The sequence below is a fragment of the Oncorhynchus kisutch genome, linkage group LG20, assembly GCF_002021735.2.
Source record: "Oncorhynchus kisutch isolate 150728-3 linkage group LG20, Okis_V2, whole genome shotgun sequence".
Taxonomy (NCBI): Eukaryota; Metazoa; Chordata; class Actinopteri; order Salmoniformes; family Salmonidae; genus Oncorhynchus; species Oncorhynchus kisutch.
Window position 1 is genome coordinate 24,907,496 of NC_034193.2, and position 72,089 is coordinate 24,979,584.

Below are 72,089 nucleotides of genomic sequence, written 5' to 3' on the forward strand. Positions count from 1 at the left end.
TTGCCTACCTCCTCATGCCTTTTGCACACATTGTATATAGACCCCCCCTTTGTTTTCTACTGTGTTATTGACTTGTTAATTGTTTACTCCATGTGTAACTCTTTGTTGTATGCTCACACTGCTATGCTTTATCTTGGCCAGGTCGCAGTTGCAAATGAGAACTTGTTCTCAACTAGCCTACCTGGTTAAATAAAGGTGAAATAAAATAAATAAATAAAATAATGATGGTGTTGGAGTCGTGCCTGGTCGTGCAGTCATGAGTGAACAAGGAGCACAGGAGGGGACTGAGCACGCACCCCTGAGGGGCCCATGTTGAGGATCAGCGTGGCGGATGTGTTGTTACCTACCCTTACAAGACACATCCTTACTTGGATGGGGACCGCTGTGTGTGGGCTACTCGGAAAGAGGGATTTGTTCAACAGCTCAAAGGGTGCTGCATATAAATTACCTAGAGCTACTGACTGTTTTGCTGGCACTGAGATGTTTTCTTCCAATGTTGGAGGGCCATTATCTGTTGGTAAGCTCCAACAACAGGATGGCGGTGATATACATCAACAGGCGGGGGAACACGCTCTCTCTCTCTCCTAAACCTGTCCTGTTATCTGCTCGTATGGAGCAGTGAGCATTTCCTGTCGATCAGGGTGAAGTATCTTTCAGATCTCTCAATGTGGGTGCGTATGTACTTTCCAGGGGGGCTTATCTCTATGGAATGGAGACTGCACCCCTCTGTGGTTGCCCAGATATGAGACCAGTTCGGCAGGGCCGACGTAGATCTTTACGTATCGCAAGAAGACGCAAATTGTCATCTGTTCTTAATGAGGGATCTGGCCGCTCTGTTGGGAACGGATGCTTTGGCGTATCAGTGGACTTGGACCCTACTTTATGCATTTCCTCCAGTGGATCTGATTCAGGCCACCGTCGGGAGTGTCAGTTGTTGATTCTAATGGCTCCCAGTTGGGTGGAGACCCGTGGAGGGTTCCATGTCGTCGGGATCTATTGCCCCAGGTGTATGTGACAGTTTGTTACCCATGACCGCAGAAATGGGATCTGTGGGTTTGGCCACTGAAAGGCTGAATTTTGACAATTAGGGGTTTACCCTCGAATGTGATTACGACTACACAGTTGGCGCGTGCACCCTCTACAAGAGGGTTGTATACATATAAGTGGCATGCGTTTGAGGGTTGGTGTCAGATTAAAGGTGTTTTTCCATTTCAGAGCTCTTTGGTGGACATTTTGATGTCCCTGCCTTTTTTTCACATTGAAGGTTTATGTGACAGCCATCTCGGCGTGTCATGTAGAGATTGACAGCTCTACTCCGGAAATAACACATATGGAATCATGTCGTAACCAAAAAAGTGTTAAACAAATCAACATAGATTTTAATATTTTATATTCTTTAAAGTAGCCACCCTTTGCCTTGATGAAAGCTTTGCATTCTCTTCTTCTTATTGATGTCCTTTAGTAGTGTTTTTTTTGCAGCAATTCAACCATGAAGGCCTGATTCACGCAGTCTCCTCTGAACAGTTGATGGATGTTGAGATGTGTCTGTGACATGAACTCTGTGAAGCATTTATTTGGGCTGCAATCTGAGGTGCAGTTAACTCTAATGAACTTATCCTCTACAGCAGAGTTAACTTTGGGTCTTCCTTTCCTGTAGCGGTCCTCATGAGAGCCAGTTACATCATATCGCTTGGTAGTTTTTGTAGTAGTAATTGTGTAGTAGTTTTTTTTTAGTTTTGCACTTGAAGAAACGTTCAAAGTTGTTGAAATTTTCCGCATTGACTGACCTTCATTGACTGGACTGTCATTTCCCTTTGCTTATTATAATATGGACTTGGTCTTTTACCAAATAGAGCTATCTTCTGTATATCAGCCTTACCTTGTCACAACACAACTGATTGCCTCAAACGCATTAAGAAGGAAAGAAATTCCACAAATGAACTTTTAACAAGGCACACCTGTTAATTGAAATGCATTCCAGGTGACTACATCAGGAAGCTGGTTGAGAGAATGCCAAGAGTTTGCAAAGCTGTCATCAAGGCATAGGGTGGCTACTTTGAAGAATCTCAAATCTCAAATATATTCCATGTGTGTTATTTCATAGTTTTGATGTCTTCACTATTACTCTACAATGTAGAAAATATTTAAAAAATAAAGAAAAACCCTGGAATAGGTGCGTCCAAACCTTTGACTGGTACTGGACATGTAGGTAAGGGTAAAGTGACTATGCATACATAATAAACATCGAGTAGAAGCAGCGTAAAAAAAGGGGGGAGGGGAAAGGGTCAATGCAAATAGTCCGGGTAGCCATTTGATTAGCTGGTCAGCTGTTCAGCAGTCTTATTGTTTGGGGGTAGAAGCTGTTAAGAAGCATTTTGGACCTAGAAGAAGAAGAAGCCTTTTCGGATAAGTTTTGGGGGAAAATATGGCTTCTGTAACCCCTTTTTGGAGCTGGTGGAACCTGTGTGCGCTTGGGCTGCTGTATACCTCCTAGTTTGTTACTCTATGAGCCGGCTTGGCACGTGACTGTATGTCCCCATAGTATGCTATAGTGAGTCACTGACTGAAAGGGAACGAACAGTTATGAATATAAATACTGTTCCCAGAAAGAGGGAGGAAGGTATAACATATTTTGGCACCGCGCCATCAGGGGATTTGAGCTCGCTGAAGAGCGATACTGAATTGAGGTAATGGATGCGAGCCCGGTATTATAGCCAGGGAGGCGGGGCTTCCGAGAGCGGGCTCGGCATCCATTGGCCCATTGGGCATGAGTTCAGTTTTCTTCGGGTGAGTATGATTGGTAGTTGACTAACCATAGTATGTTATACCTCGTTCCCTCCTTCAGGGAACAGTTGTTATAGTCAGAATTGTACATTTGTGAGTGTCCATCAAAATGTAATTTTAATACTGCGTTATTTAGAATTGTTGCTATTTTAGTCTATAACAACAATTTTGAAGAATGACACTAACACGAAACAATGTTTATTTATTCAATAAAAATTAAAGGAAGAGTCACCTGTTTATAATTATATATTTTACAGCACTATGATCTCCCCTGGCTCACATGCTCCCTGTGACGACAATGAAGTGTCTGTCTAATGTATTAACCAACAAAACATTCTCAGAAGACCTGACATTCTCACACACACACACACACACACACACACACACACACACACACACACACACACACACACACACACACACACACACACACACACACACACACACACACACACACACACACACACACACACACACACACAGATCACTCCAATCTGCCAGCTCACTGTCTCGCCTGCCAGCAGCTCCCCTTCAAAGCCAATTAGTTTAATTAGAACTAATTGTGTTATTTGGGCTCATTAAGGCGGAGCAAACTTCCTGAGCTCTGCCATGTCACCGTAGCCCTTTCCTGACCTAATTGTCCTCTACTGGCCTCATGGGTGGAATATTATCCATATTTATTCAACATTTCATAATTAATAAACATTATTTATTTTTTTTACGCTGAAAATACGGTGTTTCTGTGTCAAACGGTTTTGGTATATTGATGTAAACTCAAAATGGAATACATTTCAACTGCTTTATATACAGTATCTGACATAGCACAGGTGCCTTCTTTTTTTAAAATCCAATAACTGTGTGTGAGGTTTATACTTTTGTTTCGAGTTAGATTTCACACTCTATGTGACCCCGATTTAGCCCACTGCAGTAAAAGGTTAATCCTTTTAAATGTAACTACATGTAATCGAAAATGTAATCTATGTAATCACCAAAAGTAATTATTTATCATGAGATAAAACATGAACTAGTAATGCTGCATGCTCCAAGAAAGGTTCATATCTCACCTTTCTGGTAAAAAAAAGTTATATATTGCTGAGGTGTTGTCACTTTTGAGGACACAAGTTCAAGTACACAGTACAAATGTTTAAAAAATGAAATATTTTATATGATGTATTTCCTATTCAACAAAACTATGAATAAGGCTAGAAATTACATATTTTCTTCTAAATTTAAAATAACCAAGTTCTGAAAGGACTACCTATAAGATTTCACCTTCCTTATAACTCTAACTGCTTTTTCCATGACATGGACTGACCAAGTGAATACAAGTGAAAGCTATGATCCTTTATTGATGTCACTTGATAAATCCACTTCAATCAGTGTAGATGAAGGGGAGGAGTCAGGTTAAAGAAGGATTTTTAAGCCTTGACACAATTGACACATGGATTGTGTACGGTATGTGTGCCATTCAGAGGGTGGATGGGCAAGACAAAATATTTAAGTGCCTTTGAATAGGGTGTGGTAGTAGGTGCCAGGCGCACCGGTTTGTGTTAAGAACTGCAACGCTGATGGGTTTTTCATGCTCAACAGATTTCCGTGTGTATCAAGAATGGTCCACCACCTGAAGCACATCCAGCCAACTTGACGTCACTGTGGGAAGCATTGGAGTAAACATGGGCCAGCGTCCCTGTCGAACTCTTTCGACACCTTGTAGAGACACCAAATTGAGGCTGTTCTGAGGGCAAAAGGGGCAGTGCAACTCAATATTAGGAAGGTGTTCCTAATGTTTGGTATACTCAGTGTACATATGTGTATATTCAGTGTGCATATTTTCTGAAGGCCTCTCTTGACCATCGCTGTGAATGTCTCAAAAAGCTCTAGCTTGGCTTCCTGAACTTGTTCGGAACTCGCCTTTCATCTCATTAATGTTGTCCATCTTCTAGATTACTGGCTATAAATTGATCTCTGAATGTGCTACAGCCACGAAACTACTCTCTCCTGCTGCGTTAAAATGTAAGGATTCCTAGGCAGAAAATTATATTAGTGGCTATAACTTAGGGTTCTGCCAGGAGTTGATGGACAGTCAGAAGAGTGAATAAAATGTTAGGAGGAACATCCCAGCTTCAAGTGGTGTCAGATTTCACATCCTGCTTCACACAAGAAAATTAGGCATATTAGAATCAGGGCTATCGCTCGATGCAAGCCATTTCAATCTACGATGTCCACAGAACAATTTATAAGCTAAAATGTTGGTACCAGAACCATGCAGGTACCCTAAACAGGGGACTTTACATCGAAATAGTTTGAAACTAAAGAGTCCTAGAGGAGTGTCACTGTCACCACGCCATTCTGTGGCCAATGACTTACACAGCCAGCCATAGGGTTGTCATACAACCACACAGCTCCAAGACCAAATCTAAAATGACACCCTATTCCCCCATACAGTAAGTGACTGAAGTGAGCCAGTCCTGACCTGTATGGAGAACCCGGCACCATCATTTTCTTCTTTGCGCGCATCTCTTATCGAATACTGGCTCTAATACAAACCTTTGTACAGACATATTAGTAACAGCCCTTTTTTCATTCCATTTCAAGCACTGCAATATGACCAGTGTTATGTGCTGTATCAAAACATCCAGCTCTCGCCATAAGGAGTGCACTATAGCACAGTATGTACAGTATGTCATTTGAGGTGCAGCCTAAGTGAGCCTCTGTAAACCAGAGGCCTTCATCATCACAAGGTCATTATTTCAGTTTATCTAATCAAATATTGCTGTACTTCCTGACTGCCAACCAACAAAGGCAGCTGGGCAGGAGAGTGTGATGGTTTTCTATCTATGGGAGTAAAAATACAAAATAAAACAGCTGTTGATTGATTTGACGGAACTTTATTGACATGTGTACAGGTCACAGTCCAGGTGGCCATGCAGGAAGGGAGACTGTGTGTGCCAATGCCAGGTGGATGGGGAGGGAAATGACCTTGGAGTACTGGTCCAGAGCCAGGCTTGGTTAGTCAGTCTCAAATAAACTGATCCAAGACCAGCCCTTAAAGGCTACTATACCCGTTATGCCTCTAAAACCTTTATTACGCAGCTATTCTTTTAAAGCTACATGCTGTACGATTTCAAGTCACTCCAGTGGACATTTTGACTAATAAAATACACCCCTTGATTAGGAGAATATATATACCATACATATTACTCCATTGTCTTTGCTTTTGTAGTTATATAGGACTTTGTAAACAAATTACTGTATGTATAGCTTTAAATCATGTATGAAAAAGTACTGTTGCTCTCATGAAATGTCGTCCCTTGATCACTATAGAAATATCATATAATTCAAGTGCTATATGCGTGTGTAACTGTACTGGAATGCATCGTGATGATCCAATGCTTGGTGGACTCACTCCTTGATGGCCAAGAAATCCAAGAGTGTGGCTTACTTGCAATATACACCTTATAACTGTTAGTAAAGATTGAGAGTATACTGAGGGGTAATCAGATGTACAGTGTGACTAGAACGGGTAGAGTGCAAAGTCCTGTGGTTGTGTTGTGCTTTTAAGTCTTGATGCTGATATATTAGGTAGGGAATGAATAACCATTACTGAAAACAGTGAACTCTTTGATAGCCATATACCACATGGTTAAGGCCATGATAGCTGAATTACATACAACAGTTTCCCCATAGTTCTATTTAAATGCAGTACCAGTCAAAAGTATGGACACACCCACTGATTCAAGGGTTTCTCTTTACTTTTGCTATTTTCTACATTGTAGAATAATAGTGAAGGCATCAAAACTATGATATAACACATATGGAATCATGTAGTAACCAAAAAAAAGTGTTAAACAAATCCAAATATATTTTAGATTCTTCAAAGTAGGCACCCTTTGCCTCGATGACAGCTTTGCACACTATTGGCAATCTCTCAACCAGCTTCATGAGGTAGTCACCTGGAATGCATTTCAATTAACAGGTCTGCCTTCTTAAAAGTTCATTTGTGGAATTTCTTTCCTTTTTACTACATTTGAGCCAATCAGTTATGTTGTGACAAGGTAGGGATGGTATACAGAATATAGCCCTATTTGGTAAAAGACCAAGTCCATATTATGGCAAGAACAGCTCAAATAAACAAAGAGAAATGACAGTCCATCATTACTTTAAGACATGAAGGTCAGTCAATCCAGAACAGTTTCTTTAAGTGCAGTCGCAAAAAACATCAAGCACTATGATGAAACTGGCTCTCATGAGGACCTCCTGCTGCAGAGGATACGTTTATTAGATTTACCAGCATCAGAAATTGCAGCCCAAATAAATGCATCACAGAGTTCAAGTAACAGACATCTCAACATCATCACTTCAGGGAAGACTGTGTGACTCAGGCCTTCATGCTTGAATTGCTGCAAAGAAACCACTACTTAAATACACTAATATCAAGAAGAGACACCAGCAATGGACATTAGACTGGTGGAAAACTGTCCTTTGGTCTGATGAGTCCAAATTTGAGATTTTTGGTTCCAACCACAGAGTCTTTGTGAGACGCAGAGTAGGTGAACGGATGATCTTCACATGTGTGGTTCCCACCGTGAAGTATGGAGGAGGAGGTGTGATGGTGTGGGGTGCTTTGCTGGTGACACTGTCAGCGATTTTTTTATTTATTTAAGGCACACTTAACCAGCATGGCTACCACAGTATTCTGCAGCGATATGCCATCCCATCTGGTTTGTGCTTAGTGAGACTATCATTGTTATTCAACAGGACAATGACCAAAAACACACCTCCAGGCTGTAAAAATGTTGTTTACATTTTTTTATTTGAATTAATTATTTAACTAGGCAAGTCAGTTAAAAACAAATCCTTATTTACAATGACTGCCTACACCATCATTGTAAAAGTTATTTGACTAAGGGCTATTTGACCAAGAAGGAGAGTGATGCATCAGATGCCATGGCTTCCATAATCACCCGACCTCAACCCAATTGAGATGGATTGGACCGCAGAGAGAAGGAAAAGCAGACAACAAGTGCTCAGCATATGTGGGAACTCCTTCAAGAATGTTGGAAAAGCATTCCTCGTGAAGCTGGTTGAGAGAATGCCAAGAGTGTGCAAAGCTGTCGTCAAGGCAGAGGGGAGCTACTTTGAAGAATCAAAAACCTAAAATATATTTTGATTTGTTTAACACTTTTTTGGTTACTACATGATTCCATTTAGTTTTGATGTTTTCACTGTTATTCTACAATGTAGAAAATAGTAAAAATAAAGAAAAACCCTTGAATGAGTAGGTGTGTCCACACTTTTGACTGGTACTAAGTGGTTATTGCCAAGAAAGCTTCTGACTGCTACGGAGTGAATCCTAGAGTGAATAAATCAGCAAAGGAAGTAATGACATCCACAGGACGTTGTATCCAGTGTTTCATAGACATTTCACTCTCAATTCAGCAGGATACACAAAAACATCCTTTGTCCGGCCTAGGCATTTGAGAGTGTTAGAATGGTATGTTTCAACACAACATGGCATTACCAAAAGGGCTGAGGACATTGCGCATGTGAAAATAATTATGTCGGGTGGTTGCATCCCAACACATTCCATGAGAATAATGTATTACTAACTTACTATAAAATGCTATGAAAATGGCTGACATCCAGAGGCCTGCAGAGGAGCCCATATAGAGTGAGGAATCTGACTTTTAAGTTAAGCTTTGTGTCTGAGTGTCTTATCATGCTACACTGTCTCAGTGCTGTGACCGCTGTGACCTCTGCTGCAGTCACAGAGCTCTAAGCCTTCAGTGATCACAGAGAGGGAGAGAGTGCTAGACAGAGAGCATGTGTGACAGACAGAGAGGTGGGGGAAATAAATGGGGGAAGAGGGACAGAGGTCCCAAATAATCACGCATCGTTGGGAAGGACATCACAGCAGGATTAACATGTGTGTCTGTCTCCCCTCGCTCTCCTGGCTAAACCCATCTTAATAGTAAAGATCATTGACGATAATGGATTTGATATTATTCAGCGCTTTTCCTGATGCTCGGAGCACTTTAAACCTCATCCAACACCTATAGGTATGTGTAACACCCACCTGGATGATGCCACAGAAGCCATTTTGCACCAAAAAAACTGTTAGCCATTTAGCTAAACAAATTGTCAAATGGGAATGAGCAATGTAAAGAAAGAGGGGGTTAGCAAAGATTAAATGCTAGGACCTGAACCTCCCAATGGTCAGGGAGTGAGTGAAGCATGCATCAATAAATTTGACTCAACAGTACACTTTCAATTACATTGTCCAACCTACAATCCTCAAATCAAGCATAGGGCCCTTGAGGCTTCCTTCTACCCCCACCACCTACCCACTTTGGTTTGCCCCAATGTGCTAAATATTCTGCGCCACAGGGAATGCGGCTATACCATATCTGGCTGGGAGGACAACCTCAAAGGAAAAGAGCTTTGTCGCAACAAGCTGCTACAATAAAATGCTACAGAACTTGGACTCACAAAAACGTCCAAATTTCACTTTCACATGAAATCCAAAAGGTCACACGACCACACGGCGAATAACTGCCAGTCTTCTCCACCTTGGCTCAAGCAGAAGCTGTGCTTGTGTAGATTGTGAGGTATCCATACATCTTTCAGACAACCACTGCCTGCTACAGTCACGCCGCCCAAGCTCCAGGGCCATTGTTAGCATCAGTGTCTTTGTGCAGTGTGTGTGTGTGTGTGTGTGTGTGTGCTCGTGCGTGCGTTTGTGTCTGTGTGCGTGAACAGGTAAAAGAGTGTGAGGGTACACCACAGGTAAAGCAGCTAGCTCAACAGAAGCCCTCCCCCCTCCTTTCTCTCAAAATTATTCCACCACTCCAAGCAAAGCAGTGAAACTAATTCGATCCTGGCCAGTGTCCACCATATTCTCCCTCCCTCTCTATGTTTTCTGGTGTTGGTGGGAGGGTCCATTTCCACATCCAGGGAGTTGGCAGTCAGTGAGGTGTTAGGGAAGCGCTCCTGATAGAGGGTGGTCTTCAGGGCAGAACGAGGGTCGGGACACAGAGAATTCCCTTCTTTGACGGAAGTCATATCTCCAGAAGGTACTTGGAAGGGACTAGACCTCTCTTCTTCCCACTGCTCAGCTTTAGGAAACCATCCAACTCATCGTTCTTCCCTACACAGATCTAGTTTGAGAAAAGAAAGGTGTGTGTTTAGTACAGGTGCGTGTGTGTGTGTGTGTGTGTGTGTGTGTGTGTGTGTGTGTGTGTGTGTGTGTGTGTGTGTGTGTGTGTGTGTGTGTGTGTGTGTGTGTGTGTGTGTGTGTGTGTGCGCGTGTTGTGTGCTTGTGCGTCAGCGTACCTGAGACTCTTTCACAGTCATCTGACCTCTGTCACGGTCACCATGGAAACCACCCGTGACCTTCCACACACGCTCACCCGGGCGCACTCTCTGTACAAAGTTGGCGGGGAAGAAACCCAGCTTGTCTTTGCTTTTCCCCTGGGAACACACGGCAGAACATAGTTAAGATAATTAATTACACTATGCTAGTATATTCTCAGGGATGTAGTGATAAAAAGGTGTGTAAACGCCGAATCCCAATAGACAAATGGCAATTCATGTAGATACAGCACTTTTTTATTGTTTGAACAAATGGTGTGTCTGCATGCACGCTTGTGTGCCAACGTGTTTGCGTGTAACTGCGTGAGCTGGGCAATTGCCTTTCCATCTGGACTCACCTTACCTCCATTAGACCAAACCAAAAGGCAAAGCACATAAAACTTTCATTACATCCTGCTCCACTTACTGACTTACTAACTCTGCTAAACCAAAGTTGCCCAAAGATACTGATTTAAGGTCAGTTTTGCTTTTCCCCATCTAATTGTTACAGGTAGAATTGGGGGAAGTTAAGATGATCCTAGATCTGTGCTTATCGGCAACTTGTACCTAGATAAAGCCACTACTCTCTCTATTGTCTAAGAACACTTCATGGAGATGTACTGTATATTAGTGATGCACCGGTTGACCTCGCATGTTTAGGGTCAGGAAATATTGTGTGGATGAATGGAGTATGGGTGGGGGGCGGGTTGAATATAGATTAAACAATGCATTAAAAATCCATAAATGTATAATTCCCGTGCAATTCATATCTATGGGCTACATTGAGGTTTTTCTTACATAATTTTTATCTGGCGTTAGTGCGTAGCCTTAGGGCCTAACTGTACAACCTGGACTCAGGGGTACGTTTCGTGTGTATTAATTTGTGGATGTCTATCATTCATTTCGTATATGATATGTTACGAATTGCAATTCGTACAATAAGTTACGAATTCCAATTTGTTGTGGCTAATGTTAGCTAGGTGGCTAACACTAATGTTAGCTAAGTGGCTAATGTTAGCTAGGCAAGGGGTTAGGGTTAGGGGTTAAGGTTAGGGTTAAAGTTAGAAGTTAGGTTAAAGGGTTAAGGTTAGGTTTAGGGTAAGGATAAGAGTTAGCTAATATGCTAAGTAGTTGCAAAGTAGCTAAAAAGTAGTATGTATTTACAAGTTGCTAATTAGCTATAATGCTAAAGTTGTCCAAGATAGACGTTTGTGTTATGTAACCGACAAACCGCCCTACTTTCATTTTAGCCTTAAGTAACCTTCTGTCTTACCAAATGTAACATATCATACTAATTTGAGTGTCCCGGATACACATTTACTATGTTACGTCTAGTCTATGAGACCAGGCTGAACTGTAAGCACACAAAATACATGCCAATTGCCAAACGCTTTTGGGAACTTGAGCAGAAAAAGTTCATGACGATCCATAGAGGCAAAAAGGACAATGCCGGAGTTTAATTCAATCAGAGAAAAGCTGCAAAATGGGAAGTTACAAATAAATAGAAGGGAGGGCCAGAACAGTACTCAAATGTATGGGAAAGATTTTGTAAAGTGGTAAAAGAGGATGTTAGCAGTGTCGGCTATGGTATGTGTGATGATTGTGAGGCGCTATACAAATTCGACAGTCACAAGACGGGGACTTCAAAATGGCACGTCAAAGGAACTGTACAGTTTAGATGGGTTAAATGGAATAGCTAACTGAAATCTGGACACTGACTGTTGGTCTATAACCTCTCACATAGCCTAATATAATTTGAACTCCTGCAGAATAAAGCATTTCCTGCAGTAAAATTATACACCAAATGTACATTTTTACTCAGGAACAGGAGTGGAGAAATATGGATTTCTTTCTTTCAGCATCTTGAGAGAATGAATGCATGGTTAAGGAGTGTCTGTAAAGGTGGAGGTGCTATCTCGGTCACCATCATAAAAAATGATCGTATTCCAACCACATAGAATATATGTATCCAAGCCGAACTGAAATCTTATGAAAAACATGTTGGGTTATTTTTTTTAAAAACATTGACATTTCTTACAACCGGTCAAACTGATGTCATTTGAAAATGTTGCACGAAAAATCTTCCCTGTTTTTTGTTGTTATTGTTTTCTACCCGGTACATTAAATGTCTTTCCTGCGCGAACGAAGCAGAGATGAAAGAGGAAAATGAAAACAAACTTTACCCAATGTCAACTAGATCGAAACATTCATTCTATCGATTTATGAACAAGCGTTTATTTAGTCTTCTACAAAAGGTGCTATCTAGAACCAGCGCATTTTCTATATTTGTGGGTTAGGGTCGGGTGCAAGCCTCAGATTGTCACGTTATTACATACTGTATAATCAGGCGCTTGCAGATAGGTTATTAGCAAGTGCGGGCAGGTGCAGGTGAAGAAATAGCTGACCCGTGCATCACTACTGTATAAAGTATAGTAGATCCTGTTTGAATACTTGAATGCTTTCATGTCTTTTCTGATATTGACTTGACTGGAAGGGTGAAAGCTATGTAATGGAGCCCTTAGATATACAGTTGAAGTCGGAAGTTTACATACACTTAGGTTGTAGTAATTAAAACTCGTTTTTCAACCACTCCACAAATTTCTTGTTAATTAACAAACTATAGTTTTGGCAAGTCGGTTAGGACATGTACTTCCAACAAAGTTGTCATTCTTCCAACAATTGTTTTCACTTATAATTCACTGTATCACAAGTGGGTCAGAAGGTGACTGTGCCTTTAAACAGCTTGGAAAATTCCAGAAAATGATGTCATAGCTTTAGAAGCTTCTGATAGGCTAATTGACATCATTTGAGTCAATTGGAGGTGTACCTGTGGATGTATTTCAAGGCCTACCTTCAAACTCAGTGCCTCTTTGCTTGACATCATGGGAAAAGCTAAAGAAATCAGCCAAGACCTCAGAAAATAAATTGTAGACCTCCACATGTCTGGTTCATCCTTGGGAGCAATTTCCAAATGCTTGAAGATACCACGTTCATCTGTACAAACAATAGTGCGCAAGTATAAACACCATGGGACCACATAGCCATCATACCGCTCAGGAAGGAGACGCGTTCTGTCTCCTAGAGATGAACGTACTTTGGTGCGAAAAGTGCAAATCAAACCCAGAACAACAGCAAAGGACCTCGTGAAGATGCTGGAGGAAACAGGTACAAAAGTATCTATATCCACAGTAAAACGAGTCCTATATCGACATAACCTGCCAGGCCGCTCAGCAAGGAAGAAGCCACTGCTCCAAAACCGCTATAAAAAAGCCAGACTACGGTTTGCAACTGCACATGGGGACAAAGATCATAATTTTGGAGAAATGTTTTCTGGTCTGATAAAAACAAAATAGAACTGTTTGGCCATAATGACGATCGTTATGTTTGGAGGAAAAAGGGGGAGGCTTGCAAGCTGAAGAACACCATCCCAACCGTGAGGCATGGGGGTGGCAGCATCATGTTGTGGGGGTTCTTTGCTGCAGGAGGGACTGGTGCACTCCACTAAATAGATGGCATCATGAGAAAAAAAATTATGTGGATATATTGAAGCAACATCTCAAGACATCAGTCAGGATGTTAAAGCTTGGTCACAAATGGGTCTTCCAAATGGACAATGACCCCAAGCATACTTCCAAAGTTGTGGCAAAATGGCTTAAGGACAACAAAGTCAAGGTATTGGAGTGGCCATCACAAAGCCCTGACCTCAATCCTATAGAAAATTTGTGGGCAGAACTGAAAAAGAGTGTGCGAGCAAGGAGGCCTACAAACCTGACTCAGTTACACCAGCTCTATCAGGAGGAATGGGCCAAAATTCACCCAACTTATTGTGGGAAGCTTGTGGAAGGCTATCCGAAACGTTTGACCCAAGTTAAACAATTTAAAGGCAATGCTACCAAATACTAATTGAGTGTATGTAAACTTCTGAACCACTGGGAATGTGAAAAAATAAATAAAAGATGAAATAAATCATTCTCTCTACTAGTATCCTCTCTACGATACATTTCACATTCTTAAAATAAAGTGGTGATCCTAACTGACCAAAGACAGGGAATTTTTATTAAGGAAGGAAGGAAGGAAGGAAGGAAGGAAGGAAGGAAGGAAGGAAGGAAGGAAGGAAGGAAGGAAGGAAGGAAGGAAGGAAGGAAGGAAGGAAGGATAGAAAAAGTATTCTAACAAAACAAAAAAATATATTTTTCACCCACCTTCCACCAGTCCTCATTAGAGTCATCAGTTACTTGCACTCGATCGCCAGGTCTGAGAGGGAAACAACAGGTCCTGATTAAACACACAAATGCACACAGACATTCCCGGCTGCCTGTCCTTCTCAGTCTGTGGCTCCAACAGCGTTGCCAGTTACGTCTCAGACCCCCAGTGAGAAGGCAGATGGTCTGAGAGATGTGTTGGCACTGCACACCTGTCCCTCCTCTTTCTCTCACCTGCCCACTGCGACAATACCCCGTCCCCATACACACATACATTTCTCCCTCCATCCATTCTTCATCACTGCCTCTTTCTTTACCTCTAACTTTTAACCTTTCATGTGGTAATGCGAAGTCTGACTTTCTGTCTGAAGATGACCGAACACGTGTGCAGGCACACATGCATGCGCACACGCACACATGCGCGCACACACACACACACACACACACACACACACACACACACACACACACACACACACACACACACACACACACACACACACACACACACACAAAAGTACTATGTATTTAACTCACTGTAATTCCAGATCATTCTTCTCCTGAGGGATGAACTTGTACAGAGCCACATAGGTGTGTACAGAGTGGACGTCGATGCGCTTTGGAGTCTGGACACACATGCACACACCAAATGAGTCTAATACACACCGTTTGTATTTCATTTGATCACTTTGGTACTGTTTTCACAAGTATGTGTGTGGTGAATTTTCAAAACTCCTACTACAAATTTCCAAACTGGTGGACATCTTTCACCATTGATCCGAAATATACGTTTACTGTGAAATATAATAAGTACATTGGTTCACCAAAACACAAAATAATGATATCTTCTCAATTTAGTTATTTTAACAACCAGTTAATTCAATAGCAAAAAATGTAATCTGCATGTTTAAAAATTGCCCATTGAACGTAGTATGCTTCAGTACTGTAAATTACAATACATTACACTGTTTTCACATTAGGCAATACACTTGCACTACACATTCAAATTTACTGAACATAACATTTCTGTCATTTCTGTCCCATGTGTGACCAAAGGTGTGATCATTGTTGACATCTTTCACAACGTGATCAAATGAAAGAAATTAAAGAGACAATGTTTAGCAGGCACTAGTTTGAGTCCAGCCTGTCTTGAGCATTTGGCCATAGGTTCTCATCGAAATCGCAGTAAATATCCTCATTGTTCATGCGCCTGGGGAAATCCAAGCTTGACATACTTCAGGTCTGGTTTGATGTCATTGCATGCCTCATCCATGGCCTGAAGGAGGGGGGGTACACTCATTGGGATGGCAATCAATCGTAAATAGCATATATTACACTATTATGGTATTGTATTGGCCTATGCAATTTTAGTAAAACAGGGGTGAACAAAAGGTCACATGGAGGTTGATGGCAGAGTTTGAAATAGGGATAGATAGAGGGAGGGTTTAAATTTAGAGGTGAAGTGGGATTCAAGGTTGAAAGGAAAGAGGAAACACTTGAGAAAGAGATATGCTGACTACGCACCTTCAGACTGACCCTGTCCTCTGAATCAGCCTCACTTTCAGGAGGATTGAGAGCTAGAGGGAGAGAGAGCAAGAGAGAGGGGGGGGATAGAGAGAGAACGAGAGAGAATGAGAGAGGGGGGGGATATATATATATATATATGAGAGAGAGAGGGGAGAGAGAGAGAGAACGAGAGAGAGAGAAAGAGAGAAAGAAGATAGATCGAGAGCAGGGAAAAGAGAGAGAGGAGAGAGAGAAAGAGAGTGGGAGCAGAAAGAGAGAGGGAGGGACAGTGAAAGAGAGAGAGGGAGCATACAGATTGAAAGAGAGTAGAGATACAGAAAGAGAGAGAAAGAGGGAGGGGGTCTTGTCACTTTGCAGTATAGCACAAAGACAAGGTCAGTTAGTTAAAGCATACACAGTACTTTATATCATCGGATTTATTGAAGATGGAAAAACACTGGTGAATTCACTACACACACACAGGCATATTCTCACGCACAGACAGACAGACAGACAGACAGACAGACAGACAGACAGACAGACAGACAGACAGACAGACAGACAGACAGACAGACAGACAGACAGACAGACAGACAGACAGACAGACAGTTTAGTTTTGTCAATGGAAGGCCTTCTCTGTGTAATGGTTGGGTATAATGATAGTCTATAATGAAAGAGATTATTTCAGGAGAGGAGGACAATGGTTGACAGTCCAGGCTTGACTTTTTGCAAGTTCAACCAACTAGTCACGTTGATGCAACATTACATATATAACATTACATTAATTACATTTAAATGACATGACATTGATAAAGGAGTTTGAAATAATGAGGAAATAGGTTGACTCAACCATTTAAAGCCCAGAGTGTTGGGGGTTTGGAGTGATGGTGCTTTAGAGTGAAAGGATAGGGAGGGGCAATGTTTCCTCTAAGCAACGCGAGTGCACAGGCGCTGCTTCCCAGGGACTGCCGCGCACGGAAGAAATATCAAGTCACGCAGAGAAGCACGAAGTGCTAGAGTTTCCCCCGTGAGTTAACATTAGCAATGTTTGCCTTTACTATGGGAATTGTAATAGAATCAACGCAATATTAACTACTTTCAATTTTAACATACCAAAACAAAACAAATGATGCATGCATTAGTATGCAAAACTAACTATGCAAAATATTTTGCTGTAGGCAGAACACATCGGAATAGGATTCTATTGCCCGTACTCTAAACAGACTGGTGCGCCATAACCAATCAGAGCTACAGTAGGCCTATATGCAAATGAATCCTTGCCATATATGGATTTGTGCCATTCACTCTGAACTGGACTGTTTTACACCATGGGTGGTTGTGATTATTATGCGTTTCTTTAGAGATTAATGCAGAGCAGTATTTAGCCACGTGTGCACATTTGTTCATATTCTTTGCTAGTTTGTGCGTTATTAGCCCAGTAATAGCTAGCTTGTAGTTAGCAATGTGGGAGTGATTGCTTCCTACAAGAGTACAAAACGTGTATTTCTAGACATCTTTGAAAAGCGAGTCATACTAAGTAGCCAATAGGCAGAGGGTAGCATAATTTGTCTGATTCTCTGTAATAATGGTATAGGAATAATAATACATTTTATTTTGTAAAGTGGTTTCTTGCATCAAACAACAAAACAAGTGTTCAGTCACCTCCTCGTCTGAAGGACAAGTGGATAAACAGGTTAATGTCAAGCCCTGCATGTTTCATGGGATGTAAGCCTGCATCAAACACCACACATTGGCTGTTACTGTAGGCTGAATGATAGAAACCCCATTTCCATGTTAAAATGTTATGTGATTCATTTTCTCCATAGTTTTTCATGGTAGGCCACTCTGGTAGGCCAACATTATGATCAAATAGCCACAGTAGTCTACTTAGCCACTGTTAAAACTGTAAATGAAAGCAGGTACAGCCTCAGTGTTCACAGAAAACGAGCGCCGGAAGTTGCACGGATATTTCACAAGGTTCAAGTTTGCACTCAGCAGACCTGAAATTTGCTCAGTGCTGAAAAATATTTGAGGAAACATTGGGGAGGGGTTGGGAATAATAGCAAAGATGGTGGATAAATAAAGATAGTTCACTCTGGCCGTTTACCATTGAAAAAAATTGAAATTTCTAATCTACTTAACGGGGTGGCTCTCCCATAGATACCAATGATGGGTCTGGTCTGCTTAGTTCATTGAATGTATATGAACCAGAAAAAAAAACAGAGAGTGGGAAGTCTCACTTCCTCTTCCATCTCTGATAATAGGTTAGAAGTGAGAGGTTTAGAGTTGAAAGGTTGGGGTGAGATGTCAGGTAATAGGTTAGGGGTGAGTAAATTGTGGGGAATTTGATCCAACTCACTCTCAGTCTCTGGGACAAACTCCTCCTCAACGATTGGTTGCGTTTCCAGTCCCTCCCCTACTCTCTCCACCTAAAGAAGACAAGAACAAGGTGCCAAGTCAGAGAGGGAAGAAGACAGCATGCAAAAGGAAAGAAGCTGGGAAAATACTGATCCGTTTGAACTGTTATTGTTAGCATTTGTATATTAAAACACATTGCTTTTTTAAGTATAGTGAGAAAAATGTCAAATAGACGATTTGTATCTATGAACTCAAGTGCATGTAAGCAGTGTACCTTATGAATGGGGGACCCAGTGATGCTTCCGAAACTAGAGCGGCTCATCTGTGCCAGCGACGTTCCATAACGCAGAGCCTCATACACAGGGTCAACTCCCCCTTTATCAGACTCTAGAAACACACACACACACACACACACACACACACACACACACACACATACACACACACACACAGAGAGAGAGAGAACAAAACAATGTGTCAGACTAAAGACCAGATCTTGGAATGAACTAAAGGTCTAATATGTAGCATCAACGCTGATCCCTCAAGCAACATGCACGCGCACACACACACACACATACACACTCACTCACCTTGCGATGGTGGAGCTTCCTTGACCACCCCTAACATATCGTTAGTCAAGAGAGGGGAGCTGAAGTTCCGTTTAAAGGCCCCCGTCTAGCAGGCGAGAAGGAGAGAAGGAGAGTGGGATGAGAAGAGACAGAGAGGCGTTGAATAACTGTCCCTATTTATTCATTTTGTTTAACCTTTATTTAACGAGGCAATTCAGTTAAGAACAATTTCTTTCCCTATCAGCTGAATGTCATTTAAGCAGCGAAAGGTCGGACAAACACAAATGTCAGAAACTTTCTCACCGTAAACGGATAGTCTTGTGGTTTACAAAGGACGCTGAAAATGTATGTGTGCGTGCGTGTGTGAATGTTCGTGGGTGCGTGCGTGTGTGAATGTTCGTGGGTGCGTGCGTGTGTGAATGTTCGTGCGTGCATGCGTGTGTGCAGAGCGGATGCTGACTGTGTATGATATTCCCTCTGCAGTCTGTGGCCCGGGGGTCACTGTAAATTGAACAAGGAGACAGGTGGAACTCGATTCTTAGCCTTCTGCATTTCCAGTGAATTGTACCTGCACTCTCTTATCATGTCTATCTGTACAGCATCGTTCACATCTCACACCCAATGTCAGCTAGACAAGCACAACAAAGCCTCGCCATTGTCGTTTGACAGAAAACCAACATTCGCCACAGTAATTCCCAAACTGTTGGGATTAAAATAGTCCACGGACGTGTAAGGCAATGAATCACGGATTCTGATTTAGAAATAGGAACGGAATAGAACTCAAAGGTCGATCTGAGTCATTGAACGCTTTGTGTTTGACAGAGGGAGCAGTGTTGTGTCGTTTTTTTTCCTTTACGATCCCGCCCCAGGTGCAGCATAGCTCTACTTTCATCTTTGCGGGCATCATGGCATAAAATATATCCATATATCAACAGCTGTCATCAGTGGCTGGATGAGAGCTTATACAGAAAGGGGAAGATAAGGTGTCAGGACCACGCTAATGTGATAAGTCACTTTACCCAAGACCCGAAGACTTGTGTTAGCTTCCGAGGTAATGCCTTGGCTTCAGTTCAGTGGGCTAACACAGTCTTGTGATGAGAACCGATAACCGAAAGCATAACATAGGACCGGGCAGTGTCATCGACAAAATATTGTCAACCATACTCATAAAAGGTGAACCATGAACCGTCACGAGTAACCTCACCCAAGCCTGGGAGACTCGCGTTGGCTCCAAGAGCTAATGCCTTGGTTTAGTTTGGCTCGCCGACGCTGTCTTGTGGCGATAACTGGTCGATCATTCTCGCTTCTTCCAAATATAACTTTTTGGAAACATAAATCCTAAGTTATTATATGAGCAGAGTATCCTCTCTGCATTTGATTAGATTAGTCTCATTATAACGGATATGTTATAACGGATGCGCCACAGTGAGATTTTGATAAATGAGACGAGAGGTTCCTATTGGCTGTCAAGATGGCCCCAAGGTGCTCAGCAGGGCATGTGGGGAATTGGAGGGGTGACTTTCTACTTTCTCTGGAGTGATCTAAAGTCAATTTAACGCTTATTGCTTCTCTTATTGCTTATCTTGGGGCCCTCCTCGTCCCCGTCCAAATTACAGCTTCACCCCTGATAGGGTAAAACGATGATGAGAAAGAGAGGGAGAGAGAGAAAGAAAGAGAGAGAGAAAACAAGCGAACGAGCGAGAGAGAGAATGAGAAAGAACTAGAGAGAATAGATAACTAAACTAGTTGTGTTGACAAAACTCTTGCTCGTTAATCTTGGCCGACAACCTTTATTTTTGAATTATTTGGGGGTGAAGCTGAGAGGGGTGGAATTACGAACCAAACTTACCTAATCATCCCTTCTCCCCACCCCAATCGTGCCTTTATTATAATTATTGGTCTGGGCTGGGGATTGGGCTAGATTACTAATGCACCTTTGATGATATTCCCACTGGCTAGATTCAATGTGGCTCCCAGATGTCCAACTGATTCAGATTTTTGGACACTTTTGGACAAACACACAATTGCCCCTCTTTTGACCTCAAACGAGACTGGTGCCCAATCCTGTATTGACACCATCACTCCTAACTCCTAGCCCCCACCTCCTATCTCCTAGGCATTGTGTCGATCAGAGAGGATAGGTGTAAGCAATATGGTGGACATTTTCATCTAGCCTATCTGAAGGCTAGGTGAATTACCAGTCTCACCATATATTCCCAATTCTCACATTGCTTTTCATAATGCTTGGTCCTTGGATTTTTAAAAATACATTGTAATTGACTCTACAACAGAAGAACGCCAACAACGTCACTAAATTAAATGAATTAAAAGTTTAAAAATGAATTAAAATTCAAATCCCACTCCACAGGGGCCATATTTAATTTGCATACAAAGTGACACCAACATTCATTACATACTGATCAGGGGTGGTTGGGGGGCAACACGAGTCTAAACTTATGTACAAGCTACTGTAGCATGTTGCTGCCGTCTCTCCTCCATTGTGACTATGCAGCGGACACAACAAGTTTTGCTGCGTCCCGCGGGAACTGCGAGCACCTCAAACACACCGCATTTCACACTGAATTAGTACCAGCGCCTGGTGCAGGGAGATGTTGATTTTTCTGACTGACTTGAGAAAATCGGATTCATGCGAGAAGAGGGTGAGTGGGGGGGGGGGGGGGGGGGGTGCCTGGGGGATGGATGGATGGGGGGGGGGGGGGGGGGGGGGGGGGGGGGGGGGGGGGCAGAACAGCGCTATCTGCCTCAGCCCTCGCCTCAGCTTTTGTTCCACATATAGAAATTCAGAGTCATTGCGGATCATTTTATTATGGCTCTCACTCATCCTCTTCTTCTCTCTTTTCTTCAGCTGTTTCTCTTTGTCAGGTTGTCAATTATCTTTCTATTTCTGTCCCCTCTTGATTTTTTTAGCTCCTCTAGTGGAAAAACGTTCATCCTCTTCTAACACGATTCTAACACCCCCCCCCCCCCCCCCCCCCCAAAGAAAATAATAATATTTAGACCGTAATTGTTGAGGATCAGAAAGCAGTATATATCCAACTCTAGAACAGTCCACTACTTAGGTTGTAATGGTTGAGTACAAGACAGCTGTGGGGAAATCTGAATCTAGGGTAGTTGACTCACCTTTCCTGTGCAGGGCTGTTGGGACAGCTCAGAGGAGCACCAGAGGTGGGCGCCCAGCTTACAGGCTTTACAGCGCAGACCCTGCTTGGAGTTCCCTGCACAGATGGGAAGCCAGGTTACTACAGTACTGTACTTTCCTTTACTATACTATACTGTACATACCACACACGACAGTAGCCTCAGCTCACACACTACAATCCATTCATCAATCAATCAATCAACTAAGACTAGGTTATAAAATGTCAAAGTGAGACCCTTTTGATGAGAGATGTTATAGGCATGTGTATGGACAGTGTGATTATTAGCCACATCTACTTCGAACTCATCCTCAATCAAAATCCTAACTTGCCATTTGGCCACAAGAGCTCAAATTTTCATGGAAACATTGCACTGATCACATGGGATTGCTAGATTGTGTTGGATGTGCATACTGTCTCTCAGTAGTCAGTAGTCTGAGAATAGAGAATAGCTTTTATGTGACATGATCTACCAGAAGATGATTTGCATTTCATGTCGCTGCATTAAGGGAGTACTGGAACTGAATCGACCTACCCTGGATCACGTGTTTGCATTGCTGGCAGCAGGTGGGCCGACGGAAGACGTGCTCCTGGAAACAGTGGGTCTTCACTAGCCGGCCCTGGAGCTGGGCTTTGGAGGTCAGGGAGAGGGAGGGACTGAGGGAGGGCGAGCGGGACGAAAGCGAGGGGTTGGGGCTGAGCGAAGGGGAGAGGGAGGGTGAGCGCTCGCAGGTCAGGGGCGTCTCCCCGAAGGGTGGTGGCGAGGAGGTCAGCGGAGGCTCGTGGATGATCCCAGAGGGCAGGCGGACTTCCCCGTTGCTGGGGCGCTGGAAGAAGTTGTCCACGCTCTTGCTGCGCATCACTGACTTGAAGGACAAGGAGCGCTTTAGTCGCTGCAGCTGTGGAAAGAGAGGAGTGGAGACATTAGGTCAGCATGGATAGACAAGGGCTGGGGAATGACAAAATCACCGACAGTGATTGTTCAGAATAGCAGGGTGCACTCATTAAGGGCTGAATCGTAACTTGAGATCCATGTATGCACCTAGCAACTCCAGAATTCAAACACAATTTGACAAAGCACTATAACTTCGCTGTCTCCATGTAATGATAAAGAAGGTGGTTCGGTGAACCCCTCTCGGGTAATGAGTAACCTTGCCACAGACCTGAAGAATTGTGTTAACTTCCCAAGCTAATGCATTTGAGTTTATAGCGCAGCAGGCTAACGTAGTCTTGTGGCAGGAGACCTGGGTTTGACCGCAGCCACTCACATCTACACAAGATCCCTGGTCATGACCTGTGTTCAACCCACTGGATCAAAGACATTCATTCCATCCATCCATTCATTTATTTATTCCTTCATTCAGTGACGATGAAAACAAAACGACCACAGAATTTGCTAACGGACTCGTTGCTAACGAAAAAACATTATCATTTTAGCAGCAGCTAGCAACAGCTCTTCTGACTTGAATATGGTGACAGGAGTGAGACAGAGGGAAGCGAGACAGAGACCCTGCAGTACCCTCTGACTGCCCTTGTCCTACAACACCACACTTGCCTTGTTTGGATCAGAATTATAGCAGATCCAGGGAACTCAAGTCAATACCCCTTAAAATTCAGATTTGATTAGTTTATTGACCGGCCTGCTCCTCCGTACTGTGATGTATTGATGCACAACAAGGAACAAACACTGGGTTGATATTTCACTCCTCCGGCCGCCTCACTTCCAGTGGACTTGCCCAGGCATCTTGGCCCTAATATTACGATTCTGCGAATGACATAAGATTATGGGGAGTGGAAGGCAATGAGGTCCTATGGTATAATAATAAGCCACAGATTCCTACACCAATAGAATGGCCTACGGAATGAGAGAGCACACGTGCAGGCACACACACACACGTTTGTTTTACTACCATTGTGCGAACCAAACTATTGACTCCCATTCAAACTCCTATATTCCCTAACCCCTAATCCTAAATGTAACCCTGAGCCCTTAATTTAACCCTAACCTTAATCCTAACTTTAACCACAAACCCCTGACCCTAACTTCTAACCCATGGTACTCCAACCCTGTTCCTGGAGAGCTACCTTCCTGTAGGTTTCCCCTCCAAACTCAATTGTAACTAGCCTGATTCAGTTTATCAACCAGCTAATTATTAGAAGTGGGTGTGCTCGATTAGAGTTGGAGCGAAAACCTACAGGACGGTAGAGCTCCAGGAGCTTGGTTGGAGAACCCTATCCTAACCATAACCCTGACCTTAAACCTAACCCCCAACTCTAACCCCAACTCTAATTCTAACCATAAACCTAATTGTAACCCTAACCCTAAACCTAACCCCTAAGCCTAAAATAACCTTTTCCTTGTGGGTGCCGACGAAATGTCTCCAATTTTCCTTGTTTTTACATGTTTTATATACACTGCTCAAAAAAATAAAGGGAACACTTAAACAACACAATGTAATTCAAAGTCAATCACACTTCTGTGAAATCAAACTGTCCACTTAGGAAGCAACACTGATTGACAATAAATTTCACATGCTGTTGTGCTAATGGAATAGACAACAGGTGGAAATTATAGGCAATTAGCAAGACACCCCCAATAAAGGAGTGGTTCTGCAGGTGGTAACCACAGACCACTTCTCAGTTCCTATGCTTCCTGGCTGATGATTTGGTCACTTTTGAATGCTGGCGGTGCTTTCACTCTAGTGGTAGCATGAGACGGAGTCTACAACCCACACAAGTGGCTCAGGTAGTGCAGCTCATCCAGGATGGCGTTGTAGGGAGGTCATACAGGCATGTGGAGGCCACACACACTACTGAGCCTCATTTTGACTTGTTTTAAGGACATTACATCAAAGTTGGATCAGCCTGTAGTATGGTTTTCCACTATAATTTTGAGTGTGACTCCAAATCCAGACCTCCATGGGTTGATAAGTTTGATTTCCATTGATCATTTTTGTGTGATTTTGTTGTCAGCACATTCATGTATGTAAAGAAAAAAGTATTTAATAAGAATATTTAATTCATTCAGATCTAGGATGTGTTATTTTAGTGTTCCCTTAATTTTTTTGAGCAGTGTATATAGTAAAACCAAAAACACATGAAACTGCCGGGCATACCGCTATTCGCTGCCTATCTGACTTGTATGGCCGTTTTTTATGATTTCTTTTCCCGTGGCGCAGTATAGTTGTGTGTTATGTCTACGCCTTACAGCTCGTGTCTGTGGTGTATAGCTGCTTGTTATATGCTCTTCGGTTTCTTTTGTCTGCAGGTTACAGCTTGTTTTGTTTCTGTTTGCACCTGCACTGCAGTAGCCTAAAGATAAATGTAAAAAAATGACACAACTGTGTGTGTGTATATCATTATCAAGGCCTTGTATAAGTTGGTGTGTGCGCATGCGTGCATGCATGTATTCGTGTCTCCCTGTGTGTGCATCACTGAGTGTTTGTAGCCTTCACATCGTTTCCCTCTGCACCTGCGGATGCTTCTTGGAGCCTGCGCTCTCTCTGAGAAACGGTCATCAATAACGTTGAGTGGGTTCCTCTTTTCCTCCCTTAAGCCATGGCTCCACCTGGCACCAATTATCTTGAGTGATGAAAAGAGCGCTCTGTCTGTTGACCCATTAGCGAGCACCTCTTGCACGTGCTTTTCTACCCCGAGCTGCATCCAGGCTCATTTTTAATGGGCTTTTATAGGGTTGACTGGTGGTTCATTCAAAATACGCATTTCACCTCGTTTTTGTATTTCATGTATTTCATAATAGAAACACTTGAGTAAATGTGGGATTAAAAAGTATATTGGAAGCAGGTGCTTCCACACAGTTGAGGTTCCTGAGTTAATTAAGAAAATATTTAAGGCCATTATTTTGGCTACGATGGCTATGTCCACATAGGATGACAATGCCCGCATCCACAGGGCACGATTAGTCACCGAAATGGTTGGATCAGCTTGAAAACGATGTATTTCAAAGCTGGAGAGTAAACGCTGTAAGTTTCATCAAATTCTGTAGCGCATCAAATTAATTTCCTGACTTGCGACATAGAACAGAATTCTATCATCTACTTTACACAAAGAACCAGCAATTTCAGCCTATTTACAGTGCATTCGCAAAGTATTCAGACCCCTTGACTTTATCCACATTTTGTTACGTTACAGCCTTATTCTAAAATGTATTAAATAACATTTTCCTCAATCTAAACACAATACCCGATAATGCCAATGCAAAAATAGGTTTTTAGATTTTTTTGCAAATCTATCAAAATAAAAAATAAATCCCTTATTTACATAAGTATACCTACTCTTTGCTATGAGACTCGAAATGGAGATCAGGTGCATCCTGTTTCCATTGATCATTTGGGGTGGCAGGGTAGCCTAGTGGTTAGAGCTGATAAGGTACAAATCTGTCGTTCTGCCCCTGAACAGGCAGTTAACCCACTGTTCCTAGGCCATCATTGAAAATAAGAATTTGTTCTTAACTGACTTGCCTAGGTAAAAAAAAAAATCTGGAGTTGTGGACTCCAATCAAGTTGTAGAAACATGTGGTAAATTCAATTGATTGGACATGATTTGGAAAGGCACATACAGTGCCTTGCGAACGTATTCGGCCCCCTTTAACTTTGCGACCTTTTGCCACATTTCAGGCTTCAAACATAAAGATATAAAACTGTATTTTTTTGTGAAAAATCAACAACAAGTGGGACACAATCATGAAGTGGAACGACATTTATTGGATATTTCAAACTTTTTTAACAAATCAAAAACTGAAAAATTGGGCGTGCTAAATTATTCAGCACCCTTAAGTTAATACTTTGTAGCGCCACCTTTTGCTGCGATTACAGCTGTAAGTCGCTTGGGGTATGTCTCTATCAGTTTTGCACATCGAGAGACTGAAATTTTTTCCCATTCCTCCTTGCAAAACAGCTCGAGCTCAGTGAGGTTGGATGGAGAGCATTTGTGAACAGCAGTTTTCAGTTCTTTCCACAGATTCTCGATTGGATTCAGGTCTGGACTTAGACTTGGCCATTCTAACACCTGGATATGTTTATTTTTGAACCATTCCATTGTAGATTTTGCTTTATGTTTTGGATCATTGTCTTGTTGGAAGACAAATCTCCGTACCAGTCTCAGGTCTTTTGCAGACTCCATCAGGTTTTCTTCCAGAATGGTCCTGTATTTGGCTCCATCCATCTTCCCATCAATTTGAACCATCTTCCCTGTCCCTGCTGAAGAAAAGCAGGCCCAAACGATGATGCTGCCACCACCATGTTTGACAGTGGGGATGGGGTGTTCAGGGTGATGAGCTGTGTTGCTTTTACGCCAAACATAACGTTTTGCATTGTTGCCAAAAAGTTAAATTTTGGTTTCATCTGACCAGAGCACCTTCTTCCACATGTTTGGTGTGTCTTCCAGGTGGCTTTTGGCAAACTTTAAACAACACTTTTTATGGATATCTTTAAGAAATGGCTTTCTTCTTGCCACTCTTCCATAAAGGCCAGATTTGTGCAATATACGACTGATTGTTGTCCTATGGACAGAGTCTCCCACCTCAGCTGTAGATCTCTGCAGTTCATCCAGAGTGATCATGGGCCTCTTGGCTGCATCTCTGATCAGTCTTCTCCTTGTATGAGCTGAAAGTTTAGAGGGACGGCCAGGTCTTGGTAGATTTGCAGTGGTCTGATACTCCTTCCATTTCAATATTATCGCTTGCACAGTGCTCCTTGGGATGTTTAAAGCTTGGGAAATCTTTTTGTATCCAAATCCGGCTTTAAACTTCTTCACAACAGTATCTCGGACCTGCCTGGTGTGTTCCTTGTTCTTCATGATGCTCTCTGCGCTTTTAACGAACCTCTGAGACTATCACAGTGCAGGTGCATTTATACGGAGACTTGATTACACACAGGTGGATTGTATTTGTCATCATTAGTCATTTAGGTCAACATTGGATCATTCAGAGATCCTCACTGAACTTCTGGAGAGAGTTTTCTGCACTGAAAGTAAAGGGGCTGAATAATTTAGCACGCCCAATTTTTCAGTTTTTGATTTGTTAAAAAAGTTTGAAATATCCAATAAATGTCGTTCCACTTCATGATTGTGTCCCACTTGTTGTTGATTCTTCACAAAAAAATCTTTGTTTGAAGCCTGAAATGTGGCAAAAGGTCGCAAAGTTCAAGGGGGCCAAATACTTTCGCAAGGCACTGTACCTGTCTATATAAGTTCCCACAGTTGACAGTGCATGGCAGAACAAAAACCAAGCCATGAGGTCGAAAGGAATTGTTCTTGCAGCTCCGAGACAGGATTGTGTCAAGGCACAGATCTGGGGAAGGGTACAAAAACATTTCTGCAGCATTGAAGGTCCCCAAGAACACAGTGGCCTCTATCATTCTAAAATTTAAGAAGTTTGGAACCACCAAGACTCTTCCTAAAGCTAGCCGCCAGGCCAAACTGAGCAATCGGGGCAGAAGGACCTTGGTCATGGAGGTAACCAAGAACCTGATGGTCACTCTGACAGAGCTCCAGAATTCCTCTGTGGAGATGGGGAGAACCTTCCAGTAGGACAACCATCTCTGCAGCACTCCACCAATCCGGCCTCTATGGTAGAGTGGCCAGACGGAAGCCATTCCTCAGCCCGCTTGTGGAGTGCTCAGAGACCATGAGAAACAAGATTCTCTCGACTGATGAAACCAAGATTGAACTCTCGTCTGAATGTCAAGCGTCTGGAGGAAACCTGGCACCATCCCCACGGTGAAGCATGTTGGGGATGTTTTTCAGCGGCAGGGACTGGAAGACTAGTCAGGATTGAGGGAAAGATGAGCAAAGTACAGAACGATCCTTGATGAAAACCTGCTCCAGAGCCCTCAGGACCTCAGACTGAGTTGAAGTTTCACCTTCCAACAGGACAACAACCCTAAGCACACAGCCAAGACAACACAGGAGTGGCTTCGAGACAAGTCTCTGAATGTCCTTGAGTGGCCCAGCCAGAGCCCGGACTTGAACCAGATCTCTGGAGAGACCTGAAAATAGCTGTGCAGCGACGCTCCCCACCTGACAGAGCATCAGAGGATCTGCAGAGAAGAGAGAGAAACACCCCAAATACAGGTGTGCCAAGCTTGTAGTGTCATACCCAAGAAGACTCGAGGCTGTAATCACTGCCAAAGGTGCTTGAACAAAGTACTGAAATGAGGGTCCCAGAGCCCTGTTGTGTCTGCACTGGGGTTGGAGCTAGTCTGATGATGCAAGAATAGTGTGTGTGTGTGTGTGTGTGTGTGTGTGTGTGTGTGTGTGTGTGACGAGCAAGTTAGACTTAGAACCCCATTGATACTGTGAAACATGAAAGCTTTTTATTAATACTTATGTCAATTTTATATTTCAGTTCCAATTTTATTTTCCTTATAAAAACCTGTTTTTGCTTTGTCATTATGGGGTATTGTGTGTAGATTGGTGAGTGGGAAAAAACAATTTAATCCAATTTAGAATAAGGCTGTAACATAACAAAATGTGGAAAATGTGAAGGAGTCTGAATACTTTCCGACGTTTAATGGCATGAGTCTTGTCCTGGAGGCAGAACTGAGCAGTTTCCCCTTAGGCCAGCTGCAAAGTTAAAATGGTCTATTATGGAAAAATGTATGGAAACAAAGATTAATTTAAGCTTAGAGTTAGGCATTAGGGTTATCAGTGTCGTTGGGGTTAGGTTGAGGTTTAAAATCTGGTTTTATTACTTTGTGGCTGACCACTCTGCAGAGCTGCCTCCAGAACAAGATTTGTGCGCTAATATGACTAGAATGATGTTAACAGTAGCTATTACGGTGAAAAAGTGAAAAAAATACCATGATATTGTTTGAGGAGAGTGCACAACAACAAAACCCTTTTATCACTGCAACTGGTTGGATACATTCACATCGGAAGGTAAATAATGTACTTACATTCAGTAATCTTGCTCTGATTCATCACACCTTCTCCTGCTCCTCCCCTCCGGCATACGACGTCGCCAGAATACTAACCACCGGTCCTGATTCACACCTGGACACTCTCTTATGTTTTCTCACCAGTTGGTATTATTCTTGTGTACCGGCGTATAGCCATATGGAATTGTCTCGTTTCTGGTTTTGTTGTTCTATTAAAACGTTGCACCTTCACCTGCTTCCTGACTCACAGCTCTGTTATAACCGAATACCAACTCAAACTATGGAAGCAGCAGGAAAGTCGGAAATCTCAGATGGTCGATGAACAAGGGTGTCTTCTACGTCAATACCATGACCAGCTGGCTCAACTGGGGACTTCCATGAAAGAGGTTCTCCGCAGTCTGCAGCGTCTCAAACACCCCCGAGAGACATTGCAGCCAAGCATTTGAGGATACTCTAGAGCCAGTCTACCCAGCGAGCCAGCGCAACGGCCCATTCAGCAACACGCTCAGGTCAGTTATGCCCGTCTACCCCTCCCTGAAAAATATGACGGTACACGATCCAATTGCCATGGCTTCCTCCTTCAATTTTCTCTATTTTTCACACCAGTTGGGACCCCCACTACCGAGGGGTCTAAGGTTGCCACGGTTCTTTCTCTGCTGACCTGGTGGGCATTGGAATGGGCTTTGGTCGTCTTGGAGATAGGAGAGGAGGAGATTACTATGAGGGGTTCATGGCTCTGTTTAAATGCATTTTCGATCATCCCGCGGAGGGCAGAGAGGGAGGTAAGCTTCTGCTTCAACATTCGTCATCCTCACCAACCATCGGCACCTAGAATACAAACGGACAGCAAGGAGACTGAATCCGCGCCAAGCCAGGTGGGCTCTTTTATTCACCAGGTTAAACTTCACTCTGACCTATCGCCCAGGTTCTTAGAACATCAAGGCCGTTGCTCTGTCCCGTATCTACGATTCGGGAGAGGTTCCTGACCAGAGGGCACCCATAATCTCATCCTCCCAAGTCGTGGGTCCAGTGGTTGGGGACATAGATGTGGACATCTGCCAGGCTCTAGAGAGGGAGCCCACACCCTGGAATTGTCCTCCCGAGCGCATCTACATTCCCACAGGGATAAGGGATCGGCTGCTGACCAGGGCACACACAGCTGTCGTCGCTGGAAGTCCAGGTATTACTCGCACCTTCCACTCCATCGCGGAGAAGTACTGGTGGCCCACCTTGGTGCAGGTGGGCCACCAACTCCGGGTTCCGTATATGCTCAAAACCAAGTCCCCCCGGAATGCTCCAGCAGGGAAGCTCCTGCCGCTTCCCGTGCCTAAGCAACCTTGGTCACATCTATCCATTGACTTTGTAACCGATCTTCCCTCCTCTGACGGTTTCACCACCATTCTGGTGGTAGTGGATAGATTTTCCAAGTCATGTTGATTAATTGCTCTTCTGAGGTACTCTTCCAGCAGGTCTTCTGGCATTATGGCCTTCCGGAGGACATCGTCTCTGACTGTGGCCCCCAATTTACATCATGAGTTTGGAGGGACTTTTTGGAGAAGCTCAGGGACACGGTCAGCCTCACTTCCGGGTATCGGCCTCAGTCCAATGGGCAGGTGAAGAGGATGAACCAGGAGCTGGGGAGGTTCCTGAGGAGTCTCTGTCAGGAACAGCAGCGTGACTGGGCACGCTTCCTTCCCTGGGCAGAGTACGCTCAGAACTCCCTACGTCACTCCTCCACTGGGTTGACCCCATTCCAGTGTGTTTTGGGTTTCCAGCTGGCCCTGGCCCCGTGGACCCCAGTCCAGACCACGGCTCCTGCGGTAGATGAGTGGTTCCGGCATGCGAAGGGGGTGTGGAGTGACACGCATGTGACACTCCGGCGCACTGTCCATCGTCAGAAGGAACAGGCAGGCCGCAACCACAGTGAGACCCCTGTGTTCCATCCTGGGGACTCTGGCTCTTTACCCGGAAACTCCCACTCCGCCTGCCCTGCAACAAACTGAGCCCCCGATTTGTGGGGCCGTTCAATGTTCTCCGGAGGGTCAATGAGGTGACGTACGGGTTACAACTGCCCAGTCACTATTGCATATCACCCTCTTTTCATGTCTCCGTTCTCAGGACGGTGGTTCCTGGTCCCCTAGCTGATACTGTCCCCCACGACAAACCTCCACACCCTGGACATTGAGGGGGGTCAGCTTCAGTATCTGGTGGACTTGTTCCGGTGGACATTCTGGACCCCAACATCATCTGTGACTTCCACCTTCTCCGCCCGGACCGACCTGCTCCGTGTCCTCGGGGTCGTCCCTCTGGTCGGCTTCGTCCTGCGGCTGGAGCCGTGCGTCAGAGAGGGGGTACATCTTCTCCTGCTCCTCCCCTCCGGCGTACACCATTGCCAAAATACTAATCACCGGTCCTGGGATTCATCATTACGCACACCTGGCACTCATTATTACGCACACCTGTTAATCATTATGATTCACACCTGGAATTCATTACCTTCATTTCCTCCGCTTTATATGTCACTATCCTATGTTTTCTCAACAATTGGTATTATTCTTGTGTACCGGCGTATAGCCACATGGAATTGTCTCGTTTCTGGTTGTTGTTGTTTTATTAAACGTTGAACCTGATTCCTGACTCACAGCTCCAATATAACACTGAGGGTCCCAGACATAAAATGTTGCATAGTTTTGTTCGGTAAAATACATTGATGTTAAAATGTAGGAACTGGGGTCTACAGTTTGACCCCACTACTGTCTCTGACTCCACACCTACCCTGCCTAGACCATCAAGATGTGAGAAAATTAGTGTATTAGCTAATGATCCATCATGTATGACATTCCTGGGAGTATGTAAACTTAAATGTTGTATTACCATTGCATTTTCGTATGTTCTCTATAGTTTTGGACTTGAAAATGTATCAATTGACCAAGGCGGCAAACTCCTGGCAGATTTGATACAAAATATTGTGCAGTAAGGTAATTCTTTACTGGATCAGTCTGAAATGTTCACACACTGCTGCCATCTGGTGGCCAAAATCTAAATTACACATAGACTACTACCTGAAAGTTTGGCCTCTTGCATTTCAAAGATGAAAAATAAATACCCATGGGTTTTGGTTTGTATTATCTTTTACCAGATCTAATGTGTTATTCTCCTACATTAATTTCACATTTCCACAAACTTCAAAGGGTTTCCTAGGGGTTAGAGCGTTGGACTAGTAACCGAAAGGTTGCAAGTTCGAATCCCCGAGCTGACAAGGTACAAATCTGTTGTTCTGCCCCTGAACAGGCAGTTAACCCACTGTTCCTAGGCCGTCATTGAAAATAAGAATTTGTTCTTAACTGACTTGCCTAGTAAAATAAAGGTACAATTAAAAATAAAATAAAAAATTCAAATGGTATCAAGAATATGCATATCCTTGCTTCAGGTCCTGAGCTACAGGCAGTTAGATTTGGGTACGTCATTTTAGGCAAACATTTTTAAAACATTTTACGATCTTTAAGAGTGTAGCAAGATCAAGGGTGCGGGGTTTCCACGTCACCAAGTTCAATAACAAAACAGGCACCAGTAGCACAAATGGAATGCAACGGGGAAGTTTTAGGGATTTTCGTACAGGGGGAAAGAAGGGGGAATTCACCAATCACCTCACAGTCTACAAGCCTCTCTCTCTTTGTAGGTTCCATTTTCCAGGGGTAATCCACACTCGGGCCCTCAGCCAATCCGGTCCGGTACACAAGGGGGGTAATCCAACAATCCGGGTCACAACGGGCAATCACACAGATTTTGCTCTCGTTTCTCTCACTCTTCATACCTTTCTTGTCTCTCACCTCCTCTGCCCCTTTGTGCAGGCTGCTTCCTCCTTTATCCCCAAGCACTGGCTTAAAGACCCATAGCCTTTCCTCGTTGGGGCAGGAAGTCCATATAAGGTTTAGGGGTGGAGCCAGCTACCTGCAAGATCTCTCTCCTCAATTACCACTCCCCTCACCTCTCCCTGCCGGCTGCCACAAGAGGCTATGTAAAAATTAATGGAAACAAAGATTAATTTAAGGTTAGGGTTAGGCATTAGGGTTATCAGTGTTGTTAAGGTTAGGGTTAGGGTTAGGTTTCAAATCTGTTTTTATTCCTTTTTTGGCTGTGCCAGCTAGTGACCACTCTGTAGAGCTGCCTCCAAAACAAGATTCATGACAAAAAATGCCAACCAGCATTTATATATTTGTACCTGTTTTTTAAGTATTGTATGACATCACATGTTTTATGTATGTTTGCATATGTACAATCATGTTAATTAAACCTTCCCTTCATCCTCTCGTTATAGTAGCAAATCTGCATATTTCCGCAGGCCTATGTGAATAACTCCCATTATGCACCACTGACAGCACACCTAAGTACCTCAGTCGACACACTTGTGAGTGCATCCCACTGGGCTAATCACTATACAGTAGGTTTGCATTATTCAGCAATCTCAATTTAATTCCAGGCCTCTTAGGTTCGGGCTACATGGATCTCATATCAATATGCAAAGGCCAGGTTAAGTGCCTTGGCTTGTCTCATTGTCCCGAACTGCCGCAGTGGGTGCCAGCTGTGAACAGAAGGGTCCTGTGACAGGTTTGGGTCTCATGGGTGTTTTTCACACCTTACACCATTAGTCCTACCAAAGTGACTGCATGAAGTATCTGACTCATAACTGTTGTATTCGCCACTCACACTTCAGGGGCTGAAAGGTGTGCGTGTGGTGGTAGGGGTGTGTGTGTGTGTGTGTGTGTGTGTGTGTGTGTGTGTGTGTGTGTGTGTGTGTGTGTGTGTGTGTGTGTGTGTGTGTGTGTGTGTGTGTGTGTGTGTGTGTGTGTGTGTGTGTGTGTGTGTGTGTGTGTGTGTGTGTACACAGGGGAGTGACTGTGTGTGTATAGTGTGAGACTGTGCGTGTATATGTGTGAACTTTTTTGTGTGTGATTAGGCCTGTGTAAGTGTGAGACTGTTTGTGTGTGTCTATGTATGTGTGTGTATTTGACTGTGTGTGTGGGTGTTTGTGAGTAGCCTATTTACATGAGAGGAGGGTAAATGGCGACTTCCCAAATGTGCTCCTCTGCTCCTTGTCTCTTACCACGTCTCCCTGAATTTGAAAGGAACAAATGCATACCCTTGGGGGATGCCAGCCCTCTTCAATTGCTGCAGTCTCTCCCTCATGTGCTGTTGCATCAATTCATAGTTCCAAAAAACACAGACCACTCTCTCTCTGAACAACTGGCTGCTCAATTAGCGGAAAAGAGAGAAAGAGGGAGCAATAGAGGAAGGACCGTGTGAGAGTGAGACAGGGAGGGAAAAAAAGAGAGAGAGAGATAGCGAGAGAGAGAGAGAGAGAGAGACCCTTTCTTTTGAAATCCCAAACAATGCACAGAGCCTTTTTTCCTCCCTCTGACAGACGGATAGACAGATAGACAGATGGTAAAGACAGAGGCAGAGAAGACATTGTGGCCTTGTTCTTCTTCGGCTGTTTGAAGATGAGCAGTCTACAGAGGGTTGTTTGGCGGCGAGCTAAAAATAGAGTGTTGTGAGATGCATAGATAAATTTATGATTAGGGTTACGGAGGCGTTCACACGGCATGCCTCGGAAAAACGGTAAGGTATCGAGCACAAAAAACACTGCTGTTAGTCCTACAGTACATATTAGATTTCTTGTCGACTTCCTGTTTCTCACACTACTTAGTTCAACTGTTGTACCCCAAAATATGTTTTTTCGCTCCTTTTTGCTCCCAAAATGTTTTTTTTGCTCCTTTGTTTGTAAAGAAAACAATTGTAAACAAACATTGTATGGCCTCAAAACATGGTTAAACTATAATTTTGATAGCATGGATGGTCAGTCAAGGGCTGCGTTCAGTACGAAAAAACGTACTGGAACGTTCAATTCAACAGAAACGGTGCTGTACTGAACAACCAGCTGAAAAACAGGGAGGGGTTGGGTTGTGGAACGCTGTCAGCATGGCCGCTGCCCTTAAAATGCTTCACTCATTGCTTCAAGCCACACCCCGCCACACCACCAAACGGATCAAACATACCTCAAAAGTCTGTTCCAGAGCGCACAAGAACATTTTGGGGAAACGTAGTTGAGTACAAACCGTTCTGCAACGTAGCAAACATTCAATCGAACTGAATGCACCCCTTGTATCCATAGCTCTTTCCATTAATTTGAGAGTGGGTACATTTCTCTAGCCTCATCTCTCAGCTTTTTACCGAAACAGCTTGGTTTCTTGCAACTGAGTTGCTTCTTGATTGATTCCTGAAACAGCCCCAGCAACTAATAAGCAACTTATCTGCAACTTGGTTGCATGCAGTTGCAAAAATGTCAACTTTGTGCAATTAGTTGCAAGCTGGCCCTTGGATGTACACAGAGAGATAATATTAATCATATGCATGTCAATCTCTCCTGGCTCAAAGTGGAGGAGAGATCGACTTAATCACTACTTGTATTTATGAGCGATATTGACACGTTGAGTGGACCGAGCTGTCTATTTGAGCTGCTGGAGCACAGCTCGGACACCCATGCATACCCCACAAGACCTGCCACAAGAGGTCTCTTCACAGTCCCCAAGTCCAGAACAGACTATGGGAGGCGCACAGTACTACATAGAGCCATGACTACATGGAACTCTATTCCACATCAAGTAACTGATGCAAGCAGTAAAATTTGCTTTAAAAAACATAAAAATACACCTTATGGAACAGCAGGGACTGTGAAGCAACACAAACATAGGCACAGACACATGCATACACAGACGATAACATACGCACTATACACACACGTACACATGGATTTTGTACTGTAGATATGTGGTAGTGGTGGAGTAGGGGCCTGAGGTCACAAAGCATGTTGTGAAATCAGTGAATGTATTGTAATGTTTTTAAAACTGTATAAACTGCCTTAAGTTGCTGGACCCCAGGAAGAGTAGCTGCTGGGGATCCTTAATAAATACAAATACAAAGCAACTGCCAATCAAAACAAATGCTGTTATCACATGATCCATTCCAAGGTTCAGAACTCTGACCAAGTTGTCATGTCAACACAGCTGTCAGTGCTACGGGAACCACAATGATTGATAGAATTGTTAATAGAATGGCTAGTAAAGGTTTATGTACATGGTTTGGCAGTCAATAAATGTAACGTTCAAAGTGAACCTAAACCTCTCACTGACCAGTTTCAACTTAAGTTATTCACCATGAATTAGCTTAATTAGTTGCTATCTTGGATAGCTCAATGCTAGCTAGCTGTGTTGGTGTTTGCAATGCCATTTTGGCTAGCTAGCTAAATTGTACTGGCTGCATTGTGTTTATATCCATGCTGTTACAATAACCAAACGGTTGGAAAATTTGTGAAGCCATTATGTAATGCAGCAGATGACATGGGGCATAGAATTCTCAAACAATATGACAGAAGCTGCTTCAATTTAATTGTCTGTTGCATGCAATTCTAATCGCGTTTGAGTTGCTTTATGTAACAGAAAGTTGCTCGAGATGATGTCACTTGGGGCGGCAGTGTAGCCTAGTGGTTAGAGCGTTGGTCTAGTAACAAGTTCAAATCCCCGAGCTGACAAGGTACAAATCTGTTGTTCTGCCCCTGAACAGGCAGTTAACCCACTGTTCCTAGGCCATCATTGAAAATAAGAATTTGTTCTTAACTGACTTGCCTATAAAAACTTGCAACTAAAATGTTGCTTTGTGTAACTCCAGCCTTATTGTGCAAGCTGCAGATTGCCCCTTTAAGTACACTCAACTTATTACACTGAGTTGACTAAACATTTCATCCTAAAAGTACAGAGAACTAAGCCATAGTCCTGTCAGCAAATTTAAAACATTTAAATATATTTAAGTTAGGACGCTTGTCAGTATTTACGGTGCACCAAGAAACAAGAAACATGGCAAAGAAAGTGCCAACAGTGGTGTTGGCACTTAGGGGAGATAATTGTCAAATTATGTATTATGCAAATGTATGTTTTATACAAGAGCTAAGGGGGAGGATATCATTGAGATAGAAGTGAAAGAAATCAATGGCCACCCACTGTCAGTTTAATCGGGTTCTCTCAGGCCTCACTTTTAGCTTTGTGCGTAAACTATCTGGCTTTTCTGGGGGTGGTGGGTATTTTTAGCCTTATTTTGCCTATTTTAGCCTAACTAGCCAACACTCCACGTGCTTGCGTGCTTTGGTCTGAGTGTATGTATGTGTGAAGAGGAGCTAGCTATATGTAGCATCTCCAAATCCTGCTTAAGCAGCTTTAGCAATTAGCATGAGGTGGTAGATGTCTGTACATGTCGTCATTGGGCTAACATGGCTATTCATTGGGGCTGGGATTTGCCAGGGACCTCACGATACGATATTAGGTGCCGATACGATATGTACTGTGATTCTCGTGACTCTCACTATTCTATATGTATTGCTATTTGATACTGTGATTTTATTGCGATTCGATGTTCCAAACATATTGCTCACCATATGTCTGCTGCAGCGGGACAAGAGAGAACCACGAGAAAACTAGATTTGATCAGTCAGGGAAATAAAAGTGCTGAAAACAACATTCGCTCCCTGTTTAAAAAGAAGTTTAGGGAAAAATCTACGAAGGAAAAATACTGGCATTTTGGTGCAGGCACAACCAACTAGTGCAAAAATTATATTGTCAAACTCATACAATGCGAGATATCATCAAAAAGATAGGTTTAGATATGTAGCTGTGTCGATTCCTTCCCCCCATCACTACTATTCATGTCCCCTTTCATTGCTAATTTGTACCTTGCATGGGAGTTGGCGTTTAAGGGCAGCACAGCATCTGTTTATGGACGTATTTCCGGTCATTATCAGGAAGTAAGGTGTTTTTGTTTTTTAAAGATATTTTGACAATATTTTACTGACTGTTAGCTGTCGCTAATGCACTGTCATTGAGAAGGTTGGCTAGCCTCACAGGCTATACTGTACATATCTATTTCAAACTGTACATTGCATTGACCTTATATTGTACCGTGAAGTGAAATGAGATTATTGTTATAAATCAAATCAAATGTTATTTGTCACATGCGCTGAATACAGCAGTGAAATGCTTACTTACAAGCCCTTAACCAACAATGCAGTTTTAAGAAAAATACCTTAAAAAAATTACAAATAAAAGCAACAAATAACTAAACAGCAGTAAAATAACAATAGCGAGGCTATATACAGAGGGTACCAGTACAGAGTCAATGTGTGGGGGGGCACCGGTTAGTCGAGTTAATATGTACATGTAGGTAGAGTTATTAAAGTGACTATGTATAAATAATAACATAGAGGTTCAGCAGCGTAAAGGGGGGGCAGTGCATATTGTCTGGGTAGCCATTTGATTAGATGTTCAGGAGTCTTATGGCTGGGGGCATTATTTTTTTTTTTTTACCTTTATTTAACTAGGCAAGTAACTTAAGAACAAATTGTTATTTACAATGACGGCATACCGTTCGCATCTTGCACTGAGATGCAGTGCCTTAGACCGCTGCGCCACTCGGGAGCCCTGTTGAGAAGCCTCTTGGACCTAGACTTGGCGCTCCGCTACCGCTTGCCGTGCAGTAGCAGAGAGAAGCAGAGAGGGTGGCTGGAGGCCTTCTTCTGACACTGCCTGGTATAGAGGTCCTGGATGGCAGGAAGCTTGGCCACAGTGATGTACTGGGCCGTACACACTACCCTCTGTAGTGCCTTACGGTCGGAGGCCAAGCAGTTGCCATACCAGGCAGTGATGCAACCCATCAGGATGCTCTCGATGGTGCAGCTGTAGAACCTTTTGAGGATCTGAGGATGCCAAATCTTTTCAGTCTCCTGAAGGGGAATAGGTTTTGTCGTGCCCTCTTCACGACTGCCTTGGTGTGGAAGAGAGGAGTGGAAGAGAGGAGTTGACGTATAAGGGCTTTACAGAATTTGTTTATAGAAGTTTGTCCTGTCATCATCAGAGAAAAAAAGATCAACACCAACCCTGATCTTATGGTTATATGTAAGCCAACACAACACAGAGGCAATTTACGGCAGTCACACTGAGGCTTTGTGAGACTGATGGTTGGGTTAAGAAATATGTTGTATGGACAACCTGCCACTTTTACCTTGATCCAGGGCAAACTCTTTGCAATTACTATCCCATATCTCGGGAAGGCCTTGATTTCTTAAATATTCCAAATATCATCAGGGGTGTGAGAGTGTGAGTGTGTGCGTGTGAGAGTGTGCGTGTGTAATCCTAAATTACATCTAGATTAATATATCAAGAATATAATTGCCACAGTAAAAGGTCATCACTGTCAGCACACTCTTGTTCTCTTGTTCTCCAACTGTGACTTTTCTGGGTCAGCACTTTGTGGAGCTCAATCAAGGGTATTAGAAGGATCATCATTCAGAGTGTTATAAATGATCAGTTCGTGGCCCTGGGTTGGTCTAGCTAATAGTTAGCGTTGCCTCCTCCTTCATCCTTCTGTATTCTCTTGTTGCTTTTCCATCTCTCTCTCTCTCCTCTCTCTCTCTCTCTCTCTCTCTCTCTCTCTCTCCCTCTCTCTCTCTCTCTCTCTCTCTCCCTCTCTCTTCTTTCTCTCTCTCTCTACCCTTGCTCTCTCTCTACATCTCTCCCTCTCCACCTATGCTTTCTCTCTCTCTCCGTCTCGCTTTCTCTTTTCCTTTCTCTCTCTAACCTTGCTTTCTCTCTCTCTCCATCTGTTCTCTGTACAGACATTTTTATTTAAAGGTCAGCAGGTCACTCAGTTTGGCAAGCTGTGTGTGTGTGTAAACAAACACGGACGCACGCACTCTCACAAACACTTGCCCAAACCAAAGTTAGCACACAAATATATACAGTCATGCTTACACACACACACACACACACACACACACACACACACACACACACACACACACACACACACACACACACACACACACACACACACACACACACACACACACGCACACACACATTTTATATTATTGCTTCTTCCGTAGTGCCTCCATAGTAGTATAATGTGCTGTGAATGATGTAACCTTTACACTGTGGAATGACTGTTTGTGGAGGCACAGTCAAGAAGCCAAAACACAGATGACACGTCTCTTTCGCTTCCTTGCTCTCTTCTTTCACTCTTGCTTGTGTCCCATCACTTCCATCTCTCTCTAGTCTTCACTCTCCTCTCTCTGTCCTATCTTTCTATTTTTGTCCCTCTTGCTTCCTTGCTATTTTCTCCATCACTCTATCCCCCCGTCTTGGCACGGGCACTGTCCCTGGCACGCTACCCTGCCCGTAATCACACCTCTAACCTGCCAAGTGCTCAGCCAGCCATCACCACCCAATCAATGTCCATAGAGACAGAGGGGGGCGGAAACAGAGAGGAGGGTGGGGGGGGGCATTCAAAGGAGAGGGAACATCAAATGTGGAGAAGTGTATAGTGAAGGAGACAAGAATGAATCGAAGAGAAAACAGAGTGGGTGAGGAGAGAGTTCAGAGAAAATGTTCATACGAAAGCGAACAGAGGGAGAGAGGGAAACAAGATAACGACGCAAAGAGAGGGGTGCGACAATAAAGAGGCAGAGAAGGGAGAGACGGATGAAGAGTGCGTGCAGGATAGATATAGAGAGCACAGGAGGTTGCTGGCACCTTAATTGGGGAGGATGAGCTCGTGGTAATGGCTGGAGCGGAATAGGTAGAATGGTATCAAACACATGGTTTCTATGTGTTTGATGCCATTCCATTTGCGCCGTTCCAGCCATTATTATGAGCAGTGCTCCCCTCAGCAGCCTCCACTGATAGAGAGAGCGCAGTATCATAATTTCCCCCTCATAAATGTGCATTCCCACTAGGCAGACACGGGTTGAATCAACGTAGTTTCAATGTCAGTTCAATGAAATTACGTTGAACCAACATGGAATAGACATCTGTGCCCGGTACGTTGTGTGTTAATTGAAGAACTGATGGGCCATGTGACGAGGCTCTGTACTCTTCTGCACTATCAGAGTTTTAATTCAACACTACCTCTTTATATCCAGTGTTTCCCCTATTGATTCATTTCCAATAAGGGGCACAAAGACGCCCATAATCAACATCTAGGGGCTCTTTAACAATATTTCAGGCAAATGAAACCAATCAATGCAAAAGTAATTTAGACAGAGAGGGAAACGTAGTTCTATTTCAGAGCTGTAGGCAAAGGTGGCCCACCCCAGCTTTACAATGATAGGGGAATCACTGCTCCATACCCCTTTGATTAGAACTCAAACCCATTGAGTGGAATTGTTATTTTAATTTGATTTATTTAACCAGGCAAGTCAGTTAAGAACAAATTCTTATTTTACAATGACAGCCTACCCCGGCCAAACCCGGATAATATTGGGGCCAATTTGTGCACCGCCCTATGGGACTCCCGATCACGGCCAGTTGTGATACAGCCCGGGATCAAAGCAGGGTCTGTAGTGGAGCCTCTGGCACTGAGATGCAATGCCTTAGACTGCTGCGCCACTCGGGAGACTATCAACCTCACCCATTAGTCTTACCTCTCCCTTAGAAACCTCCCCCAGCAGGGAGGTAGAGGGGGTAAAAAGGGCCAAAATCATTTGTTTCAGAGAACATAGCTGTCACTGCACCCCAAAGGAGGAGAAGGTCACTTAGCAGAGCGCTGAGGCCGGCGGTCCCATTTAAGACTATGACAAATTCTCCCAGAGCCATTTGAAATTGGAGTGGAGAGGGACAGCGAGAGTGGAGAGAGGAGAGAGAGGGGGATAGAGAGAGAGAGAGAGAGAGAGAGAGAGAGAGAGAGACACAATACGAGAAAGAGGGATGATATGCCACATGTCCTCCTGGCCGTTATACACTGAGACTCCTCTAACCGGTTGGAAATGGGCCTGTGGCTGCCAGCCGGGGCTTTGGCTTGGCGGGAAGTGAAACATGGGACACCCTTTGTTTCCCCCATGTCTTGTTGAGCCAGCGACCCACTGAGTTATGACCCAGCTGGTGGCCAGACAAAGAAAACATCTGTTACCTGATTGAGTCATAAATTCTCAGGTGACGGTCGAGGACTGAGTCCGCCCTCCCTGGTCGAAATTTTCCCGTAGCTCATCCCTTTTAACACTCGTCTGTGTGTGTATGCTAGGTGACTGGTGTGTGAGTGTTTCCATGATCAAGCAAAAAAGGTACATTGAGCACAGAGATACTTTTGGTTGAAATAATTGGGGCCCATGGGAAAGGGGATGTCCAAAAAACATCTTTAACACTAACATTTTGTTAAACAAATACTTTTTGAGGGCAGTCTCAGTTTGCATATAGATCATTGACAACCTAATGTTGCGTGTGACCAGTTGGGTTCAAACCCGGGATTCCTGCATGCCTGTGTTAGACACTTAAGCTAAAGCCTAGGTAAGTATTCAAGTATAAAACAATGTTACTCATCACACAAGTGTGATTCAGCGAACCACCTCCATTCATACAACCTCTAGTACGTGGTGTGCCTGTCTAGAGTTCTGGAGAGTAACGGGAGCTGGAGCTCACGTGTGGCCAGGCACAAAGTTCCACCACTGGGATAAAAACAAACTCTCAGGGAACTACACCCAGACTGTCTCTGGAGCACTGTCCCTGTCAGTGCACATTCCATCACACACACACACGCGCGCGCGTACGCATGCACGAACACACACGCACACACACGCACACACATGCGCGCACAAACACTCTCACAAGCATGCACGCATACACACATTCTAACACAACATACACACATACACTGAGTGTATAAAACATTAGGAACACCTTCCTAATATTGAGTTGCACCCCCTTTTGCTCTCAGAACAGCCTAAATTCGTCAGGGCATGGACTCTACAAGGTGCTGAAAGTGTTCGACAGGGATTCTGGCCCATGTTGACTCCAATGCTTCTCACAGTTGTGTCAAGTTAAATCAAATCACATTTTATTTGTCAAATGCATTGAATACAACAGGAAGACCTTACCGTGAAATCCTTACAAGCCCTTAACCAACAATGCAGTTTTAAGAAAACAGAGTTAAGAAAACATTTACTAAGTAACACAGTAAAATAACAATAATGAGGCTATATACAGGGGGTACCGGTACCGAGTCAATGTGCGGGGGCACAGGTTAGTCAAGGTAGTTTGGACATGTAGGTAGGGGTAAAGTAACTGTGCAAAGATAATTAATAGTGAGTAGCAGCAGTGTAAAACAAAGGGGGAGGTGTCAATGCAAATAGTCTGGGTGGCCATTTGATTAATTGGGGGTAGTGACTGAGTGTCTTTGACAATTTTTTGGGCCTTCCTCTGACATCGCCTAGTATATATACGTCCTGGATGGCAGGAAGCTTGGCCCCAGTTATGTACTGGGCCGTACGCACTACCCTCTGTTGCACCCATTACGGTCTGATTCTGAGCAGTTGCCATACCAGGCGGTGATGCAACCGGCCAGGATGCTCTTGATGGTGCAGCTGGAGATCTTTTTGAGGATCTGGGGACCCATGCCAAATCTTTTCAGTTTCCTGGGGGGAAAAGGCGTTGTCATGCCCTTTTCACGACTGTCTTGGTGTGTTTGGACAATGATAGTTTGTTGGTGATGTGGACACCAAGGAACTTGAAACTCTCGACCCGCTCCACTACAGCCCTGTCGATGTGAATGGCCCTCCTTTTCCTGTAGTCCACGATCATCTCCTTTGTCTTGCTCACATTGAGGGTTAGGTTGTTGTCCTGGCAGTCTCTGACCTCCTCCATATAGGTTGTCGGTGATCAGGCCTACCACCGTTGTGTTGTCAGCAAATTTAATGATGGTGTTGGAGTTGTGCTTGGCCACGCAGTTGTGGGTGAACAGGGAGTACAGAAGGGGACTAAGCACACACCCCTGAGGGGTCCCCGTGTTAAAGATCAGTGTGGCAGATGTGTTGTTGCCTACTCTTACCACCTGGGGGTGGCCCATCAGGAAGTCTAGGATCCAGTTGCAGAGGGAGGTGTGTAGTCCTTAGCTTAGTGATGAGCTTTGTGGGCACTATGGTGTTGAATGCTGAGCTGTGGTCAATGAACAGCATTCTCACATAGGTGTTCCTTTTGTCCAGGTGGGAAAGGGCAGTGTGGAGTGAAATTGAGATTGCATCATCTGTGGATCTGTTGGGGCAGTATGCGAATTGGAGTGGGTTTAGGATTTCCGGGATGATGGTGTTGATGTGAGCCATGACCAGCATTTCAAAGCACTTCATGGCTACCGATGTGAGTGCTACGGGTCAGTAGTCATTTAGGCAGGTTACCTTCGCTTTCTTGGGCACAGGGACTATGGTGGTCTGCTTGAAATATTTAGATATTACAGACTTGGTCAGGGAGAGGTTGAAAATGTCAGTGAAGACACTTGCCAGTGTGTCTGTGCATGCTCAGAGTACACGTCCTGGCAAAGGCAGCCTTGTGATTGTTGAACTGTTTAAAGGTCTTGCTCACATTGGCTACGGAGAGCGTTATCACACAGTCATCCAGAACAGCTCGTGCTCTCATGCTTGCTTCAGTGTTGCTTGCCTCGAAGCGAGCGTAAAGGCATTTATTCCATCTGGTAGGCTCAGGTCACTGGGAAGCTCGCAGCTGTGCTTCCCTTTGTAGTCCGTAATAGTTTGCAAGCCCTGCCACATCTGATGATTTGCCTGTTTGACGCTTTGCCTGTTTGATGGTTCGTCTGAGGGCATAGCGGGATTTCTTACAAGCGTCCGGATTAGTGTCCCGCTTCTTGAAAGAGGAAGCTCTAGCCTATAGCTCGGATGTTGCCTGTAATAGCTTCTGGTTGGGATACAGTGCCTTGCAAAGGTATTCATCCCCCATTGCGTTTTTCCTATTTTGTTGCATTACAACCTGTAATTTAAATGGATTTTTATTTGGATTTCATGTAATGGACTTACACGAAATAGTCCAAATTTATGAAGTGAAATGAAAAGAATTACAAAAACGGAAAAGAGGTGCGTGCATACAGTGGGGAGAACAAGTATTTGATACACTGCCGATTTTGCAGGTTTTCCTACTTACAAAGCATGTAGAGGTCTGTCATTTTTATCATAGGTACACTTCAACTGTGAGAGACGGAATCTAAAACAAAAATCCAGAAAATCACATTGTATGATTTTTAAGTAACATTTAAATGTCTTGGAATGTCCAAGTCAAATCCCAGACCTCATTCCAATTGAGAATGTGTGGTATGACTTAAAGATTGCTGTACACCAGCGGAACTCATCTAAAACTTGAAGAATGGGCAAAAATCTCAGTGGCTCGATGTGCCAAGCTTATAGAGACGTGCAGTCGTAATTTCTGCAAAAGGTGGCTCTACAAAGTATTGACTTTGAATAGTTGAATAGTTATGCACGCTCAAGTTGTCCTTTTTTTGTCTTATTTCTTGTTTGTTTCACAAGAAAAAATATTTTGTTTCTTTAAAAGTGGTAGGCATGTGTGTAAATCAAATTATACAAACCCCCCAAAATATATTTGAATTCCAGGTTGTAAGACAACAAAATAGGAAACATATCAAGGGGGGTGAATACTTTTGCAAGCCACTGTATGTACATGCATTCACTGTTGGGGAAGATGTCGTTGATGTACTTATTGATGAAGCCAGTGACTGGGGTGATACACTCCTCAATGCCATTGGATTAATCCCGAAACATATTCCAGTCCTGTAGTGTAGCATCCGCGTCATTTGACCACTTCCGGTATTGGGCGAGTCACTGGTACTTCCTGCTTTAGTTTTTGCTTGCAAGTAGGAATCAGGAGGATATAATCATGGTCAGATTTGCCAAATGGAGGGCGAGGGAGAGCTTTGTATGTGTCTCTGTGTGTGGAGTAAAGGTGGTCTAGAGTTTTTTTTCTCTGGTTGCATTTGACATGCTGGTAGAAATGAGGTAAAACAGATTTAAGTTTGCCTGCATTAAAGTCCCCAGCCACTAGGAGCACCGCTTCTGGATGAGCATTTCCATGTTTGCTATTGGCCTTATATAGCTCATTGAGTGTGGTCTTAGTGCCAGTGTCGGTTTGTGGTGGTAAATAGATGGCTAAGAAAAATATAGATGAAAACTCTCTCGGTAGATAGTATGGTTCCACAGCTCATCATGAGGTACTCTGCCTTAGGCGAGCAATACCTCGAGACTACCTTAATATTAGACATTGCGCACCAGCTGTTTTTGACAAATAGATTTCCTTTGGGTGGTGGACCATTCTTCATACACAAGTGAAACTGTTGACCATGAAAAACGCAGCAGCATTACAGTTCTTGACACACTCAAACCGGTATGCCTGGCACCAATTACCATACCCCGTTCAAAGGCACTTAAATATTTTGTCTTGCCCATACAATCTCTAAATGCCACACATACACAATCCATGTCTCAATTGTCTCAATGTTTAAAATCCTCTTTAATCGTCTTCTCCCCTTCGTCTACACTGCCTGAAGTGGATTTAACAAGTGACATCAATAAGGGATCATAGCTTTCACCTGGATTCAACTCATCAGTCTATGTCATGTTTTGTACACTCAGTGTACATACAGAAACAGACACAACACTCACACACACACATATACACACACCACACAAATCCAGGTACAGAGTAGAAGGTTGTCAGGGCTCTGCAATCAATTAAAGTTTTGGATAGTGTTTTTTTTCTGTTGTGTGTGTGATACATTATTTTTTTGGGTTGATAGCCTTGGCTTGTTTCAATAGAAGTACCAACGATTTTGTAAACAATCTTCATTTTAAGAGACAGTAGAAAATGTAGGCCTATTTTCAATTGCTTTTGTATCTTTCTGACTGGTTATCCACTTTTACATGTAGGCCTACCAATTGTATTATTCCCTATGTAGGCTACTTTTGTTGTTTTATATTACACTGTTTCATATACAGTACACTCACCAGTCAGTTTATTAGGTACGCCATCCCGTTCATGAAAATTAATCGCTCCTACAGACAGTGAGTCACGTGGCCATGGCTTGCTATATAAAGCAGGCAGACAGGCATTGAGGCATCCAGTTACTGTTCGATTGAATGTTAAACTGGGTAAAACAAGTGACCTAAGCGACTTTGAGCGTGGTGTGACCGTCGGCGCCAGGCGCGCCGGATCCAGTGTCTCAGAAACGGTCGCCATCCTGGGCTTTTCACGCACCACAGTGTCTAGGGTTTACTGCGAAAGGTGCGACAAACAAAAAACATCCAATCAGCTGGAGTCCTGTGGGAGAAGACAGTTTGTTGATGAGATAGGTCGGAAGAAAATGCCAAGAATCATGCACGCTAACAGGCGGGCCACAAACATGCAAATCACGGCGCGGTACAACAGTGGTGTGCAGAATGACACAGTAGACGACCACATCGGGATCCAGTCCTATCAACTAAAAACAAGAAGAAGCGGCTCTAGTGAGGGCGCGATCAACGTTTGGCGTAAGCAGCATCCATGGACCCATCCTGCCTGGTGTGGGGAATGTATTCACGGCACACGTTATGTCCCTTGATACCAATTGAGCAACGAACGTTTCCGACACGTTTTATAATTCATGCCCCAAAGAATTCAGGCGGTTCTGGAGGCAAAGGGGAGTCCAAGCCGGTACTAGATGGGCGTACCTAATAACATTCTGTAATACGTTTTAAATATGTATATGCATTTTTGTATAAAAAACAAGGCTGCTTTATAAATAAAATGTATTATTATTACTTTTATGAATATTTGGATCTTGTAGATTTCATCTGGTGACATGCAGGTTCATCCCTCCTTAATTAAGCTATAGTCTTCTCTCAAACAACTCACAGAGTTCCGACTTCAATGTGTTCAACACAACTGGGAACTTGGAAAATAACAAGCTCCAACTGGTAAAAATGGTTTCGAACAGTCATCCAACTCGGAATTACAAATCGGGAACTCGGACCTATTTCTAGAGCCCCGCCTTTCCGACCTGAAGATCACTGATGTCATGATTTGACCTCGTTTTTCCCCGAGTTCCCAGTTGTCTTGAAAGCACCATGACACTGTCATTTAAGGCTAGCTGCTAGCTGTCACTTTCGATACATGCTGTCACTTTTGCCGTCTGTGGTGTCACATCCCAGTTTTTCTCAATCATGTTGGGTCTCAAAAGTAAATATAAATGCTTTGCATATAAACGAAAAATGTAGTCTAAAAATGGTTAGCTATGGCTATAAGTCCTCATCATTTGATTCAGGCCATTAAACTGCATTGCATTTAAACTAATATCTGGCAACTAGAATCAACGTCTTTGCGTGCGCACCTGCAAGGCTTCAAAGTAAAGCCGAATGTCTTACCTTTGATTCGGGCTGAATAGGCACAGTGCTCGGGCAACGATGGAGGTGTTGCGGTTCATTCTCCTTCTCATTGTTTTCCGTCATCTTTTGGCAGACAAGCAGAAGCTATTACAGTATACTGCCAAAATTGGATACCGTGGTTAAATTTGCTCTAGTGAAATACAACAAACGTCTAACGCGACCGGTATTCGTGGGCTATGAACTTGAAAGCATACGTAGGCTATAAAGGCTCATGCTTTTCACTTTTTCACGAGTCAAATCGAAGTAATTTACTCGATAACATTCCAGTGAATAAGGTATCTTGACGCGCAAAGCCACTCCGTCGCAAAAACAATATCCTCTCTCTTCCAAATAAAAAAAGTCCTCGTATCACGTTAGGCTACTTTAAAACAATTGTAAATATCCACTAGCCAAAGCGTATTATATAGCCTTTCTTTATCCGTGTATCTATTGATGAGCGCTGTCCACTGCTTCGCTCAGCTTCTGCCACACGCGCCTTTACAAAACTTTGATTTAGTGACAAGGTTGGCTCAACCTGATTGGCCTAACCCCCTTACACTATGCAAATGTTAGTGTAGTACCACGTCAGGACTGGATCAAAGTTGATGACGTTGGTAGACCTGGGCGGTGCTAGGACGCAGGTGTACGTCTCTGAAGATGTTGATGGCAATGCAACAGCTTGCTAACATGTCTATTAATAATGTTCTTTCGGTTTATGGTTATGACTGCTTTTATGTTGGATGATGTTATTTCAAAGTGGAGTTGTAGGAAGGCTAGGTGGAACGTTGTGTTTCAGCACCATATGCCCGGACAGGGTTTGACTCTTTCCTCGCGGTTCAGAACCATATTATAGCTGGACAGCGCCCCTTCCAAAGTAAATCCTAAAGGCACATAGTCTCATGTTTCAGCACCATAGGTTTGGACAGCGCCTGGTCCTTTCCCCGTGTTTCAAAACCATACGTTTGACAGTACTCAGACCCTATGTTTCAGCAGAAAAGGCCTGAACAGTGCCCAGTCCCTGTTTCAGCACCATATGCCATGGACAGAACCTGAACCTTAGAATAGCCAAATCACATTAAAAAAGGGGGTGAAACACAATGTAAATCTTCAAAAACATTAAAAATACTTTCTCATAGTCAACTTTACCAAGTCAATCTACTGTAATAATCACTGGTTTTGCAAAAAAGCAGTACTTCTCACTTGCAAACGCAAGCATCCCCCTCTTTGAGTTTTTAAATATGCACCCACCCCATGACGCCGAGCTAAATATAGAAGCTATTGAATAGAACAAGGAGGATAGAGAGGCATATAATATTATTCACTTACAACACTGCAATGCTGAACACTCAGATGGGACAGCCAATGGCTACATAACCATAACAATTACTCATTTATCTAAAACACAGACAGTAGCTGATCACTTTTATGATAACGTCCTTGAAGTTGTAATTGGCACTGCGGTTCATGCACATGTATTCATTACTCATTCCCATGGGTTCTTAGTCACGTCTTACCCATTCTGTTACAGGAATAAAGACAGTATCACAGGGAAAACTATTAGGCCATAACAAGTGATCAGAGGTTGGTTGATTGTTTCACCGGCTAGCTTGCATTTCCACATTACATTCCAGAGGCACATTGAGGCCTAGCTTTTGAGTGACATAGTATAACTTAATTGTGTGCGTGTGTGTCTGTGTGTGTTTGTGTGTGATACATAATACACATCAAGTGTATTAGCTACTCTGTAACCTGAGTTTCATACAGGGCACTTATGTTTGTCGGGATCATGTAGGTCTGCATCTCAAATGGCACCCTATTCCCATAGGGCTCTAGTGAAAAGAAAGTCCACTAGGTAGGGAATAGTGTGCCATTTGGACCATCGACTGAAGTCAAATATACTAAGAGCTTTAAGCACTACTTAGGGTGTAAGTGGATTAGTGAGGGTGAGGAGTGACAGAGAGAGAGAACATGGCTGTTACATAAAAAAGGACATATTTTATAAATTGTGTGTAAGAGCATTTTTAGTCCCATTTAGAGTATGTACTCATCTCTCATTGCACATTTCTGTCTCACTCACTCTCTCTCTCCCTCTCTCTCTCTCTCTCTCTCTCTCTCTCTCATTGACACCTCATCACACCATCCAGAGGAATCAGGTAGAATGGAGATGTGTGGCTCGTGCTGTTATCAGGCAGGGTGGGGGCGACAGCTAAAATTCGGACAAATGTCCACGTCTATTTCTCTCTCCTCTCCTTCCACTCCAGACAGTGCACGTGCGGCCCTCTCCTCTGTGTTCTTGTTTCCCGACCCTGCCTCCACAAACAGTCATCCCACAGTGTAAAGGTTACAACATTCGTAGCACACAGCAGGGAACAGAAGTAGCATTAGAGGCAAGCGTGTGTGTGTGTGTGTGTGTGTCTGTCTGTATGTGAGCTAGTGTTCATGCAAGCTAGAGTGTGCCCGAGTATGTGTGTGTGCGTGTTGCTTTCTAAGATCCAGAAGCTCTTCCACAGTAGATAGAGAGCAAGGGGATAAGTCTCCTGGCTCAGGAACATAAGCAGGCTGAATGTCTGCACCCCCCCCCCCCCCAATTAGCATAACACCCAGTGTCACTCTCTCTCTCGCCTCTTCTCTTCTCTTCACCGTTCTTTCTTGCCACCTCTCCATTTCACTCTCTCCCTTGGTCTTCAACTTTTTCTTTACAGCTTTTTCTCTCTCCCTCTCTTTCCTCTCTCTCTTTCTCTCTCTTTTCATATCTCTCTCTCTTTTCCTCTCTCTCTCTTATTCCCTTCTGCTGCTCTGTCGTTTCTACTGAGTGCCAACTTTTTGTTTCTTAAATCTATTTTGGTACAAAAGAGCCGTCTTGCAACTGGAGGCCTGTGAGCAAATAGTGCTTTCAGCCTTCTCGCTCTGCTGCTGGGGGGGGATGTCTGCTCTGGTGTCTTTTTAGACTCAGCTCCATGGCGTGTTATTTACAAGTGCTTCTGACGAGTGACCTCGTTTCACCGCTGTGTTCATTATTATCGCAAAACGGAAATAGAAGAAACTTTTCGGCGTGATTTTGAGGAGGACGCCGTGGGGTGTGTTATGATGCGCCACAATGCCAAGAAAGGCTGGGCGGTAGCAATCACCGTGTGAGCGGTTGCTCACATCATTAGTTTGGATGTGCATGAGCCACATAAGTTACTTTAAATAGAATCCTATGACTATATTTCGATGTGATAAAGCTCATTGATTCTTGAAGAATATACCTCCATGACAAGAAAAACTCACACGGTTTATGGGATCTCGTCCTCCTCTTCTCAGAGGACCAATGCGCAGCGTGGTAAGTGTCCATAATGTTTTTTAATCAAGACAATAGAACACTCGAACAAAACAACAGACGATGACGTGAATATACAAAACCGAAAACAGTACCGTGTGGACCGAACACTCACATGGAAAACAAACACCCACAACTCAAAAGTGAAACCAGGCTACCTAAGTATGATTCTCAATCAGGGACAACAATTGACAGCTGCCTCTGATTGAGAACTATACTTGGCCGAACACAGAAATCCCAAATTATAGAAAAACAAACATAGACAACCCACCCAACTCACGCCCTGACCATACTAAAACAAAGATATAATAACAGAACTAAGGTCAGAACCAGACAGTACCCCCCCCCCAAAGGTGCGGACTCCGGCCGCAAAACCTGAACCTATAGGGGAGGATCTGGGTGGGTGTCTGTCCGTGGTGGCGGCTCTGGTGCAGGACGGGGACCCCACTTCACCATAGTCCTTATCCGCCTCTTAGCCCACCTCCGCGGTCTCTTTAGAGCGGCGACCCTCACCGCCGACCTCAGACTGGGGACACTAGCAATGGGTCCCGAATGGACGGGAGACTCCCGCAGTGCCGGACAGGCGGGAGCACCTGTAGGGAGGAGACAGAGAGACATTCTGGTGCGGGGGGCTGCCACCGGAGGGCTGGTGCGTGTAGGTGGCACCAGATAGACCGGACCGTGAAGGCGCACTGGAGCTCTTGAGCACCGAGCCTGCCCAACCTTACCTGGTTGAATGCTCACCGTAGCCAAGCCAGTGCAGCAAGGTGGAATAGCCCGCACTGGGCTGTGCTTGCGAACCGGGGACACCATGCGTAAGGCTGGTGCCATGTACACCGGCCCGAGGAGACTCACTGGAGACCAGATGCGCTGAGCCGGCTTCATGGCACCTGGCTCGATGCCCACTCTAGCCCGGCCGATACGAGGTGCTGCAATGTACCGCACCGTGCTATGCACGCACACCGGGGACACCGTGCACTCCACCGCATAACACGGTGCCTGCCCGGTCCCTCTCGCTCGCCGGAAAGCACGGGAAGTTGGCGCAGGTCTCCTACCTGACTTTGCCACACTCCCCGTGTGCCCCCCCAAGACATTTTTGGGGCTGCCTCTCGGGCTTCCAGCCGCGCTGCCGTGCTGCCTCCTCATAACGCCGCCTCTCGACTTTCGCTGCCTCTAGCTCTGCCTTGGGGCAGGGATATTCTCCAGGCTGTGCCCATGGTCCCTTGCCGTCCAGAATCTCCTCCCATGTCCAGGAGTCCTGATCTCGCTGCTGCTGCTGCCTGTTACCACGCTGCTTGGTCCTTTGGTGGTGGGTGTTTCTGTAAGGGATCTCGTCCTCCTCTTCTTCTGAGGAGTAGCGAGAAGGATCGGAGGACCAATGCACAGAAATCCCAAATGATAGAAAAACTAACATAGACAACCCACCCAACTCACACCCTGACCATAATAAAACAAAGATATAATAACAGAACTAAGGTTAGAACGTGACACACGGCTAGTCAGTATCTCTTTAGTTTATCAAGCTTACGTATCAGAGCTCTGCGGCCAGAGAATGATATGAGGCCGATATAAGGCCTTTAAAACCTCTTAAATGTAACTAAATGTAATTGAAAATGTAATCTACATAATCCCCAAAAGTAATTATTTATCATGAGAGAGCCATAAACAATAACTAGTAATGTTGCATACTCCAAGAAAGGTTAAAATCTCAACTTTCCGGTCTTTAAAAAAAAGAAATTCTGAGGTGTAGTCATTTTTGAGGACACAAGCTCAGGTACACAGTACAAATATGATGAAAATATGAAATATGTTGTATGATCCCTTTCCTATTCAACAAAACTGTATGAATAAGGCTTGAAAGTACATATTTTCTTCTAAATATAGTATAATCTATTTATAAAATGAATAAGCTATTAGAGTTCACCTTCCTTATTATAACTGTAAAATACATATCTGTGTATTTAGTGCGTATTTTCTAAAGGTCTCTCTTGATCAAAACGTCTGCCCCACAGCTGTGAACGTCTCACAGAGCTCTAGCCTTGCTTCCTGAACCCGTTAGAAACTCACCTTTCATCGGACATTAATCTTATCCGTCTATGACAAACAGAAAGTGTCAAATCTATGAATTATTTTGGATTGCTGGCTATAAATCGATCTCTGAATGCTCTGCAGCGACGAAACCACTATCTCCTGTTGTGTTACGATGAAAGGATTCCAGCCATATGCGTTGTTAGTGACTGTGACGTAGGGAGTCGGAAGAGCAAATGAAATGGTAAGGAAGGACATCGCAGCTTCAAGTGGTGTCAGATTTCACATCCTGCTTCACACATGCACAAGAGACATACTCCTGTGTCCGTGAGAATCAGGGCTCCAGCTCAACGCAAGCTACGTATTATTATTATTTTTTTTACCTTTATTTAACTAGGCAAGTCAGTTAAGAACAGATTCTTATTTTCAATGACGGCCTAGGAACAGTGGGTTAACTGCCTGTTCAGGGGCAGAACGACATATTTGTACCTTGTCAGCTCGGGGGTTTGAACTTGCAACCTTCCGGTTACTAGTCCAACGCTCTAACGTATAGAAGCTATTGAATAGAACAAGGAGGATAGAGAGGCATATACTATTATTCACTCACAACACAGCAATGCTGAAAACTCAGATGGGACAGCCAATGGCTACATAACCACAACAATTACTCATTTATCTAAAACACAGACAGTAGCTGATCACTTTTATGATAACGTCCTTGAAGTTGTAATTGGCACTGTGGTTCATGCACATGTATTCATTACTCATTCCCATGGGTTCTTAGTCACGTCTTGCCCATTCTGTTACAGGAATAAAAACAGTATCACAGGGAAAAATATTAGGCTTTAATACGTGATCAGAGGTTGGTTGATTGTTTTGCCGGCTAGCTTGCATTTCCACATTACATTCCAGAGGCACATTGAGGCCTAGCTTTTGAGTGACATAGTATAACTTAATTGTGTGCGTGTGTGTTATCCGTTTCAATCTATGGCGTCCACATCATGATTTATAAGCACAAATGTCGGTCGGAACCAGTACAAGAATCACACAGGTCCCCAAAAGAGGGGACTTTAAACATAAGAGGGATATAATTTCATTATTACCAATCACCTGCAAAAAGCAACCTCAAATGTGTGATCACTTTTCCTATTTTGAATAATATACCTTATAATGCCTTATGAGCCACGTAAAACTGTCAGTCAGTCCTTACATCCACTGCTGTCTATATGTTTTTAACAGTGGTTACATTACCCCAGCCCTATCCCTCAGCTTACCAAACAAAGATGCCGGGTCAGGCTGTGGAAATGACAGATTGTGCCTTTAAGACATATTTTCTAACATATGAAGAATACGAGCCTTCAGCTTGGCCATTGTTAGAGCTTTATTTGTATCCTCTGTTGTTATGAAAGTCCCCAATGACTTGCTCTATCTCGGTCAAAGATGAACCTACTAATACATCAAATAACACAAATCCCTGTATGATATAACACACTTCCATTGAGTGTGCAAAAGACCTGTGGGTTTGTGTGCAAAATATTTCTGTGTGTGTTCGGACCTCTGTTGACATGAAGTGTGTGTGTGTGTGTGTGTATGTGTGTGTGTGTGTGTGTGTGTGTGTGTGTGTGTGTGTGTGTGTGTGTGTGTGTGTGTGTGCGTGAGTATATTTGTGTGCAAAAGTGCTGTGTGTGTATGTGTGTGTGCAAAAGTGCTGTGTGTGTGTGTGTGTGTGTGTGTGTGTGTGTGTGTGTGTGTGTGTGTGTGTGTGTGTGTGTGTGTGTGTGTGTGTGTGTGTGTGTGTGTGTGTGTGTGTGTGTGTGTGTGCGTGAGTATATTTGTGTGCAAAAGTGCTGTGTGTGTATGTGTGTGTGCAAAAGTGCTGTGTGTGTGTGTGTGTGTGTGTGTGTGTGTGTGTGTGTGTGTGTGTGTGTGTGTGTGTGTGTGTGTGTGTGTGTGTGTGTGAGAGAGATAAAGGCAGTGTGCTTGTTTGGACCTCTGTTCACTTAAAGTGTGTGTGCGTATGCATGCACGTACGGGTATGCGCTTCGAAAACAAAATCTTTACAACAGATGTTGAAAAATTCAAAACACCTCAAGGTCAATGGTACTATGCTTAGCTACTGCAGATTGACATGAGCAGTCACATATGTGGCACACAAAATGAACACGTAAAATGGCCTTTCTCATTTTAATCCCTACCATGCCCATGAATATTGATTGGATTACCGTGAATTCAGAATAATAAACGGGTCTTGATTAGAGAGTTTATACATTGTCATTTATACCCCTACACGCAGTACAATAAGTCTGGTATGACATATTTATGACTTAATATATTTATAAAAGTGTATGTACAAAGATATTTAGCCTTCCAGTGTCCATCTGTGCTGAGTGTGAATAAAAAATTAAGGAGTGGTATGATATCCTGGTAATAACCTCCCCTGGGAAAGCGGGAAAGAGAGAGAAAGAGAGCTAGAGATCCCAATCCTCCATAAAAATAAAAATAAACTATGACCAAAAAACAAGAATACTTTTTGTTCAAAATTGAAAATTGGGGATTCGATTTCATTTATTGGATTATCGAATTAAAGAGTGTGTGAGTGTAATAGAGAGAGGACGGCCTTCAATGACAAAGCCAGTCAGAGTGCCAGGGAAACAGAGGAAGCCAGATAGCAGAGCCGGCACAGAAATATGTTTGCTCAACAAATCTGACAGCCAGAGGTCTATTCTTAGTTGCACGCGTCGATGTGGCTGCTCTCTGCTGGTTACGGATGTTAGTGGGAGAATAATATTGCTGTCTTGGGATTGGGACTCAGCGTTCTCCTCTAAAAATTGCTCTAGCTGTGCTGTAATGTATCATTGTGGATACAAATAAAGTGCTAAAGTTTGTGTGTGTGTGTGTGTGTGTGTGTGTGTGTGTGTGTGTGTGTGTGTGTGTGTGTGTGTGTGTGTGTGTGTGTGTGTGTGTGTGTGTGTGTGTTTCTTACGTATTCTGTTCACTCTATGAAATGTCTGTCTGGCTTAGCTATTTGTCTTATCTTGGCAACAGCAACTCCTTCTCACCTCGTGTGAAATATTCAGAAACCCCATTTACACCTTAAGTGCTTTTGAAGCGAGGAAGAAACAAGGTGTGAAAATCTATTTTCTAAAACAAAATCGGGTCTGAAGTCCAGATATGCCCGCAGGGCTTAGGGTTCTGTGTCAGTGGGTGAGTTTTAGAACACTGTGTTTTGTGTGTGTGTGTCTGTGTGAAAGAGAGATACAGAGGGAGAGGGATAGAGGGATAGAGAGAGAGAGACAGAGAGAGAGAGAGAGAGAGAGAGAGAGAGAGAGAGAGAGGATGTGTGAGATAGAAAACCGTACCAGACGGAGTGACATTGACGGGGAGGAAGTGTTGGACATACCAAGAGGTTTTTACGCCGTCAGTCGCTGACTCACCCTCCACCGGGATTATAAGGACAATAAAGCTCCATTTATCTTTAATGAGAGGTATAACTGGGGTCCGAGGCCGGGTTATCACTGTTGAAATAGCCTGAGTGCTGCAGCTCAGATGAGGCTGCTGATTGGAGAACGGCTCATAATAATGGATGGAACGGAGCGAATGGAATGGCATTTAACCATGTGTTTGATAGCATTCCACTCATTCCCCTCCAGCCATTACCACAAGCCCGTCCTCCCCAATTAAGGTGCCACCAACCTCCTGTGGTGCTGCTACAATACATCCACTTCGGGCCAAATGTACTAATATACCAGGGTTCTGGATGTGTTCAGACAATACAAAACTTTTGGTAAAATGTTTACAGACATATGTACTTTATTTATGTTTTAAAATGAGTTTATAACCTATTAATCTTGAGATTATACAGTATGTAGTGAATGAATAAGTGATGCACAGTTATAAATAATTGGTTGATATGGTGTGATAATCTCGCTATTAGTCTATCATTAGAATAACAATACCTGATGTATTGGGTGGCGCAGTGGTTAAGGGTGCTGTACTGCAGCGCCAGCTGTGCCATCAGAGACTCTGGGTTCGCGTCCAGGCTCTGTCGTAACCGGCCGCGACCGGGAGGTCCGTGGGGCGACGCACAATTGGCCTAGTGTCGTCCGTGTTAGGGAGGGCTTGGCTGGTAGGGATGTCCTTGTCTCATCGCGCACCAGCGACTCCTGTGGCGGGCCGGGTGCAGTGCGCACTAACCAAGGTTGCCAGGTGCACGGTGTTTCCTCCGACACATTGGTGCGACTGGCTTCCGGGTTGGATGCGCGCTGTGTTAAGAAGCAGTGCGGCTTGGTTGGGTTGTGTATCGGAGGACGCATGACTTTCAACGTTCTTCTCTCCCGAGCCCGTACAGGAGTTGTAGCGATGAGACAAGATAGTAGCTACTAAAAAACAATTGGATACCATAAAATTGGAGTGAAAAAGGGGTAAAAAAATATATTAAAAAAAAAATGTGGACTTCTAGTTTCCCCTTGTCGTTACTATAAAGAGATCTGATTCCCCCTTGTTTTCTGATTGCTTAGGAAGAGTGCCTGGATGCTTGGGAACTGTCCATGGTCCTAAGGTATAGGTGTAGGTAAAGGCCTGTTTTTCACAACATTTCACATTCAGGTCAAAATGATGATCCTGTCTTTTCTCTCAATTTAATTATTTTAGAAGTGAACAGAGTCAATTGCCCTTAGAGGTCAACGTAAATTCCATTACAAATTAAATACACAGACACAATGAAAATGTATTCAAAAATGTATGTATGTATTGTATGTATGTATCATAAGCCATAAACCATAATAAAGTAAGTAGGTAGGTAAGTACAGTGCCTTGCGAAAGTATTCGGCCCCCTTGAACTTTGCGACCTTTTGCCACATTTCAGGCTTCAAACATAAAGATATAAAACTGTATTTTTTTGTGAAGAATCAACAACAAGTGGGACACAATCATGAAGTGGAACGACATTTATTGGATATTTCAAACTTTTTTAACAAATCAAAAGCTGAAAAATTGGGCGTGCAAAATTATTCAGCCCCCTTAAGTTAATACTTTGTAGCGCCACCTTTTGCTGCGATTACAGCTGTAAGTCGCTTGGGGTATGTCTCTATCAGTTTTGCACATCGAGAGACTGAAATTTTTTCCCATTCCTCCTTGCAAAACAGCTCGAGCTCAGTGAGGTTGGATGGAGAGCATTTGTGAACAGCAGTTTTCAGTTCTTTCCACAGATTCTCGATTGGATTCAGGTCTGGACTTTGACTTGGCCAGTCTAACACCTGGATAGGTTTATTTTTGAACCATTCCATTGTAGATTTTGCTTTATGTTTTGGATCATTGTCTTGTTGGAAGACAAATCTCCGTCCCAGTCTCAGGTCTTTTGCAGACTCCATCAGGTTTTCTTCCAGAATGGTCCTGTATTTGGCTCCATCCATCTTCCCATCAATTTGAACCATCTTCCCTGTCCCTGCTGAAGAAAAGCAGGCCCAAACCATGATGCTGCCACCACCATGTTTGACAGTGGGGATGGTGTGTTCAGGGTGATGAGCTGTGTTGCTTTTACGCTAAACATAACGTTTTGCATTGTTGCCAAAATGTTCAAAAAAATGTTTTCATCTGACCAGAGCACCTTCTTCCACATGTTTGGTGTGTCTCCCAGGTGGCTTGTGGCAAACTTTAAACAACACTTTTTATGGATATCTTTAAGAAATGGCTTTCTTCTTGCCACTCTTCCTTAAAGGCCAGATTTGTGCAATATACGACTGATTGTTGTCCTATGGACAGAGTCTCCCACCTCAGCTGTAGATCTCTGCAGTTCATCCAGAGTGATCATGGGCCTCTTGGCTGCATCTCTGAACAGTCTTCTCCTTGTATGAGCTGAAAGTTTAGAGGGACGGCCAGGTCTTGGTAGATTTGCAGTGGTCTGATACTCCTTCCATTTCAATATTATCACCTGCACAGTGCTCCTTGGGATGTTTAAAGCTTGGGAAATCTTTTTGTATCCAAATCCGGCTTTAAACTTCTTCACAACAGTATCTCGGACCTGCCTGGTGTGTTCCTTGTTCTTCATGATGCTCTCTGCGCTTTTAACGGACCTCTGAGACTATCACAGTGCAGGTGCATTTATACAGAGACTTGATTACACACAGGTGGATTGTATTTATCATCATTAGTCATTTAGGTCAACATTGGATCATTCAGAGATCCTCACTGAACTTCTGGAGAGAGTTTTCTGCACTGAAAGTAAAGGGGCTGAATAATTTTGCATGCCCAATTTTTCAGTTTTTGATTTGTTAAAAAAGTTTGAAATATCCAATAAATGTCGTTCCACTTCATGATTGTGTCCCACTTGTTGTTGATTCTTCACAAAAAAATACAGTTTTATATCTTTATGTTTGAAGCCTGAAATGTGGCAAAAGGTCGCAAAGTTCAAGGGGGCCGAATACTTTGGCAAGGCACTGTAGATTGGTAGGCCGGTAGGTTGGTAAGTATGTCGGTAGGCAGGGAGAAAAATAGATAAGCAGGTAGGTAGGTACATAGGCGTGTAGGTTGTTTAGGTACATTGCCTTGCAAAAGTATTCATCCCCCTTGGCGTTTTTCCTATTTTGTTGCATTACAACCTGCAATTTAAATATATTTTTATTTGGATTGAATGTAATGGACATACACAAAATAGTCATAATTGGTGAAGTGAAATAAAAAATTTAAAAACGGAAAGGTGGTGCGTGCCCCTAAATAAGATCTGGTGCAACCAATTACCTTCAGAAGTCACATAATTAGTTAAATAAATTCCACCTGTGCGACATCTATGTGTCACATCATCTCAGTATATACACACCTGTTCTGAAAGGCCCGAGAGTCTGCAACACCACTAAGCAAGAGGCACCACCAAGCAAGCGGCACCATAAAGACCAAGGAGCTCTCCAAATAGGTCAGGGATAAAGTTGTGGAGAAGTACAGATCGGGGTTGGGTTATAAAAATAATTCATAAACTTTGAACATCCCACGGAGCACCATTAAATCCATTATTAAAAAATTGAAGAAATATGTCACCACAACAAATCTGCCAAGAGAGGGCCGCCCACCAAAATGCATGGACCAGGCAAGGAGGGAATTAATCAGAGAGGCAACAAAGAGAACAAAGATAACCCTGAAGGAGCTGCAAAGCTCCACAGCGGAGATTGGAGTATCTGTTCATAGGACCACTTTATGCCGTGCACTCCACAGAGCTGGGCTTTACGGAAGAGTGGCAAGAAAAAAGCCATTGCTTAAAGAAAAAAATAAGCAAACACATTTGGTGTTTGCCAAAAGGCATGTGGGAGGCTCCCCAACATATGGAAGAAGGTACTCTGGTCAGATGAGACTAAAATTGAGCTTTTTGGCCATCAAGGAAAACGCTATGTCTGGCACAAACCCAACACCCCTCATCACCCTGAGAACACCATCCCCACAGTAAAGCATGCTGGTGGCAGCATCATGCTGTGGGGATGTTTTTCATCAGCAGGGACTGGGAAACTGGTCAGAATTGAAGAAATTATGGCTGGTGCTAAATACAGGGAAATTCTTGAGGGAAACCTGTTTCAGTCTTCCAGAGATTTGAGACTGGGACGGAGGTTCACCTTCCAGCAGGACAATGACTCTAAGCATACTGCTAAAGCAACACTCAAGTGGTTTAAGGGGAAACATTTAAATGTATTGGAATGGCCTAGTCAAAGCCCAGACCGCAATCCAATTGAGAATCTGTGGTATGACTTAAAGATTGCTGTACACCAGCGGAACCCCTCCAACTTGAAGGAGCTGGAGCAGTTTTGCCTTGAAGAATGGGCAAAAATCCCAGTGGCTAGATATGCCAAGTTTATAGAGACTTACCCCAAGAGACTTGCAGCTGTAATTGCTGCAAAAGGTGGCTCTACCAAGTTTTTACTTTGTGTGTGTGGGAGGGGGGGGTGAATAGTTATGCACGCTAAGTTTATTTCTTGCTTGTTTCACAATAGAAAATATTTTGCATCTTCAAAGCATATTGTGTAAATCAAATTATACAAACTACAAAATCTATTTTAATTCCAGGTGGTAAGGCAACAAAATAGGAAAAATGCCAAGGCGATGAATACTTTCGCAAGCCACTGTAGGTATGTCAGTAGGTAGGTAGATGGGTAGGTTGGTCAGTCCGTCAGGTCAGTCGGCAGGCAGACAAGTGCTTGTGTGTGTGTCTTTGTGTGTATTTGTTTGTGTACTTAGTATCTTGTGTAGCTTTTCTTAGATGGATGATGGGTCAACAGGAGAAAGAAGTGTCATCTCAACCCGAATCCATCTGTGAATGAGACAGATATACAGATAGATATATTTATACTCTAGAACAGGGTTTCCCAAACTCGGTCCTGGGGCCCCCACTGAGTACACGTTTTGTTTTTGCCCTAGCACTACACAGCTGATTCAAATCATCAAAGCTTGATGACGAGTTGATTATTTGAATCAACTGTGTAATGCTAGGGCAAAAACAAAAACGTGCACCCAGGTACGAATTTCGGAGACCCAGCTCTAGAAATATTATCTAAATAATAGAAACCCAACTTACTTAAATGATACGTCACACTCAAGGCCTGCCTGTGTCATTCCTATTCTTACTACTCTTCTTCTATGGGTTGAATCTGTTAACTCCGATACCCCCAAACTATGGAAAACCATAAATTATTTATTTGAGGTTTTTTTGCTTGGGATGTTCTATTTGCTCACCTTTTCTTGAAACTCTTGAAGCTTCCTGTCTCTCTTGTCCTCTCTTGTTGCCTGAATTTCAGTATGAATGTCACTGCGTTTCATCTCATCTCCCTGAATATCCCTCTTCTCCTCCTCCTGTTCACCCTTTCAACCTTCTCTGGTGCTTTTGCTACCATTTCTTTTTCTTTTTTTCTCTCCTATCAATGCTCCCCTCAATGCTCCTTCACCTCTGTGGGAGAATTAGAAGAGTTCACCAGTCAAATACTTTACATAATGTATTTGACCCAGGTCTGACCCTCATAAAGTCTCATCTACAGTGAATCTATGGTGAAACTCTTTATTCTATTCAATTAATCCCAGAGTCTCATCCTAAACCTCAACTCACCCTGTCCCTCTCCAAACCCAGCATTTCAGCTCCCGTTTCCTTGTAAATGGCTGTCATCCAGGATGGAGAGATGGGGCAGGAGGATGGGTTGCAGCATGTCACAGATAGAGATGGGAGGGAGAGTGGTATAGAAGGGGGGAAATATGTTGACAGGTGTAGGGATGGACAGGGGGCAGGCAGTTGGGGAGGAGACGGAAGAGGAGGATGTGGTAGCAGAAGCATGGGATGAATGTCCGTCTCCCATCTCTCTGTGTGGCTCTCTAATTGGCCCTGGGCTCTGCAGTGTGGGAGAAACAGAGGAACAGGGTTAAGTTAGGCCACAGTGGTATGCAGATTCATCCAACACACTGCATAGTTACAGTGCCTTCAGAAAGTAGTCATACACCTTGACATTTATTGTGTTACAGCCTAAATTCCTAATGGATGAATGATTTACTTTTCTTCGCCCATCTACACACAATAGCCCATAATGACAAATTGAAAACATGTTTTTATTTTTGTATTAAGCTAATTAACTTAAAATGGAATACAGAAATATCTCATATGAATGAGTATTCACACTCCTGAGTCAATACATGTTAGAATCATCGTTGGCAGCGATTAAAGCTGTGAGTCTTTCTGGGTTAGTCTATAAGAGCTTTCCATCCATGGATTGGGCAATATTTGCCCATTATTCTTTTCAAAATTCTTCAAGCTCTGTCAAATTGGTTGTTGATCATTGCTAGACAACAATTTTAAGTCAAAACTGTAACTCGGCCACTCACTAACATTCACTGTCTTCTTCGTAAACAACTCCAGTGTATTTTTTAGCCTTGTGTTTTCAGTTATTGTCCTGCTGAAAGGGGAATTCATCTCCCAGTGTCTGGAGGAATACAGACGGGATCAGATTTTTCTCTAGGATTATACCTGTGCTAAGCCCCATTTCATTTATTTTTTGGTCTGAAAAACTTCCAGTCTTTAACGATTACAAGCAGCCATCACTATGCTTGAAAATATGGAGAGAGGTAATAAGTAACGTGTTGTATTGGATTTGCCCCAAACACAACACTTTGTATTCAGGACAAAAAGATGATTGCTTTGCCACATTTCTTGCAGTATTTAGTGCCTTGTGGCAAACAGGATGCATGTTTTTGGAATATTTGTATTCTGTATGGCTTCCTTCTTACCACTCTGTCAATTAGGTTAGTATTGTGTAGTAACTACAATGTTGTTGATCCACCCTCAGTTTTCTCCTATTACTGCCATTTAATTTAGTAACTGTTTCAACGTCAACATTGGCCTCGTGGTGTTGATCCCTGAGCAGTTTCTTTCCTCTCCGGCAACTCAGTTAGGAAAGTAGTGAAACACCATCCAAAGTGTAATTAATAACTTCAACATGCTCAAAGGGATATTCAATGTCATTTTTTTACCAATAGGTTCCCTTCTTTGAGAGCCATTGGGAAACCTCCCTGGTCTATGTGATTGAATTGAGGGACCTTACAGATATTTATACACTATATATACAAAGTATGTGGACACCCCTTGAAATTTGGGCCATTTCAACCACACCTGTTGCTGATCAAATTCAAGCACACAGTCATGCAATCTCCATAAACGAACATTGGCAGTAGAATGGCCTTACTGAAGAGCTCAGTGACTTTCAACATGGCACCGTCATAGGATGCCACCTTTCCAACAAGTCAGTTTGTCAAATTTCTGTCCTGCGAGAACCTTCCATCAACTGTAAGTGCTGTTATTTTGAAGTGGAGACATCTAGGAGCAACAACGTCTCATTCACGAGGAGGTAGGCCACACAAGCCTACAGAATGGGACCGCCGAGTGCTGAGTTTGCTTAGCACGTAAAAATTGTCTGTCCTCGGTTGCAACACTCACTACCGAGTTCCAAACTGCCTTTGGAAGCAACATCGGCACAAGAAATGTTAGTCAGAATCTTCATCAAATGGTTTTCCATGGTCGAACAGCCGCAGATAAGCCTAAGATCACCATTAGCAATGCCAAGTGTCGGCTGGAGTGGTGTAAAGCTTGCCGCCATTAGACTCTGGAGCAGTGGAAATGCGTTCTCTGGAGTGATGAATCACTCTTCACCATCTGGCAGTCCAATGGACGAATCTGAGTTTGGCGGATGCCAGGAGAACGCTACCTGCCCCTGTCCATAGTGCCAACTGTAAAGTTTGGTGAAGGAGGAATAATGGTCTGGGGCTGTTTTTCATGGTTCGGGCTAGGCCCCTTAGTTCCAGTGAAGGTAAATCATAACCAAGTGCACGCACCCACCGGAGTGTGTCACAAACATTTTCCAACCAACCAGATGCATCACGAAAGTCAGAAATAGCAATAAAATAAATGTCAATTTATTTGGCGCGTTTGATTCAGAAATAGACCTGTTCCAACTCCCCCAACATGCCTACAAAGCAATGTAAAAAGTTACCTGTAAACTTGGTCCAAACATTTCAAACAACGTTTCTAATCCAACCTCAGGTACCTTAATATGTAAATAATCAATATAATTTAAGACGGAATACACTGTTTTCAATACCGAAGAAAAACAACAAGGAGAGAAAGAATACGAATACTTCTTCATTTAAAAAAAAATAAAACATTGAACAATTTCGAAAGAATGTTGACATCTAATGGAAGCCATAGGAACTGCAATCTTACAAAAAAAGTAAGTTTATTTGGTGCACTTCATTCAATAATCCACCTGTTTCCCCTCGTTCAAAATGCATACAAAATGAATCCCAAACGTTACCAATAAAATTGGTCCAAACATGTCAAACAACGTTCCTAATCAATCCTCAGGTACCCTAATATGTAAATAAACGATCAAATTTAAGACAGAAAATAGTATATTCAATAGCGGAAATAAATAACGCTCCTGCATTTCTAGATGATTCTGTGCTTCCAACTTTGTGACAACAGTTTGGGGGAAGGCCCTTTCCTGTTTCACCATGACAATGCCCTCATGCACAAAGCGAGGTCCATACAGAAATGGTTTGCCAAGATTTGTGCGGAAGAACTTGATTGGCCTGCACAGAGCACTGACCTCAACTCCATCGAACACCTTTGGGATGAATTGGAACGCCAACTGCGAGACAGGCCTATTCGCCCAACGTCAGTGCCTGACCTCACTAATGCTGTTGTGGCTGAATGGAAGCAAGTCCCTGCAGCAATGTTCCAACATCTAGTGGAAATCCTTCCCAAAAGAGTGGAGGCTTTTGTAGCAGAAAAGGGGGGACCAACTCCATATTAATGCCCATGATTTTGGAATGAGATGTTCGAGGAGCAGGTATCCACAAACTTTTGGTCATGTAGTGTATGTGTGGGGTACAGAGATGAGGTAGTCATGTTAAACACTATTAGTCCATGCAACTTATTCTGTAACTTATTAAGCACATTTTTACTCCTGAGCTTATTCAGGCCTTGTCATGCCCTGACCGTGGAAATATTTTTATTCTCTATGTTTGGTTGGACTCGGGTGGGAAACTCTATGTTCTGTGTTTCTATGTTTTGGCCAGGTATGGTTCTCAATCAGAGACAGCTGTCTATCGTTGTTCTCTAATTCTCTCCTTCTCTCTTTCTTTCTCTCTCTCGGAGGACCTGAGCCCTAGGACCATGCCCCAGGACTACCTGACATGATGACTCCTTGCTGTCCCCAGTCCACCTGGCCATGCTGCTGTTCCAGTTTCAACTGACCTGAGCCCTAGGACCATGCCCCAGGACTACCTGACATGATGACTCCTTGCTGTCCCCAGTCTACCTGGCCATGCTGCTGCTCCAGTTTCAACTTCCACCTGACTGTGCTGCTGCTCTAGTTTCAACTGTTCTGCCTTATTATTATTCGACCATGCTGGTCATTTATGAACATTGAACATCTTGACCATGTTCTGTTATAATCTCCACCCGGCACAGCCAGAAGAGGACTGGCCACCCCACATAGCCTGGTTCCTCTCTAGGTTTCTTCCTAGGTATTGGCCTTTCTAGGGAGTTTTTCCTAGCCACCGTGCTTCTCCACCTGCATTGCTTGCTGTTTGGGGTTTTAGGCTGGGTTTCTGTACAGCACTTTGAGATATCAGCTGATGTACGAAGGGCTATATAAATAAATTTGATTTGATTTGATTTGATACTTAGGCAGCCTTTTTTGTTTTTGTATTTATGGGTAGTTGTCTTTGTTAGTGGCCTGTATAGCCCTAGTAAGCTTCACATTCGTTTTTGTTGTTTCTTGTTTTGTACGCTCACCACGCTGCACCTTGGTCCGGTCATTTCCACGACGATGGCGATCGTGACAGGACTACCCACCACAAACGGACCAAGCGGCATGGCCGGGAGGAGCAGACAGGGTGGACATGGGAAGACATTCTGGAAGGAAGGGGATCCTGGACGTGGGAGGAGATCCTGGCTGGAAAGGATCGCCTGCCGTGGGAGCAGGTGGAAGCAGGGAAGAGGGCAGAAGCAGCTAGTCAAGGGGACCAGCGTTACAGAGGGTCAAGGCTGGCAAGGAAGACTGGGAAGCACACGGGGAGGTTGGCGGAGCTAACTCCCCATGCTCACGGCAAGCAGCATGGTACTGGTCAGGCACAGTGCTATGCGATAAAGCGCACGGTGTCTCCAGTGCGTGTGCACAGCCCGGTGTGGAAGGTCTAGAGTGGGCATCCAGCCAGGACGGATGGTGCCGGCTCAGCGCGCCTGGCCTCCAGTGCGTCTCTTCGGCCTAGGATATCCTACGCTGGCTCTGCGCACTGTGTTTCCGGTGCGTCTGCACAGCCCAGTGCGTCCTGTGCCAGCGCCCTGCATTTGCCGGGCGAAAGTAACCATCCAGCCAGGACGGGTTGTGCCGGCTCTACGCTTGAGACCTCTAGTCCGCCTCCACGGCCCAGTGTATCCGGTGCCTGCTCCACGCACCAGGCTTCCAGTCCAGTGAGACCTGTTCAGGTTCCATGTACCAGGCCTCCAGTATGTCTCCCCAGCCTGGTAAGCCCTGTGGCAGCTCCACGCACCAGGCTTCCCATATGTCTCCTCAGTCCGGTGAGACCGGTTCCAGCTCCACGTTCGAAGCCTCCAGTGATGATCCATGGCCCGAAGCCTCCAGTGATGATCCATGGCACGAAGCCTCCAGTGATGATCCATGGCACGAAGCCTCCAGTGATGATCCATGGCACGAAGCCTCCAGTGATGATCCATGGCACGAAGCCTCCAGTGATGATCCATGGCACGAAGCATCCAGTGATGATCCATGGCACGAAGCCTCCAGTGATGATCCATGGCCCGGAGCCTGCAGTGAGGATCCATGGCACGAAGCCTCCAGCGTCGATCCCCAATCCGGAGGCTCCAGCGACGGTCCTCAGTCCGGGGCCTGCAACGAGGGTCCCCAGTCCGGGGCCTGCGGAGAGGGTCCCCAGTCCGGGGCCTGCAACGAGGGTCCCCAGTCCGGGGCCTGCGGCGAGGGTCCCCAGTCCGGGTCGGCGACGAGGGCCCCTGCACCAGAGGCGCCACCAAAGTGGGGGGAGCTAGAGGTGGAGCGGGGTCTGCGTCCCGCACCGGAGCCGCCACCGAGGTAGATGCCCATCCAGACCCTCCCCTATAGTGTCAGGTTTGCGGCCGGAGTCAGCACCTTTAGGGGGGGGAGGTACTGTCACGCCCTGACCGTATAAATCTTTTTATTCTCTATGTTTGGTTGGTCACACACCTCAGGGCGAGTGCGAGGAGCAGGAACAGGACAGACCTGACTGGGGACATGCACTTGAGGGAGAGTGCAAGGAGCAGGAACAGGACGCACCTGACTGGGAAAGCGCACTTGAGGGAGAGTGTGAGGAGCAGGCACAGGACGTACCGGGCTGTGGAGACGTACTGGAGACCTGGTGCGTATAGCCGGCATCAAAGGTACTGGAACTTTAACACACTTCACACGGCAAGTGCGAGGAGCTGACACAACTCAACATCTCTCCCATTTCTCTCTCCTCCAAATTCTCCTTCTTCTCCTAGACTGGCTCTGGTTCACTCCTCGGCTCCGCCGACTGCGCCATGCCCCCCCCAAAATAAATTATTGGGGATTCTGTGGCCTACTTCCCAGACTTCGTCGCTGTCCCTCCTTCGCTGCTTCCGCCTGCCTCCATGGCAGGCTCTTCTCTCCTGCTATTATGTCGTCCCAAGTCCAGGATGTTCTCTCTCTAATCTCCTCTGCAGACCAGGATGCCATTATCTTCCGGGCACGCTGCTTGGTTGGTTGTTGATGGGATCTTCTGTCACGATCGTTATAATGATTGGACCAAGGCACAGCGTGCGTAGGGTTTCACATATTTTAATGAAAATAAAAATCATACCAGGCCAACGTAAACCATTAATCACCTAGATGACCCACCCTAGTCACTATCACGCCACAACCAACAGAGAATAAGCAGCTCTCTATGGTCAGGGTGTGACAGATTATTTAAAAGAATAATGAGTATTTTCACCTGAGAAAACAAACCTTTAAATCTAAATATAGTAGGCCAAGCATTAAATAGTAAAAATATAGTAGGCCAAGCATTAAATAGTAAAAATATAGTAGGCCAAGCATTAAATAGTAAAAATATAGTAGGCCAAGCATTAAATAGTAAAAATATAGTAGGCCAAGCATTAAATAGTAAAAATATAGTAGGCCAAGCATTAAATAGTAAAAATATAGTAGGCCAAGCATTAAATAGTAAAAATATAGTAGGCCAAGCATTAAATAGTAAAAATATAGTAGGCCAAGCATTAAATAGTAAAAATATAGTAGGCCAAGCATTAAATAGTAAAAATATAGTAGGCCAAGCATTAAATAGTAAAAATATTAGGCCAAGCATTAAATAGTAAAAATATAGTAGGCCAAGCATGAAATAGTAAAATAAAAAGTAATGTATCTGTCACGCCCTGATCTGTTTCACCTGTCTTTGTGAATGTCTCCACCCACCTCCAGGTGTCTCCTGTTTTCCCCTTTTGTCCCCGGTGTATTTATCCCTGTTGTTTCCTGTCTCTCTGTGCCAGTTCGTCTTATTTTGCCAAGTCAACCAGCGTTTCTCCTAGCTCCTATTTTTCCCAGTCTCTGTTTTTTTACTAGCCCTTCTGGTTTTGACTCTTGCTTGTCCTGACGCTGAATCCGCCTGCCTGACCTCTCTGCCTGTTCTGACCTCGAGCCTGCCTAACCCCTTGTACTCGGACCTGTTCACTGAACCCTTGTCTGTCCTGAACTCGAGCCTGCCTATCCCCTGGTACCGTTTGGACCCGCCCTGGTTTATGAACTCTCGCCTGTCCCCGACCTGCCTTTTGCCTACCCCTTATGGTATAATAAATATCGGTGCTCAACCATCTGCCTCCTGTGTTTGGATTTGGGTCTCGCCTTGTGCCCTTATAGTATCAGCGTTAAAGACAAAATGTTTCACTGCTGATAAATGTAATCCAATCGACAAAAGCATGCATTAATGAAATTAAAGCCCTATCATAACACCGATGATTAAATCAATTTTCACAGTGAAAACTTAGTAAACATTATTTTGGATTTCCAATAGGACATGTCTGGTTTTCTGGTTGAATCTACATCAGATATCTGTGTTGATCTCCAGTATGTATCTGGTATGATTTTAAGCTGCCTATTTGAGAAAGATTATCTCCACACTCAGAGTAGTGGTAAGACTTTTCTCTTGTGTGAACTGTCTAACGAACTACACTACCGGTCAAAAGTTTTAGAACATCTACTCATTCATGTTTTCTTTTCTTTTTACTATTTTCTACATTGAGGTTCTTAAAATAGCCACCCTTTTCCTTGATGACAGCTTTGCACACCCTTGGCATTCTTTCAACCAGGTTGGCTATATGATCATACTGGTAATAGATCCATTGTTTTATTACGTGTGAGGCACAGCTGAGTGAGCATACATTTAAACTATTTGCTTTTTATTTTTATTTTACTGGGCTGCTGGAGTCTGCATCTGATGGTCAGTCTCAGCGGAGGGAGAGAGCAGCAGAGTGAGGGTCCGCCTCTCAACATCCCTCCGCTCTCCCTTTCCTCCACTGACACTGACCAAAAAGGGACACCGTCTTCCAGCTGATGGGGAAACTCGAGTCGCACTGCATTATTTAATTCTCATTCACAAATTCATGTTGTTACTCCTATGAACAGAGAAAGTGAAATATTCCTCTATTAAAAAATACCCAAGCTGCTAATAATAACAAGGCAGGCCTATAAATACACCTGCCCACTCATTCATTAATGCTGCACTGCTTGCCGTAGAGCTGAGTGGAAATAGGAAGGACGCACATTTCATGGCTTATAAAAGTGTTGAATACAAAGTGTTGACAGTGCGGATTAAGAACTTAAAGATCAACTCACTGGGCTCCTGAGTGGCACAGCGGTCTAAGGCACTGCATCTCAGAGCAAGAGGTGTCATTACAGTAACTACAGTGCAAGAGGTGTCATTACAGTCACTACAGTCCCTGGTTCAAATCCAGGCTGAATCACATCCAGCCTTGATTGGGCATCCCATAGGGTGGAGCACAATTGGCTCAGCGTCGCCCGGGTTTGGCCGGGCTAGGCTGTCATTGCAA

General features: G+C 43.8%; 1 protein-coding gene across 1 annotated transcript; it reads right to left on the reverse strand.

Moving 5' to 3' along the window:
• Positions 1 to 7,571: 7,571 nt before the first annotated feature.
• On the reverse strand, positions 7,572 to 49,599 carry LOC109865221 (SH3 and cysteine-rich domain-containing protein 2). The gene is made up of 11 exons (XM_020453332.2): positions 49,111 to 49,599; positions 22,463 to 22,826; positions 21,911 to 22,005; positions 18,791 to 18,875; positions 18,475 to 18,587; positions 18,202 to 18,271; positions 15,861 to 15,913; positions 14,874 to 14,962; positions 14,337 to 14,388; positions 10,117 to 10,254; positions 7,572 to 9,941 (listed from the first exon to the last, which is right to left on the reverse strand). The coding sequence occupies exons 1-11, from the start codon at positions 49,192 to 49,194 to the stop codon at positions 9,843 to 9,845; spliced, it is 1,242 nt and encodes a 413-aa protein (XP_020308921.1). The 5' UTR covers positions 49,195 to 49,599; the 3' UTR covers positions 7,572 to 9,842.
• Between the last annotated feature and the right edge of the window lie 22,490 nt (positions 49,600 to 72,089).

Excerpts from the sequence above, each read along its gene's own strand:
- LOC109865221 (XM_020453332.2), bottom strand. The coding sequence starts at position 49,194 with ATGACGGAAAACAATGAGAAGGAGAATGAACCGCAACACCTCCATCGT. Across the intron at positions 22,006-22,462 it reads ATGCAAACACGTGATCCAGG|GGAACTCCAAGCAGGGTCTG; the intron begins GTAGGTCGATTC and ends CCATCTGTGCAG. Across the intron at positions 14,963-15,860 it reads AGGACAGGGTCAGTCTGAAG|ACTCCAAAGCGCATCGACGT; the intron begins GTGCGTAGTCAG and ends ATGTGTGTCCAG.